Raw genomic sequence first — 72089 nt, forward strand, 5'->3', positions numbered from 1 at the left:
TATCCTATCTTGTAGCTGAGTGCAGCCCTGTGACTGAATTTAAACCAGTAGATGTGAACATAAACTATTGTGTGTGTTTATTGTGTGTAACTTCCAGGTCATCTCTAAAAAACCTTTCCCAGTTCTGCCTCTTTTTCCTTTCTTCAGAAAGCAAAGAAGACAGGAGACAATTTCAGCCATAGCCATGGAGCAGGCATAAAAAAATCAATGAAAAAATCCCAAGACCTTTAATGACTTCACAGAGCAGAACCTCCTGGCCAGGTGGACTGTATCAGGAGATACAAGAGAAGTAAATCCCTGTATTACTCATGCAATTATACGTTTGCATCTTATGTCTTCCTGTTAGAAAGGGTTTGTTTGCAGAATAATTATAAAGTACACAAGATTGATAAAATATAGTTCCTGATGTAAAAAGTTCTTTCTTTTAATGAATGAGCCAGAAAAATGGACAACTGTATATAATACAGAATGATCCTAATGATGGATGTCTTGTAGAAATGATGCAATCACCCAGAAAATTCTGCCATGAGGGATTAGAGAAAGCTTCAGATGGGTAGGAGTATTCAAGATTTATTTTGAAATAGTAGTTTAAGACTATCACATAAAAAAATGGGGGGAAATGGGTAGAGAGTACAGATCAAAGAAACATTATTTGCAAATATTTTAGGGAGACAGTTTAAAGTAAAAGAGGCATTTGGGAGGTAGCAAGTTACAGAAGAGTCAGAGAAAGGAATAAATGGCTGATAGAATCCTGAAAAGAAATACAGTAGATTTGTACTAGCCTGTGAAAGAGTTCTAATTTCATTTAAAAAGTTGACATATGTATAACTGATCCACTTTGCCATACACCTGAAACTAACACAACATTGTAGATTAACTATAATCCAAAAAACTTTTTAAAATAAGTTAGTATTTTACCACATAGAAAATAAATTTTCAACAAAGAAATTATGTGAACAAGCAATCTATGAAACTATCCAGAGTTGAAATGTCCTATGTGGTATCAATGATGGTCAAGGAGAATTCTTTTTGGCTTCTTATTATATGTGATTTTCTTGTGTAATGATAAATTTTCTCTTGTGTAAAAAGTTGCTCATTTATTCAAACTAAAATACAAGCAGCAACTCAGCCAAGAAGGCACAACAAAAGGAGATAAAATGCATTCTCCTTCCCTCATTGGTCTAATTAATCTATCATTTACTTTCCAAATAGTAGGAAATATGGATAATAACTGAAGAACTCTTGAGCTGATATTTCTTCTGCATTGGTCCACAGCAGTCAGTGCAGCTGAAATGCTGGAATAATCAAATATAGTATTGTCTTTTACAATTTTAGGGCTGGCCATCAGTAATTGATATTTTGAATTTTATTTGCATATGTTTTACTTCTTTGTATAAATAGCAGAAGAAAAAAGAGAGAAAAGAAAACTTACAGAAACGTTGGTAAAAAGTACTGATCACCACAGTTTCAGACACACAGGAAAAATTTCATGGCATGATGTCAAGAAAATGATAGCTATATCCTTTTTCCACTGAACTATGTAAATGCTCAAGAGGAATATTTCTATTAATCTCTCTTAGTTTTACATTTTCTACCTCATAATAACACATTCCCGTTTAATGTAAACCAAGATAATCCTGGGTCCTAGGTTTTATGGGTAAGTTAGCCTCCTCCAACTTGGAAAACTGAGTCTGCTGCCAGAGGGAATTCAATAATACATGGAATTAATGATTGCCAATCAGTGCGAAACAAATAAATCAGAGAATAAGCTCCGTGATATAAATTCATCAAATCAGTGAGTTCTCGCAGTTAGAAATTTAACTGATTATTAGGCCAACTTTTTTCAAAACTGTCACACTATAAAAGATAATATGAGGCACAGCAAAGCTGTACATGAAGGCCAGACTGCAATCTGAGACACAGAAATTGGCAAAGAGTGCAGATCTGCTGTCTATACATTCTTGATATATCTCTGCTTCTTTGTGGTGTAACTTTACAATTTCTCAAAGGTCTACCAGTTTTATAGGTCACAAAGTTTTTGAAGATGTGTCTCTATCTTCTCAGACAGTTTCTGAAAACATAGAGAGACATTTGGGAATGTATGGGAATATTTAGGTTAAGACTTGACATTCTAAAAGCACTCAGATATTTTGTTCTTGTTTAGAGACTGTTTAAATTTACAGATCAAGATTAATTTAAGAGAAAACACAAATGGTCAACATTTACTCCTCATTCCATAGAGGGCTACTTCCAGTGCATTATTTATAAGTAGATATATTATTCATAGCTGGGATAGAAGTTCAGCACACATGATTTTAAAAATACTTTTGGGTTAGTGGAATTAGTCTCATGTTACTGGAAATAATAGATATAATCACTTATTGAACAAGAATGAAGTCAATTGTCTGTCCTGAATGGGATCTGTATTGAGAATCATTTCCTTTCATCTCAAGGGGCTAGATCATCACTTCTGGCTCAATTCAGACAGTCTTAACTGTATGTTTATAACTTTCCGATTTTCCAATTTTAGAATAAAACAGACTGATTCAACATTTACAATAATAAAAACATGCATGCTATTTTTGTAAGGCAGAATATAGTATTTAATATAGTATTTTATATAGAATATACTATATGTAGAATATTGGAGAAGGCAATGGCACCCCATTCCAGTATTCTTGCCTGGAAAATCCCATGAATGGAGGAGCCTGGTAGGCTCCAGCCCATGGGGTCGCTAAGAGTCGGGCATGACTCAGCGACTTCACTTTCACTTTTCACTTCTGTGCATTGGAGAAGGAAATGGCAACCCACTCCAGTATTCTTGCCTGGAGAATCCCAGGGACAGAGGAGCCTAGTGGGCTGCCATCTATGGGGTCGCACAGAGTCGGACACGACTGAAGCGACTTAGTAGTAGCAGCATATGTAGAATATAGTATGGAATAATACTAAAAAAAAAAAATCTTGCCAAGGTTTCCAAATATACTTTTCACATGGAGTCAAGATACAAATTTGAATATATAGTCCTTCCTACATCAGGTAATCATCACATTCTCATTGCTTTTTGTACACTACACCAGAAACCCTTGAAACAGTTTAATGTGTACTTGAGAGAAAAATCATCTTCCACAAAGTCAACTGTTCGCATGGTAGGTTTCTGTGTAGAGATATAAGTGCGATTGGCCCATTTCTTTGCATGGATGTGGAAGGTCTCATGATAAACTGGTTTATCCATGGTTGTACAAGTCTAATTTGTCTGCTAAAGATACAGAAAAACAAGACTGTGTCCTTAATTACCCGAACAGAGATGGACAAAATCACTATTAAAATTTTTTTAAAAAATAATGCAATGAGATTAAAGATTTTAATGTGCATACTTCTTAGACCCTTAAATAAAACTAATTGGAAGGCTAAAAGAGACATATGGGAATTCTACAGGAATTCTCAAAAGGACCCCAAAGCAGGAATATAATGGAATATACAACTAATCATTATGAAAATTAGCAACAGCTATATCCAAAACTTGGAGAAGGCGATGGTACCCCACTCCAATACTTTTGCCTAGAAAATCCCATGGACGGAGGAGCCTGGTAGGCTGCAGTCCACGAGGTCGCTAAGAGTTGGACACGACTGAGCGACTTCACTTTCACTTTTCACTTTCATGCATTGGAGAAGGAAATGGCAACCCACTCCAGTGTTCTTGCCTGGAGAATCCCAGGGACGGGAAGCCTGGTGGGCTGCTGTCTATGGGATCGCATAGAGTCGGACAGGACTGAAGCGACTTAACAGCAGCAGCAGCAGCAGCAGCAGCAGCAGCAGCATATCCAAAACTGGATGCCAAATACCACTATATATGCCCTGCTGATGGTCTATGAATAATGACAATGATCTTTGCATTAGATTTCACTCTATACTAAGCACATTTTCCTCATCTATTCAGGTATCACAATAAACCTGTATGTACTATAATTCTCTCTGTTTTGTAAATGAGGAGACTGACTCTCAGCACTTTTAATTTAATTGAACAGAGTTCCCTGATGTATTTGTTTTCTGCTGATGTATAACAAACTACTATAAACTTAGTGGCTTAAAAAAAACTTCTTAAACTTCTGTAGGTCAGAAGCTAGCTTGCTATTGATTGATGTTTTCTTTCTCAAGCTATTGGCTGGTCTAAGAGCTTATCTGAAGTTTCTGGTGGAGAATCCACTTCCAAGCTCATTGACATTGTTGACAGAATTCAGTTCCTCATGGTTGTAGAACTAAGTTGTTTGTTTCCTTGCTAACCTGTGGGCTTGGGGCTACATTAGAATCCTAGCATTGCTACATTCATTGGCATGTCGCTTCCTCCATTTTCAAAGTCATCCCTTCGTTCTTCAAATCTCTTTGTTTCTTTTGCTACCAGTCAGAGAAAACACTGCTTTGAAAAGAGTAACTCAATGGGCTCAGGTTTACAATGATAATATTTTTATTTTAAGATCAAATGAATTGAGGTTTTAATTGCTTCTGCAAAGTCTCTTCAACATAGTACTTAGATTAGTGTTTATTTGAATAACCAGGCCATAGGAATCTAGCAGGTGCTGTCTTTAGAAATCTGCCTACCACACTTGGTTTGAGGGGATTTAGAAGTCAGATCTCGGAGAAGGCAATGGCAGCCCACTCCAGTACTGTTGCCTGGAAAATCCCATGGACGGAGGAGCCTGGTTGGCTTCAGTCCATGAGGTCGCTAAGAGTTGGACATGACTGAGCGACTTCACTTTCACTTTTCACTTTCATGCATTGGAGAAGGTAATGGCAACCCACTCTGGTATTCTTGCCTGGAGAATTCCAGGGATGGGGGAGCCTGATAGGCTGCCGTCTATGGGGTCACACAGAGTCAGACATGACTGAAGCGACTTAGCAGCAGCAGCAGCAGCAGAAGTCAGATCTATTGATTAAAAATCAAAGCCATTCTCACTGAAATTAACTTGCTAATTATACTAATTTACCTAATATGTAACTAATTATCAACTTTTATATATACATTACTCTCAGTCTAGTTGTAAATTATTGTGGCATTGAAGAATACCAAGTTTAAGTTTAGTTGTTTTGAGAGCAGAGATTACATACCAAAAAATCTGCAAGAATGCCTAGGATCTGCTTACTGTTAGCAGAAACAAAAAGTAAGACCTAGTAGACCTTTGCCTACTGTCCAACCATTTCGAATGAAAACTGATTTAAGGAGGAAAACTTTTACCCTTGTATCTTTTATCCTTGGCAAAGTTTCCAGCAGGTATTAAATGTTAGCAGAGAACTTCAATACAGTAGGTGCTTAGAAGTGCTGTTGAATTATTAATATATTGTTGATTGTAAATGAAAAACAGTATCATTACAAAATAAAAACCTAGAAAACAAATACTAAAATAAAGAAAAATCACAACCCTTACACAAAAATGGTGCTAACACTTGGTACTATCTAACACTTGGTAGCAATAAGTAGATCTAAATAAATATTTACTTCATATAACTAGATGGAAAGAAGTGTTTATTTCTCCTGTGGAGGTTTGCACTCAGTTGTCTTTAATCAAAGTACAGGAACTTGCATTTCTCCAATTTTGAGAAGTACTACCGGGCAATGGAATTTATCCCTGAACCTGTATGGATAAAGAAGGTTAGTTACCTCTCCAGTGTGATTTGGCTGTGGTTATGGTGGTTGTTATGGTTGCTAGCTTTGGTATCATCTTTGCACTTAAAGGTTTTTGGTCAATTTCTATTTGTATAACTTGACTAGTATTGAACACTTTTAATTGCTTCTGTTTTCCACCATAAAGTTGTCCAGTCTAACTAGGCTAATAATAAGAAAGGTACAGGAACATCATAAAAGGGCATTTTTATAACCATTTAATAGCAGATGACACCACCCTTATGGCAGAAAGTGAAGAGGAACTAAAAAGCCTCTTGATGAAAGTGAAAGTGGAGAGTGAAAAAGTTGGCTTAAAGCTCAGCATTCAGAAAACGAAGATCATGGCATATGGTCCCATCCCTTCATGGGAAATAGATGGGGAAACAGTGGAAACAGTGTCAGACTTTATTTTTCTGGGCTCCAAAATCACTGCAGATGGTGACTACAGCCATGAAATTAAAAGACGCTTACTCCTTGGAAGGAAAGTTATGACCAACCTAGACAGCATATTGAAAAGCAGATACATTACTTTGCCAACAAAGGTCTGTCTAGTCAAGGCTATGGTTTTTCCAGTGGTCATATATGGATGTGAGAGTTGGACTGTGAAGAAAGCTGAGCACTGAAGAATTGATGCTTTTGAAGTGTGATGTTGGAGAAGACTCTTGAGAGTCCCTTGGACTGCAAGGAGATCCAACCAGTCCATTCTGAAGGAGATCAGCCCTGGGATTTCTTTGGAAGGAATGATGCTAAAGCTGAAACTCCAGTACTTTGGCCACCTCATGCAAAGAGTTGACTCATTGGAAAAGACTTTGATGCTGGGAGGGATTGGGGGCAGGAGGAGAAGGGGACGACTGCTGGGAGCTGGTGTGAGGAGCTCTGCCAGTGGCAAAGGTCATGAGGAAGGAGGCTCAACATACGCAAAGGCAGGATTGAGCCTCAGGAGTCCCCTGGAAATTCTCGAGCATCCACCCCTAAAACCAGAGTCTGCCTACTTTACTGCTTTGTGCTCTCACCTACACCTCTGACTTTACGGGGGGCTGTCCCCCACCACCTCTTTCGGAGAAGGAGTTAACTTAGAGCTCCAGTTAATAATAATTCCTGGGCATGATAGGAGTGTTTCAACCTACAAACTCCTTTGAAAGTTCTCTAGCCTGCCTGACAGGCTTGTCCGGCCACATGTGATTGCTCACAGCCTCCCAACTGTGAGAGGCACGAGATGCTTTAAACCTTCTAAAAACAGGTTCTTTAGAGAAGTTAGAAAACTATTAGCATAGTATAGTAGGCTGATTAAAAATTGTATTGGCAAAGGGTTTTTCATTTGTTGAGCCAATGTTTACTGCTAAATCTCCACATCCCCTGACCTTATATACATTAATGAATATATAGAAGAAATAAGTATTAACCTTTGATATTAATCACGTTAGACCTTAGGCTAAGCAAATTCTTTCCTTAATTAAAACACACTACACCCTCACCCTATAGGAATGTAACTTTATCTGGTACCTTCGGAAGGTGGCATCTGTTTCAAAAATAATCACCCCTGGAGAAATAAGTGTTCTGGTTGACTGACCGCTGTCACAAGGAGAGGGTCATAAATTGTCAGCAGGCCCCCCTGGCCAGAAGATGATGTAATACCCCTAAGACCTCTGTGTACATTTGTATGAAGCACCTGACTTTAATAAAAGTCAGGACTGCTGACCCCGCGTGACTTTTGTATAACATCTCAGTGTATAAAAACAGACCCTGGAAAAATAAAAAATGGGATCAGTTCCTCGAAAGAATGGTTTCCCCATGTCGTTCTTTTTCTCACCTTCTGGCTGAATTATCTGGAACGTGGAGGCTCGTCAAGCCTACTAATTATGCCTGGGCTTCTAAGATCTGACCGGGGAGGCCTTAGTGTCTTCTCTCCTTTGGGAGAAGGGGAGGACGCCTGCGGCCTACGTAGGTGACGTAAATTCCTTGCCTTGGAATTTTACTAGCTTTCCACGTAAACCAAGTTATTCAGCCTCTTTTCTCCACTAAATTTTCCTACTGAGCTATCCTTATTCTATTACTCTTTATATCTCTAATTAATATTTAATTAAAGCTATCGTATCCTGATCACCAAAGCCGTCTCCCCTTTGAATTTCCCTGGATCCACCGGGGCTGGACCCCGGCAGATGACAGAGGATGAGATGACTGGATGGCATCACTGACTTGATGGACGTGAGTCTGAGTGAACTCCGGGAGTTGGTGATGGACAGCGAGGCCTGGCATGCTGCGATTCATGGGGTCACAAAGAGTCAGACATGACTGAGCAACTGAACTGAACTGAACTGAAGTTAACTGCCTTTGCCCTCAGTATTCCTCTTCTACTAGGTTAACTAGGGGCTAGATAACCAAAAGGGGTTTATAAAGTTTTTATGTTTTAGATTGCATATGACTTTATTCCTTCCAATAGAATCTTAGCATGTTTCAAAAGAATTCACTATTAATCCCATATAAAAAACAAATGTGTTAACCTTTAAAGTCATAAATTCTCTTTTTTTTCTAATTATCTTTGACCTAGGAACTGAAGCCAGGTTCCCCCTTTTTCTCAGTTAAGACATTATTCATATGCTCATTTACCTTTGTGAAAACTAGAGTTGAAATTATTAATGCCACTTTTATTGAATCTAATGATATTTACTTGGCCTATAAAGGACAAGGCTTTGTCCACTAACTGCTTAGATGACTAAGTCTTTTGGAGATAACATCCACTATGTTTAACCACATATCTCTTTGGATGGATTGCTTAGGGGGAACTTTTCTCATACAAACCTATCTTCATGCATATTACTATTGGAGTATTCTAGTTAATCATTGCAACCTGGCTATCTTTTCAAAGTTAAAATCACCTTAGCATCCAAGCAGGAACTAGTTCTTTTTCTTCTAGGCTCAATGCTGTGGAATTTTCCTCAGTACTCACAGGAAAAAAAAAACAACAACAAAAAATGGATTTAGATAAGTTGGTATGTATATACATGTAAATAATTTTTCTCCTCTTTTATAGCAGTGCATGCAGGTTGTATATTATAGAGCTGATAGCATTATTTTTTAATACTACAATTATTCACACTTTCCTTGAGGGAAAAAGGAAAACTACTTACCTAGTTAAAATTGTTACCCTTAGGATGGGTGGGAGGAAGGCTCAAGAGAGAGGAGGTATATGTATCAGTTCAGTTCAGTTCAGTCGCTCAGTCATGTCCGACTCTTTGTGACCCCATGAATCTGCAGTGATTTTGGAGCCCCCCAAAATAAAGTCTGACACTGTTTCCACTGTTTCCCCATCTATCTGCCATGAAGTGATGGGAACGGATGCCATGATCTTTGTTTTCTGAATGTTGAGGTTTAAGCCAACTTTTTCACTTTCCTCTTTACATATAGCTAATTCATATTGTTGTATGGAAGAAACCAATACAACATTGTAAAGCAATTATGCTTCAATTAAAAATTAATTTTAAAAAACTGTTCTCCTCTATTTACATGCCTAGCAGAGAACTTAAACACAGCAGCATCCCAAAAAGTCTGTGCTGAATCATATTGTTAAACTATACTTTTTATACTTAAAAATTTTTTTTCAATGGCCTGTTAATATTCTTACCATGAAACAAAGAATAAGGCCTATTTGCTTAAAATCTCTGTGGGTAACTATATGCCTGAGAAAATCACTTGGCAAGCTCCAAGTGGTCAAAAATACTAATTCTAATTTTCAACAAAAGCTCCTTAAAGTTATATATTCTAATATTTTATAATGTAAGCTGGTTAAACACTTGAGATCAAGGCAGCAAAAGAAACTCAGGGATCACTTTCCTTGAATTCAATTCCCATGATCTTGGTTCATATTGCACTAACAAGACTTGAGTCAAATCAAATTGAATTGCCATAGACGTGTGCCCCTAAATTCTGCCTCTGCCCGTCTTAGGTCAATACCTTTGTTGGCTCTGCCAGTAACTCAAAGCACTTAGGCAGAAACACAAATGAACTAAAGAATAGGAGTAGAGACAAGGTAGTATGGTCTTGTTATCGATGTGTTAAAATCTGTTTGATTCATTCCTTCTGTGAAAAATGATTAAACACAATATTTATTCCCACCAAGCATCAGGTATTGGTAAGTTACCTGAAGTTTTCCCTACACATTTTTCTGAACACACTTGGCTTGTAATGGACTTCTCAATTTATCATCCATCACTCTGAAACTAAGCTGCCTATCAAAGTCTGACATTTGGGGTTCCAAATTAGATGATTTTATATGTCCAAAGGGGGATAAAGTTGCAGCTGCCAAAATTGTACTCACTTGTGACCTAAATATCCATAAAAGAAAAAGCTAATGCCATTAAAAATTGTGTCATCTCCTCTTCATGATTCAGTAATGAAAGCTTGCTGGACAGTGGTATGTCAGCTGAATTCTGTTTAATCATTGGAAATCGTGTGCACTATATCTGTGAAGCCTAAATGGAAAAAGTTGCCACTGCAATTGCATCTTCTTCCTACCAATAAATCAATGTAGAGGAAGTAAAGAGAAAGAAGGCCACCTGACAGCTTTCCATCAAAACGCCAATCATAAATTAGCACTCACAGAGAACATATCACACAAGACTGTCTTTCAGGGACACTGAGTTAAGTAATGAAAGAGATGCTTTAGTTTTAAACGACTGCAGTTCCAGATCTTTCCAACCTGATTTTCACAAGGCAAAGGGAACCACCCAGTGAGAAAGTTCACCCTATCTCTACAGGTAAACCTGTCCACCTTTCCTTTTTTTGAGATGTTTAAGAGCCTGATAGGTTTTATAACTGTAATTAGACAAAGCAATCTCTTTACTGATCAGTATTTCTTCAGACTGTCCCCGTAATATAAGGCAAGATCATTGTTTTCTCACTTTTTGAAAGAAAGTGCCATTGCATAAAATATGATTTTCAACTTGATGGGAGCAAGCCCCAGTGATTTAGGTGATATTGAATTGTTTCGTAAGTTCACTACATAAACCCAGAAAAAAAAAATGCTGCTTTTGAGAACAAGAGAAAGCAAGTTTCCTTCCTAAATCAAGAGGTTAAAAATATACTTATTCAAAAGATACGCTGAACTCTGTGTTTCTTGGCTTTGGCATATAGAGTTTAAAATAATTAGGTACAAGGACAAATGAGTCCATATTTTAAAGACAAGGGAAAAGAAAAAAACTAAGTGCAATTAAAATTCAAATTTTAGAAAATCACTATTAACCTGAAAAATATTTAAAACCAATATATGAAATCAAGGACTTTATAATAGTATAACAAAAATATTAATTTTTTTCCTCTCCCTTTTCCTTCAATATACCTGAAAACTTCTATCTTCCACCTCTTGGTCTCTATACTCTTTTAATATAATGTAATATAGTCTACTAATTTTTTTAAGAATCACAATGATATGGAAAACTATGAGGTATTGTAATATATCTAATCATGCAACTGTGTAACCTGGGAATTGTATTTTTATGCTCAAAGGCTTAAATTACATCATATTATGATTAGAGTTATTGAGAGCACTCTCCCACATTTCAGTAGTCTGTTATAGAAGAATATGAAAATGGTCCCTTAAAAAAACAAAAACAAAAAAAACTCAGGGTAATAAGAGATCTGAGAACTCATGAAGCTCAACCTGTATCTAATATGGGAATATTCCTCAGACAGCACTGACAATGGTAATCGGGCCTCTGCTTGAAAATTTCCAATGAAAAGGTATGCATTACTTCAAAGGGGTGTCATTTTATCACTGGATAATTATAGTCATTAAAAATATTTTGCCTTTTATCAAAGGAAATATAAATTTAAAAAGTAAAATTTTGTCTTTGCTTTAGGCATGTCAGTCAGGGGCTCTGGGGTTCCTTCTTTCATCCACTGCATTACACAGCTTTTCTGTTGAAATCAACCTCTAGAACTAAATAGTTACGTCAAGTATAGATTGACCAATGCAGATAAACTGGGCTAACGATCTCATTTAATCTTAAAAGTAAAATTCTCTCAAATAATAACTTTTGGTTATTTTGTGTAACAAATAGTGTTCTGGAAAGAATTAGGTGTCGCACAGAGTCAGACATGACTGAAGCGACTTAGCAGCAGCACACGTGGATACCTGAAGAGTGTTTAAAAGGTACTGTTACAAAGGGTGGGTAGCATTATATAAAACCAATAAGAATTGGTGGAGCACTCCAGGATTTGCAACAGAGGAGAGTTCTTAACTCCTGGTGCTTGAAAGGGACATGAGGATAGAGTGGTTACTGCTACCCCATGAGCACCGTTTTAGTTGTAGGAGAGGGTTGCTTGAGACCAAAGTGACCCAGTTGGAGGGAGTTAGAAACTAAATGGGCTGTTCATCTATCTTCCTTCCTTCTGATTTCCTATTGATACCTCTTATTAGTAAAGACAGCCAGAAACCAGAAGCAGAAGGTTCACTGACACAATTCATAAAGATCAGCTACCATAGGCACAGAGCCAGGCAGAGAAATGTGAACAGTAGACAAGAAAGTGCAAAGAAATAATGGTAAATTATGTACCAGAAACTATGCTAGATTATTTTAATGGCTTCACACAGCACTTAATGAAATGAACTTTTAGTACATCAACAACATAACCCCAAAAGTCCCTATATTAATACTCATGAGGAAAAAATAATAATCTATGATATCACAGAAGCAGATATGACTACTGACACGGTGGACCTGATTCCATAGTCTCATGAATAAAACATTGTTTTCAACTTGTGGTTCACTTGAAATATCCAGTTAATTTTACATTGAATATTGCTAAGCTGATCTTTTCATTTATGATACTGATAAAATTTGTTTTTTCAGTTCAAAGGTTTACAATTTTTAAACCAAGTTGGTTTCAATTCACTGTTAAAACATTTTCTCAACTCTCCTGCTCCCACCCTCATTATTACACAGAAAATATGTAAGTAGTATAATTACTCTTTCTTATCAAAGAAAACCATTTCATTCCTACATGTCTTATATGACAACCTATTCTACTTTGTTTTAATCCCAGACAGTATCAACTTTTTTATAAACTCAAAGAAGTTTTCCTTCTTCATTTATCACATTTCTGTTTTTTCTCTGATCTTCTTACCTGACTTCACCAATGAATGAAATTCTAGCTTAAATTCCTAGTCCTCAATTGTTGAGTTTTTAATAATAACTGCCCTATAATTGTGGAGAAGGAAATGGCAACCCACAACCCACTCCAATGTTCTTGCCTGGAGAATCCCATGGATGGAGAAGCCTGGTAGGCTGCAGTCCATGGGGTTGCACAGAATCAGACACGACTGAAGCGACTTAGCAGCAGCAGCAGCAGCCCTATAATTGGGATCTCCAGTCTATAACTCAATTTTGCCAAATTGGATTATTTTATCTGCTCTGGGATTTTAGAAACAAGATTTGTATCATGTTCTCCATCTCTTACTCTGAAGCATGTTTCCTGAAGGGCAAGAGAATTCATACTTTTGAAAATCACAGTATACATGTGGCTTTTTACTCAATATTTTAGTACAGGTCCTGGTACATTTTCTGCCTGATAGTAAAAGTTTGGCATGTATCTTTTGAGAAAGACTGAAATTCTGCCAAACATTACAGTATTAACCCTGTGACTCCCTGCATTACCCTCAAACACTTACCTCAACAGTATTAATCATAGAGCCATTCTTATTTCATTCTGTATTGAAGATATTTGACTCAACCTGGACACTGTCCATCAACGTTTTTACCTCAGTGGGCTTTTTCAACACATGTTGAAATAGGTCACACGTTCTGATCTACATTTAGATGTGCTTTTCTATGAAGCCATCTTCAGAATAACAATGTCTAGCCTGAATACTTTTTCTTCAAGCCTCCAACTTCACCTAATTCTTCTTCTATTTTGCTGTTTTTTTGGCTTGGTCTTTCCCACCAGAAACTATTCTACTACTCAGCTGGTTATTTCAAATCCCATTGAAATGTGTTAATTGTTTTAATTAAATATTTTATAAGTAAAGATATTTAAATGTATTTCAAAGACATAACAAAGAATAATAAAATAAAACCACCAATTACTGTGGCATTGCCTCTGTGCCATTCTATGATTCCAAGGAAACACACCACCTAAGCTAAACCCTACCTTGAATTTTATGATAGCACTTTCATTTTCTTGCTTTCTTCAAACACACACAAGCACACATGCACACACACACACACACACACACACTGTATATTTTTAACTTTATAAATGGAATCATGCTGTGTAAAACCTTTTGCAATTTCCTCTTAATGATGAATATTATCTTTATTAGGTTTATCTGTGGAGATGCATATGGCTATAACTTCTTTATTCACATTATAATATATCAAAATGCATCCTAACATTGATTCTGCTTTTCACTGAATTAGCTTTGTGTCTGCTACTATTCTAGTTACCTCTATTCAAGACAAAACAATTGCCTAGGATAAGGTCAAATTCATGCCTTACACATCATTTAGTTTTCTGTGAGTAAGGAGAATAAAAATCCAATGAAGTTTAAAACAATCACTGGGTAAGCTGATCAGATGCAAGACCAAGTAGAAACAGTGACATCTAAAGTCACATTTTCCTATGCAAAAAAAAAAAAAAAAAGCGTGCCTGAGAGGGTTAGGAAAGCAAACTTCTGACTCAAGTTGCCTAGATTATACCTGTAATCTAGAGAAAGCTTTCATCTCTCTCTTTTTTTTTTTTCTTAGTTTCTCCTCTCATTTTAGAGACTAAACTTGTTCATACATCAAAATTTTATTTTATTATTCAATTGAATAACTTTTTTGAAATTGCACTGGAGAGTAAGATTATCATGAATATTATACACATCAAATACCTTAAAGAGGCCTTGGCAATGTGTTCTGATGGTTATGATTTTTGGAAAATTTGAAACAAACAACAGCAGAAAGGTTTATCTATGAATATCAATACATTTTCTCTTTTCTATGATAGCATTAGAGTTAGGACTATTGCTGGGAGATTCCACAACAAGTATATTGAATTGAGATTGAGATATGAATTGAGATCACACTATGTCTATGTTCCAGGGATATACTCTTTTGATTTGTAGTAGTTTTCTCTATAGTTAGATATTGTTAGTCACAGAAGTCACGGTAGATATGTTAATAATGAAAATGTTGAAATGATTTCAGGAAAACTATTGCTTCTGTTCACTCTAAAAATTAATCCAGCATTTTGACCCTAAAGAAGCAGGACCAGAGATGGAGTCTGAATATGGAAAATATTTTCTTTTTTTTAAATTTTATTTTTAAAATTTAAAATATTATATTAGTTTTGCCAAATATCGAAATGAATCCACCACAGGTATACATGTGTTCCCCATCTTGAAACCTCCACCCTCCTCCCTCCCCATACCATCCCTCTGGGTCGTCACAGTGCACCAGCCCCAAGCATTCAGTATTGTGCATCGAACCTGGACTGGCGACTCATTTCATACATGATATTATACATGTTTCAATGTCATTCTCCCAAATGATCCCACCCTCTCTCTCTCCCACAGAGTCCATAAGACTGTTCTATACATCAGGGTCTCTTTTGCTGTCTCGTACACACGGTTATTGTTACCATCTTTCTAAATTCCATATATATGCGTTAGTATACTGTATTGGTGTTTTTCTTTCTGGCTTACTTCACTCTGTATAATAGGCTCCAGTTTCATCCACCTCATTAGAACTGATTCAAATGTATTCTTTTTAATGGCTGAGTAATACTCCATTGTGTATATGTACCACTACTTTCTTATCCATTCATCTGCTGATGGACATCTAGGTTGCTTCCATGTCCTGGCTATTATAAACAGTGCTGCGATGAATATTGGGGTACACGTGTCTCTTTCCCTTCTGGTTTCCTCAGTGTGTATGCCCAGCAGTGGGATTGCTGGATCATAAGGCAGTTCTATTTCCAGTTTTTTAAGGAATCTCCACACTGTTCTCCATAGTGGCTGTACTAGTTTGCATTCCCACCAACAGTGTAAGAGGGTTCCCTTTTCTCCACACCCACTCCAGCATTTATTGCTTGTAGACTTTTGGATCGCAGCCATTCTGACTGGCGTGAAATGGTACCTCATAGTGGTTTTGATTTGCATTTCTCTGATAATGAGTGATGTTGAGCATCTTTTCATGTGTTTGTTAGCCATCTGTATGTCTTCTTTGGAGAAATGTCTATTTAGTTCTTTGGCCCATTTTTTGATTGGGTCATTTATTTTTCTGGAATTGAGCTGTAGGAGTTGCTTGTATATTTTTGAGATTAGTTGTTTGTCCATGGCTTCATTTGCTATTATTTTCTCCCATTCTGAAGGCTGCCTTTTCACCTTGCTCATAGTTTCCTTTGTTGTGCAGAAGCTTTTAAGTTTAATTAGGTCCCATTTGTTTATTTTTGCTTTTATTTCCAATATTCTGGGAGGTGGGTCATAGAGGATCCTGCTGTGATGTATGTCAGAGAGAGTGTTTTGCCTACGTTCTCCTCTAGGAGTTTTATAGTTTCTGGTCTTATGTTGAGATCTTTAATCCATTTTGAGTTTATTTTTGTGTATGGTGTTAGAAAGTGGTCTAGTTTCATTCTTTTACAAGTGGTTGACCAGATTTCCCAGCACCACTTGTTAAAGAGATTGTCTTTAATCCATTGTATATTCTTGCCTCCTTTGTCAAAGATAAGGCGTCCATATGTGCATGGATTTATCTCTGGGCTTTCTATTTTGTTCCATTGATCTATATTTCTGTCTTTGTGCCAGTACCATACTGTCTTGATAACTGTGGCTTTGTAGTACAGCCTGAAGTCAGGCAGGTTGATTCCTCCAGTTCCATTCTTCTTTCTCAAGATAGCTTTGGCTATTCGAGGTTTTTTGTATTTCCATACAAATTGTGAAGTTATTTGTTCTAGCTCTGTGAAGAATACCGTTGGTAGCTTGATAGGGATTGCATTGAATCTATAAATTGCTTTGGGTAGTATACTCATTTTCACTATATTGATTCTTCCAATCCATGAACATGGTATATTTCTCCATCTATTAGTGTCCTCTTTGATTTCTTTCACCAGTGTTTTATAGTTTTCTATATATAGGTCTTTAGTTTCTTTAGGTAGATATATTCCTAAGTATTTTATTCTTTCTGTTGCAATGGTGAATGGAATTGTTTCCTTAGTTTCTCTTTCTGTTTTCTCATTATTACTGTATAGGAATGCAAGGGATTTCTGTGTGTTGATTTTATATCCTGAAGCTTTACTATAGTCATTGATTAGTTCTAGTAATTTTCTGGTGGAGTCTTTAGGGTTTTCTAAATAGAGGATCATGTCATCTGCAAACAGTGAGAGTTTTACTTCTTCTTTTCCAATTTGGATTCCTTTTATTTCTTTTTCTGCTCTGATTGCTGTGGCCAAAACTTCCAAAACTATGTTGAATAGTAATGGTGAGAGTGGGCACCCTTGTCTTGTTCCTGACTTTAGAGGAAATGCTTTCAATTTTTCACCATTGAGGAAAATGTTTGCTGTGGGTTTGTCATATATAGCTTTTATTATGTTGAGGTATGTTCCTTCTATTCCTGCTTTCTCGAGGTTTTTTATCATAAATGGATGTTGAATTTTGTCAAAGGCTTTCTCTGCATCTATTGAGATAATCATATGGTTTTTATTTTTCAATTTGTTAATGTGGTGTATTACATTGATTGATTTGCGGATATTGAAGAATCCTTGCATCCCTGGGATAAAGCCCACTTGGTCATGGTGTATGATCTTTTTAATGTGTTGTTGGACTCTGATTGCTAGAATTTTGTTAAGAATTTTTGCATTTATGTTCATCAGTGATATTGGCCTGTAGTTTTTTTTTTTTTGGGATCTTTGTCAGGTTTTGGTATTAGGGTGATGGTGGCCTCATAGAATGAGTTTGGAAGTTTACCTTCCTCTGCAATTTTCTGGAAGAGTTTGAGCAGGATAGGTGAAGCCATCTGGACCTGGGCTTTTGTTTGCTGGAAGATTTCTGATTACAGTTTCAATTTCCGTGCTTGTGATCGGTCTGTTAAGATTTTCTATTTCTGCCTGGTCCAGTTTTGGAAAGTTGTACTCTTCTAAGAATTTGTCCATTTCTTCCACGTTGTCCATTTTATTGGCATATAATTGCTGGTAGTAGTCTCTTATGATCTTTTGTATTTCTGTGTTGTCTGTTGTGATCTCTCCATTTTCATTTCTAATTTTATTGATTTGATTTTTCTCCCTTTGTTTCTTGATGAGTCTCGCTAATGGTTTGTCAATTTTAATTATCCTTTCAAAGAACCAGCTTTTGGCTTTGTTGATTTTTGCTTTTGTCTCTTTTGTTTCTTTTGCATCTATTTCTGCCCTAATTTTTAAGATTTCTTTCCTTCTACTAACCCTGGGGTTCTTCATTTCTTCCTTTTCTAGTTTCTTTAGGTGTAGAGTTAGGTTATTTATTTGACTTGTTTCTTGTTTCTTGAGGTATGCCTGAATTGCTATGAACTTTCCCCTTAGGACTGCTTTTACAGTGTCCCACAGGTTTTGGGTTGTTGTGTTTTCATTTTCATTCGTTTCTATGCAAATTTTGATTTCTTTTTTGATTTCTTCTGTGATTTGTTGGTTATTCAGCAGCGTGTTGTTCAGCCTCCATATGTTGGAATTTTTAATAGTTTTTCTCCTGTAATTGAGATCTAATCTTACTGCATTGTGGTCAGAAAAGATGCTTGGAATGATTTCTATTTTTTTGAATTTACCAAGGCTAGATTTATGGCCCAGGATGTGATCTATCCTGGAGAAGGTTCCAAGTGCGCTTGAGAAAAAGGTGAAATTCACTGTTTTGGGATGGAATGTCCTATAGATATCAATTAGGTCTAACTGGTCTATTGTATCGTTTAAAGTTTGTGTTTCCTTGTTAATTTTCTGTTTAGTTGATCTATCAATAGGTGTGAGTGGGGTATTAAAGTCTCCCACTATTATTGTTAATTTCTCCTTTCATACTTGTTAGCATTTGTCTTACCTATTGTGGTGCTCCTGTGTTGGGTGCATATATATTTATAATTGTTATATCTTCTTCTTGGATTAATCCTTTGATCATTATGTAGTGACCATCTTTGTCTCTTTTCACAGCCTTTGTTTTAAAGTCTATTTTATCTGATATGAGTATTGCTACTCCTGCTTTCTTTTGGTCTCTATTTGCATGGAAAATCTTTTTCCAGCCCTTCACTTTCAGTCTGTATGTGTCCCCTGTTTTGAGGTGGGTCTCTTGTAGACAACATATGTAGGGGTCTTGTTTTTGTATCCATTCAGCCAGTTTTTGTATCCATTCTTTGTGTTTTGGTTGGGGCATTCAACCCATTTACATTTAAGGTAATTACTGATAAGTATGATCCCATTGCCATTTACTTTATTGTTTTGGGTTCGAATTTATACACCATTTTTGTGTTTCCTGTCTAGAGAATATCCTTTAGTATTTGTTGGAGAGCTGGTTTCGTGGTGCTGAATTCTCTCAGCTTTTGCTTGTCTGAGAAGCTTTTGATTTCTCCTTCATATTTGAATGAGATTCTTGCTGGGTACAATAATCTGGGCTGTAGGTTATTTTCTTTCATCATTTTAAGTATGTCTTGCCATTCCCTCCTGGATTGAAGAGTTTCTATTGAAAGATCAGCTGTTATCCTTATGGGAATTCCCTTGTGTGTTATTTGTTGTTTTTCCCTTGCTGCTTTTAGTATTTGTTCTTTGTGTTTGATCTTTGTTAATTTGATTAATATGTGTCTTGGGGTGTTTTGCCTTGGGTTTATCCTGTTTGGAACTCTCTGGGTTTCTTAGACTTGGGTGATTATTTCCTTCCCCATTTTAGGGAAGTTTTCAACTATTATCTCCTCAAGTATTTTCTCATGGTCTTTCTTTTTGTCTTCTTCTTCTGGGACCCCTATGATTCGAATGTTGTAGCGTTTAATATTGTCCTGGAGGTCTCTGAAATTGTCCTCATTTCTTTTAATTCATTTTTCTTTTATCCTCTCTGATTCACTTATTTCTACCATTCTATCTTCTAATTCACTAATCCTATCTTCTGCCTCTGTTATTCTACTATTTGTTGCCTCCAGAGTGTTTTTTAATTTCATTTATTGCATTATTCATTATATATTGACTCTTTTTTATTTCTTCTAGGTCCTTGTTAAACCTTTCTTGCATCTTATCAATCCTTGTCTCCAGACTATTTATCTGTGATTCCATTTTGATTTCAAGATTTTGGATCAATTTCACTATCATTATTCGGAATTCTTTATCAGGTAGATTCCCTATCTCTTCCTCTTTTGTTTGGTTTGGTGGGCATTTATCCTATTCCTTTATCTGCTGGGTATTCCTCTGTCTCTTCATCTTGTTTAAATTGCTGAGTTTGGGGTGTCCTCTCCGTATTCTGGCAGTTTGTGGAGTTCTCTTTATTGTGGCGTTTCCTTGCTGTTTGTGGGTTTGTACAGGTGGCTTGTCAAGGTTTCTTGGTTAGGGAAGCTTGTATCGATGTTCTGGTGGGTGGAGCTGTATTTCTTCTCTCTGGAGTGCAATGAAGTGTCCAGTAATGAGTTATGAGATGTCTACGGTTTTGGGGTGACTTTGGGTAGCCTGTATCTTGGAGCTCAGGGCTGTGTTCCTTTGTTGCTGGAGAATTTGCTTGGTATGTCTTGCCCTGGAACTTGTTGGCCCTTGTGTAGTGCTTGGTTTCAGTGTAGGTATGGAGGCGTTTGATGAGCTCCTGTCAATTAATGTTCCTTGGAGTCAGGAGTTCCCCGGAGTCAGGGTTTGGACTTAAGCCTCCTGCTTCCAGTTATCGGTCTTATTTTTACAGTAGTTTCAAAACTTCTTCTTCTATACAGCACCATTGATAAAACATCTACATTAAAGATGAAAAGTTTCTCTACAGTGAGGGTCACCCAGAGAGATTCACAGCGTTACATGGAGAAGAGAAGAGGGAGGAGGGAGTTAGAGGTGACCCGAATGAGATGAGGTGAATCAATAGAGGAGAGAGTGGGCTAGCCAGTAATCACTTCCTTATGTGCACTCCACAACTGGACCACTCAGAGATGTTCACGGAGTTATACAGAGAAGAGAAGAAGGAGGAAGGAGACAGAGGTGGCCAGGAGGATAAAAGTGGGGAATGAAAAGGAGGGAGACAGATCCAGCCAGTAATCAGTTACCTAAGAGTTCTCCACCATCTGGAACACACAGAAATTCACAGAGTTGGGTAGAGTAGAGAGGGGTTAGGGAGGAGACACAAGCAACCTGGTGGAGAAAAAGGAGAGTTCAAAGGGAGGGAAAGCAGTCAAGCCAGTAATCTCGCTCACTAGTGAAAAATGGGTACTGAAGATTGGGTTCTTAAAGGTACAAAATTGGTAAAAAATACATAAAAGCAAAAATTAAAAATCTAGAGTGGAGTTTGGAATTTCAAAAACATGATGTTAAAGAAAAGAAGAAAAAGAAAAAAAAAACTAACAAACAAAAACAAAAAAGGTCACAAAAGTTATAAAGAAAATATAGGTACAAAATTGATAACTAATACCAAAAAGCATAAATTAAAAATCTAGAGTAGAGTTTGGAATTTCAAAAATATAGTGTTAAAAAAAAGAAGAAAAAGAAAGAGAGAAAAAACAAACAAACAAACAAAAACAAACAAAGTCCCAAAAATTATAAAGAAAATACAGGTACAAAATTGATAACAAATACCAAAAAGCATAAATTAAAAATCTAGAGTAGAGTTTGGGATTTCAGATATACAATGTTACATAAAAGAAGAAGAGAAAGAAACAGAGAGGGGGAAAAAAAATCACAGAAATTATAAAAAAAAACTATAGGTACAAAATTGATAACAAATACCAAAAATACAATGCTAAAGAAAAGAAGAAAAAAAACAAGGTCAAAAAAAATTATAAAAAAGAGGGAAAGGGTGGGAAGATTTGGGAGAATGGCAATGAAACATGTAAAATATCATGTAGGAAACGAGTTGCCAGTCCAGGTTTGATGCACGATGCTGGATGCTTGGGGCTGGTGCACTGGGACGACCCAGAGGGATGGTATGGGGAGGGAGGAGGGAGGAGGGTTCGGGATGGGGAACACATGTATACCTGTGGCGGATTCATTTTGATATTTGGCAAAACTAATACAATTATGTAAAGTTTAAACATAAAATAAAATTAGAAAAAAGAGAAAAAAAAGAAAAAAAAATATGTATATATGGTTTGCTTTTTTAAAAAAAAGGGTCTTTTTTTTGCAAAGTAATAGGTTATAAAAGTGAAAATTAAAGGAATAATAGAGGACTTAAAATTTTTTTTAATAATTAAAAGAAAGAAAGAATGATCGTAAAAATAGTAAAAATATATCTAGGACTTTCTCTGGTTTTGTTGTGAGTATTGTGGGTTCAGTTCATTCTCAGCTAGTTCCTTGGTCTGACTTATATTTCTCAAGATCTATAGGCCCCTTCCTATGTAGTTGGTACTAACCACAGGGTTTTAATCTATTGCCTGTAGCTCCCAAGGCGGTTCCCTCTGTTAAAGCTTCTTCTGTTTGCTGGTCTCTTCAGTGTCTGGTTTCCGCCCTGACACAAAGGGGACGGTGGAGGACACTTTTTTTTTTTTTTTTTTAGGCTCACTTGTTCAGTCGTGCTGTGGGGAGGGAAGGAGGGATGCTGCAAACAAATAACACTGGCGTGTGCTCGCAGTGCCTCAGGCACAGTGGGTCTGCCCCCGCTCACAGTGTGTAGCCTCCCTGCTCACACTGCTCAGGTTCTAGGTTGCTCTGCCGGGAACCATCCGTGGCCGGCCCTGGGCTGCCTGCACTTCCCAGGTCCAAGCCGCTCAGGTTCAGGCGCTCGGGTAGTCCTCAGAGGCGCAGACTCAGTTGGGCCTGCGTTTTGTGCCCTTCCCAGGTCTGAGCAGCTCAGGTGATGAGGTGTTTGGCGAGCGTGATTGCTGCGACTTATCGCCTCCCTGCCACTCGGTTATCTAGGTGTACAACCAGCGCACCTTCTCAGGAAGATGTTGACCGTCCAGACCCCCAAGAAGTTTTAGTTAGCAAAGAAGCCTGCTTACAGTTTTATAGATAATGTCTCTCTGGGGCTGCGATGGCCCCCTTCTGGCTCTGGCTGCCTGTCACCGGAGGGGGATGGTCTGCAGCCGGCTATCTCTGTTCAGTCCTTTGTTCCGTGCGCGGGCCTGGCGGTGTCTTAGGTTAGGGGTGGCTTTTCTCGTGGTAGATATCCCACAGTCTGGTTTGCTAGCCCAAATTATTTCGCTCAGATAGCGCCCAGGGTATTCAGGCCAGATCTTTACTCTAAGCGATGCAGCCCGCGCCCCACCTCCCTGCCCAACCCCCGCTTGCTAGTGGCATGTGCAGGTGTCTGCACTGCTTCTCCACTGGGGGAGTTACCGTAGGGCTCGAAATCTGTGGGTTTTAATTGTTTATTTATTTTTCCTCCCTGTTATGTTGCCCTCTGTGCTTCCAAGGCTTGGCACAGATTCGGCAATGAGAAGGTTTCCTGGTGTTTGGAAACTTCTCTCTTTTTAAGACTCCCTTCCCAGGACGGAACTCCATCCCTCCCTCTTTTGTCTCTTTTTTTGTCGTTTATATTTTTTCCTACCTCCTTTCGAAGACTTGGGTTGCTTTTCTGGGTGCCTGATGTCCTCTGCCGGTATTCAGAAGTTGTTTTGTGGAATTTACTCGGTGTTTAAATGTTCTTTTGATGAATTTGTTGGGGAGAAAGTGTTCTCCCCGTCCTACTCCTCCACCATCTTAGCTCCTCCAGAAAATATTTTCTGAATGCAAAATAAGTATGTGGAGAGTGGAGGGAAATGGAGAATTGAAACACACAAAGCCAAAAGCAAATTACTGAGTAATTCTTTCAATTGCCAAACAATTAAGTAAAAAACTCAGATTTTCAGATTCCAAGTTAAATAAATTTTTTCCTCCTGTCAGAAATACATTGATACATGATAAAGAAGGATACAGTTTCAAATAAATTAGACAACAAAATAATTTCTGCATCTGTAATATACAAAATAAGTAGAACTTATTTTAGCAATGAGAAGTAAAGTGAAAGTTTTGGTTGTTGTTCTGTCACTAAGTCCTTTCTGACTCTTTGTGAACCCATGGACTGCACCATGAAAGGCTTCCATATCCTTCACTATCTCCCAGAGTTTGCTCAAACTCATGTCCATCGAGTCAGTGATGCAATCCAACCATCTCATTCTCTGTCTCCCACTTCTTCTCCTGCCCTTAATCTTTCCTAGTATCAGAGTCTTTTCCAATGAGTCTTTTTTTTTTTTTTTTTTAGATCATTCTAAAGTCAGCAATTCACTGAGTGGAATATACATTTTGAACAGAAATAAAGTAGTCTTGAATTATTTGCTAATCTAACTAACAAATATTCTTTTCACATTGGAAAATATTTATTTTTTTACTGATTTCACACAAAATACTGATATTGACAAAGATAACATATTCATAATAAGCCACTGCAATGAGTAGACATGAATGACAAATTGTCTAAAAAGTATTGTCAATTCAAAGTGTTGAACATGAGTCATTCCAAAAGAATACCTGAAATACTCAGAAATCTTACAATATATGAAAGAAACCTGGTAAATGTTTTCTTAACTTTGACAGCAATCCAAAATGTTGTATGGCTTTACCACAAATAGTGAGGCTAAGAGAATCTTTTCTGAAACTCTCAGACCAAAAAAAAAAAAAAAAAAAAACAACCTAATAGGAAGACTGAATTATCTTTCTATTCTATTTATACAATAAGTGACAAGACCATTGTCATAGAAAGATATGGTCAAATAAAAAGTAACCAGAACAAAATAGAATTTTAGAGATATTTTAATAAAATATTTTTCTGTATTTGGCATCTTTTATGTCTTTGCTTGATTTTTTCAAATATATAACTAGTAATTATTTCTTATTCTAATAAAATTCACTTTAATACTTTATTTTATACTTGTTATTTTGTGTTTTTGAAGGTTTCCCAAACTACATATTTATTACTTTGCTATTTTTTTTTTTTTTTTTTTTGGCTGAACCATATGGCACGTGGAATCTTACTTTCCTGACCAGGGTTTCAAGTCACACTCCTGCATTGGAAGTTGCCAAGTCTTAACCACTGGATCACCAGGAAAGTCCATCCAAGTTACATAAACTTCTATTCTACATAATCTCAATTTATACCCATCACATAGTAGTTACAAGATAAATATTAGCAAATATTAGCATTCATAGCTAATTTATACATGTGTATGTATGTATGTGGGATTCCCAGGTAGCACAGTGATAAAGAATCCACCTGCCAATGCAGGAGAGGCAAGATCCATGCGTTCAATCCTGGGTCAGGAAGATCCCCTGGAGTAGGAAATGGCAACTCAATCCAATATTCTTGCCTGGAAAATTCCATGCACAGAGGAGCCTGGTAGGCTATAGTCTATGGGGTCATAAAGAATTGAACCTGGCTTAATGACTGAGCACACACACACACTTATATCTACAAATATGGGTGATTGTGCATTTGTTTCATGTACATAGAGATGTTAGTGAAAAACTATTGTGTATTTTTATAAATATTCACTTTAAATTTCATGTATTCTCCATGTTTATATTTCAGATAATTTTTTAGTTTGCATTTGGATTAAGCTGAGTAACAAAATAAAGGCATAAATGATTTTTAATCCATACAGTCAGACTGAACAAGAATAGAAAGTTTATGTAAGACCAGTAGTCTCCATAAAATGAATCACAAATACTACTTTGCCCAGAGTAAAAGAATACAATGTAATTACCAATATGTGTGCATATATATATATATATATATATATATATATATATATATATATCGGTGAAGGCAATTGCACCCCACTCCAGTACTCTTGCCTGGAAAATCCCATGGATGGAGGAGCCTGGTAGGCTGCAGTCCATGGGGTCACAAAGAGTCAGACACGACTGGGCGACTTCACTTTCATTTTTCATTTTCATACATTGGAGAAGGAAATGGCAACCCACTCCAGTATTCTTGCCTGGAGAATCCCAGGGACGGGGGAGCCTGGTGGGCTGCCATCTATGGGGTCTCACAGAATTGGGCACAACTGAAGTGACTTAGCAGCATATATATATATGTGTATATATATATATATATATACACACACATGCATACTTAAAAATAAGAGAATTTTTAAAATAGACTTGAAGCAGGAACCACAGTATTTAAAATCCTGAATTGTAGAGAGGAAAATACAGTTTTCAAATATGAATGTATTCATGGATATATGCCATGACAATTTTTGACTCAAATCTAACATGTTTGCATAACTATCAAAGTATTCTATAAGCTTCTGAGTTATGAACAGAGACAGTTTATATCAGAACTATATCACCTGGAATTCTTCTACTCATGCTACAAGGTAAAAATAAAAGCAATGTTTGCTGCACTGTGTTGGACACATTGTCTTGAAAAGAATTGGTATCAATTTTTGAAGTTTCAAGAATGAAACTTAAAAATATAGCTTGTCAGAAAAACATACTGTAGATGTTTGTGATACTGCAGTAGAATAAGTGTTTCATGTTATTAGAACAGATGACAGTTCAATCTAGTGAAAACAATGCCATCTGAAATATATTAGATCTATGTATTATCTGTTTTACATAAAATAGATTTTACACGAATGTACACACAGCATGGGTATACATGTAATTTAACACTTCAAAAGTTAATGTCTTTGTCATTATTCACAATAGAAAGTACGAAAAGCAATTTTGTGGTGGCTTTAAAAATATTTTAAAATGACTATATGACAGTTATGTCATGTTGTTTTATATATCACAAAGATAGTCATTTGACACAGCATGAAACAAAGTGTTATTGCTGGGTCTACTATAATTCAGTATCATTTGTTCAAAGTCCTTCAAACAAGTAGTGATTTAGAGAAAAGTATTATAAACTCCAGAATCAAAAGGCCTAACTTTGAATCTTGATCCTGCCCTTTAAAGGTTGTGTGATCTTAAGCAAATTGACTGACTTCTCTGTACCACTTTTTTTTGCTATGAAACTGTCAATAATATTTGCCTTTTAAGTTTCATTGTCAGAACTAAATCAAATATGAAAAGGCACAGTATGCGCTATGTACTCTCATCTTTGTTGAAATTTCAGGCTCACTTCTCCTTTATTCCTTCCATACAACCTCATGGGAAAAAATTATTAGTAATGAAGGCAATAATAACAATATTAAAAGAGGCACAATCTATATACAACCTTATGCTATAGATTTTTTTTCATAGAAGGAACAAAAATGTCAAAATCTTTTTTCAATGCTCTTGAGTTTTCAGGGAACTTATGGAAAATTACCAAGGAGGCCATTTTGTCTATAATAATCTAACTTAAGACATTGACAAACAATTATAGATACATATGTTCAACTGGAAAAAGCTAGTATAGAGAATAGAAGCCAGCTATAATGTCTGTATCTTCCTGGAATGGGTTCATTATGTATACACTTCAAAGAAATTCAGCAATAGTAAATATTTTGCAGACAATTTGGTATCTAGTGTTTATCATATATCAGTGAAAGTGCTAATACTTTAAAGTTTCTCTCTATATCTACGTATGTGAATATGTTTATTCTAGCCCAAAATGAATTCAGGACAATTAAGAAAAACAAACCAAGCAAAAGCATATGGTGAGGAAGAGCTGCTCTTTCCATCCAGATGTGAAGGAAGAAAGATGAGTAAAGAAAATCATTGAACCACATATGTTTAATGCTCTGGTCTCTATTTTAATCATAACAGGAGAAAAGTCATGAATGAAAACCTGACTAGAAGTAAAATCAATAGGAGTCCTAAATTACCACAAGTCAAACATCTCAATGCCTTGAGAATGAATAAATATAGTCAAATATATGACTGAAAGAAGTAAGCAAAGACAGGTTTGAAAAATGCTTCTTTATTTTCATGGAAAATAAAATGAAGATATCAAACTTTTGGAAAAAGAAAAAAAAAACTTTATTAGTTTTTCCTAAAGAAGAGAAAGGAGTTATGTAAAGGAGTATATAACTATACTATACTACATAAGAAAACAATTTTAATCAATTGTCAATATGCCTACCAAAATGTTTAAATAAAAACTCAAACATAGGTACTGTTTACAGGTGTCTTATTCTTCCTATCTGAATAGACTTGCAGATAAAAATTCAAATTAAACAGCACCAAATGTGCTCCAGGCATATATAGCAATCATATTGGCATGCTATTTCTTTAGTCTTCTCAAGAATTCTGTGAGATATCAATTTTACATTTTTGGGGTGAGGAAAATGAGGTGTGAAAAAACAAGTAACTTGCATAAAGTTATCATACCCTTATGAAATGACAGTATTTGCTTCTTCATTTTGTGAAAGTCTGTATACAATTGGAAATCTCCAAAATATTTGGTATTCAGTTCAGTTCAGTCGCTCGGTCGTGCCCGACTCTTTGCAACCCCACGAACTGCAGCATGCCAGGCCTCCCTGTCCATCACCAAGTGCCAGAATCTACCCAAACCCATGTCCATTGAGTTGGTGATGCCATCCAACCATCTCATCCTCTATCGTCCCCTCTCCTCCTGCCCTCAATCTTTCCCAGTATCAGAGTCTTTTCAAATGAGTCAGCTCTTCACATCAGGTGGCCAAAGCATTGGAGTTTCAGCTTCAACATCAGTCCTTCCAATGAACACTCAGGACTGATGTCCTTTAGGATGGACTGGTTGGATCTCCTTGCAGTCCAAGGTACAAAGAGTCTTTTCCAACACCACAGTTAAAAAGCATCAATTATTCAGTGCTCAGCTTTCTTTATAATTCAACTCTCACATCCATACATGACTACTGGAAAAACCATAGCCTTGACTAGACGGACCTTTGTTGACAAAGTAATGTCTCTGCTTTTTAATATGCTGTCTAGGTTGGTCATAACTTTCCTTCCAAGGAGTAAGTAATTTCATGGCTGCAATCACCATCTGCAGTGATTTTGGAGCCTCCCCCCCAAAAAATAAAATCAGCAACTGTTTAATTCACCAGTAGTATTAGCAGGGTCTATCACTGACTCAATGGACGTGAGTCTGAGTGAACTCCGGGAGTTGGTGATGGACAGGGAGGCCTGGTGTGCTGCGATTCATGGGGTCGCAAAGAGTCGGACAGGACTGAGCAACTGAACTGAACTGAAATGAATAGGTTTCTTTGTGGATGTATTAGTAATTTTCGGTTCCTTTTAGCAGATTACATTTTTTGATCAGTTTAAGTAACTCTGTTTCCCAGGACCCTATTTAATAAAACTGTCAAGTCTATTGCTATCAAATTGTTTATAATGTTTCTCTATTGTTTTGAATGTCCATAGAATCATTGGTTATACATTCATTCCAGTTATTGGTAGCTTGTGCCTTCCCTCTTGTTTATTTCAATCTTGCTAATGATAAGATTTTTCAATAATATTAATCCTTTCACATAATGAAATTTTGAGTTTTCATTTTTCTTTATTTTTTCCTATTTCATTTATTTCTACTCTTACCATTACCATATATTTTCTTCTATTTAATTTGTATTTAATTTGGGAGTCTTTTCTCTTTTTTTTCCCTCTTCAAAGTGGAAATACAGATCACTGTCAATAATATACAGCTTCATCCTCACAAGTAGAGATAAAGTGGAGATCACCTTAGAGTGAAAGGGCCTTACAATTATTAAGAAGGTATAAATTTGATGGCATAGGACTGGGCTAAATTAGGAAATAATGATGTTAATGTAAATATATTATTCAGCTGCTAAAAGTTCCAATTACGTTCAGAGAGCAGAAAAATACTGTTTTTGTTAGAGGCAATTTTTGAAGCAGTTTGGTCCAAGAAGGCAAACTGTATTAATCACCAACCTCTGGCTTTTTTTGAAGACCTCTGATTTCAGAAACACCAGTATCTGTTGAATAATACGAGAGCACAGTTGCAAATTGAAGTTTGAAAATTTTTTATAAGAATTAGAAGCATATTTCTCACCAGTACTATTATAGTTGGTCTAGAAAATTGCTTAAGAACAATTCTAGAGAATAGATCAAAAACATTTTTGTAGTGGAAAATTGTAATACTAAGGGCTATTGTTATTTAGTCCCTAAATTTTGTCTTACTCTTTGTGACCCTATGTACTGCAGCATGCCAGGGTTCCCTGTCCTTCACTTTCTCCCAGAATTTACTCAAACTTATTTCCATTGAACCAGTGAGGCCATCCAGCCATCTCATTCTCTGTCACCCCCTTCTCCTCCTGCCCTTTGTCTTTCTCAGCTACAGGGTCTTTTCCAATGAGTTGGCTCATAACCCATATTTAACTGAGTACCTTTTATGTAACAGTGAAGGAATTCACATGAATTTATATATCTATATTCTCCACAATCTTATAAGGCAAATGACATACAAAAAAAGTGCACCCCTTGTCAAAGGTCATCAGCAAGTTAAGAGCATATCTGAGAATTACTATCAGACTTTCTGATTCAGGACTCATAAGTATTTCACCACTATCTGGGAGATCACATAGAATCCTGTTCTTTAGTTTCTATAGAGGTATATACATCAACTGGAGGGATTTGCCTAAAAATATGGTTATGTATTCATCTTTTCTGACCCTTCCTATACTTTTGAAAGCATAGATTTTACTGGTTTGGCACCAGGGGAAAAAAAAAAAGTTAGGGACTGAAGCATGTTATTTGTTAAACATACAGATCATACTGGAGTTTGGAAAAAACTCATAGATAGGATTCCTTTACAGGAATGCAGGTTCCAAGCTTTAAGTAACCCAATGTGGTGGTTCAGTCACTAAATCATGTCAACTCTTGTGACCCTGTGGACTATAGCCTGCCAGGCTCCTCCCTCCATGGGATTTTCCAGGCAAGAATACTGGAGTGGGTTGCCATTTCCTTCTCCAGAGTACCTTCCCAACCCAGGAATCGAAGCTGGGTATCCTTCATTGCAGGCGGATTCTTTACTGACTGAGCTATGAGGAAAGTAAGCCAATAGCATGGTTATATTTGATTGCTTGAATTCCCTTCCTGGCCTTGTAGTTTGAAAACAAACTTGAGAGATGAAGTTGTGACTCAGAGACAATCTATGAGTTGAGTTATGCATTTGCTGAAACTAAGAGAAGGAAGAAAAAAACACTAAAGAAAGCTAGAATAGAGGAAGAGTGGGAGGATCTGAAGTAAACACAGTAACTTGAATAAAAGATAGCAAATGCATCATCAGAAAAGGAGATAGGCTTGAGTAAAATATAGAATTAAGAGCCTAGAGTCAGGAGAAGAGAGGAAACTGTGGAAAAGAAAGCAGGACATATTAGGTCAAACATGAATGTGGATGAATATTCTTGAAGAATTAGAAAAAGAATTCTGATCTGGTGGCCTTGATTTTTATGTGTCATAATGCACAGTCTAATCAGACTTATCTAAAGAGACAAAAAAAGAATAGAATCTGTGGTTCCCTCTGAAAATGATAACTCTTTTAATATAATTGTCTCCGAACGAAAAATACAGCATTATGCCATTCTCTGTGGTCTTAATTTCTTAAATTTCTATCCATTAAGATTCCAGTTCCGCAGTCATGTTCTGTAATTTCTTATTTCTTCAATCAAAAGTTATTGAGTATTTAGACTATGCTAAGTTTTGTGCTGAAAGTCTGGTTCTGTAGTGATGACAAAAATACAATTTTTGCCCTCTTCAAGCTAAGAATAATTTGGAGACATACATGTAAATTATAAGACCACAATCCAACAAGTGCCACAAAAGCAATACAAAAACCAATTCCTAGTTTACTGGAGACTGGAAACATTCGATGAATAAATATTTAAAATTAAGATGAGATGAGACTAAAAAGAGCATCTGCTCAGAAATCAGGTACCCAAGAAAAGATTGGCAAGAAAGGAACCCAGCAAAGGAGGGGAGCAGTGCTAGGAACTGGCTAAAGATATAAACAACCAAAGGCCCTGAACTAGTTTTGTTTATCTTTTCCACAAAAAGAAAACAATAACAATAAAAACAAATGGCAGGGTTGCCAACTCAGATATGAAAATTGCCAATAAAAAGTGATACATCAGATATATTAGGAAAGAAACTTTGCTTTGAAAATGAATCGTGGACCCCTGTTATCACTGAAGCTTGTAATATAGCTCTAGAATATTTCAGCTACTTACTATTCCATCCTATCAGATTTAGAAAAATGACAGGCTGAGTGCTTAGCCTAAGCTGTTTCAGAAATTAATTCCAAATATTAAACCAAAAACTGCTACAACATATAAGGCATCATATAAGCTTGCTAAGCCAGAATGGTGACAGTAAAACTTGCAATGGTGCCACAGTGTTATAATCAATGTCTAATTGACTTATGAATAAAACAAAAATATTCCATCATATATTTTTCTATAGATCAAGAGCCTACTAAAACGTGTCAATTTATTTTTGGACTAGGGTGTATAGACAGATTAAGCATTTGCTATAGGTTAAAAAGTTCAATAGCTACTTTAAAAATATATTTATATTTGAGATACAGATTCTCATGGCACCCAACTACCAAATTTCTAGATTTCTAATTTCTAAATGAAGTCTGTATTTATATTTGACCAACATTGCACAACTACTTGTCCAGTATGGTAGGCAGTAAAATAACAAATGATATGGATATATTACCAACTAAATCAATGAAAAATACAAAGCTTTACTGTATAAGGTAAGTCACTTCAGTCTTGTCCAACTCTGTGCGACCCCGTAGACGGCAGCCCAGCAGGCTCCCCTGTCCCTGGGATTCTCCAGGCAAGAACACTGGAGTGGGTTGCCATTTCCTTCTCCAATGCATGAAAGTGAAAAGTGAAAGTGAAGTCGCTCAGTCGTGTCCGACTCTTCGTGACCCCATGGACTGCAGCCCACTAGGCTCCTCTGCCCATGGGATTTTCCAGGCAAGAGTACTGGAGTGGGGTGCCATTGCCTTCTCCGGTTACTGTATAGTAAGAAGTAAAACTTGAATAGGTGAAAATGATGCTATTCTGTAACTTAAAAATATATACTGGAATATATGCACACATAAACACACTCCCACATATATGGATAAATATATACTCACATTTTATTATTTTATTTGGGAAACAGGCTTTCTTTCATTTCAGGCACAGTATATTGGGGGAAGTTACTTTGTAATCTTATACATCATATTGTTTTCTTTATTTCACAAAGAAGCATGATTTAAATTATGCCAAACAGATGAGAATCGTATTGTAATATACATTCTAAACTTTTCTCTCTCAGTTACTCACTTCCATATTGCAACACATACTCACACCTTAGATCTTTGCCTACATATAGAATAGGCAGGATACAATTTCAGTTTGGCCATCAGTAGTTAATGCAACAAAATAAACAATTACTGAGACAGCTTCCCCACCACTGGGAACCCCATCACTCTTACGCATCATTTACCACAAGAGAGCTTCCACAAGAAGGTGACACGATCCCACCCATTGTCTATAGTTATTTGATCTAGGAATATAGAGACCTTACTGAATCTGAGATAGTCACAATCATCTCTGATAAATTAAAATTTAAAAGAAATATTATAATAGGATTTATGATAGCTAAATCACATTAATTGCTTTCGTCTCAACAGAAAAATCTGAAACTCCTTATACAGAGTCCATGAAGGAGGCCCTGTGGCTTGATTTTCCAACTTCTCCGTGGAAAATAGGGAGATTTTTAAACATGTATCCTGCTAACAATTTCCTTTTCTCTTAATGTTGCTAAACACCATTGGTTTGTCCCATTATCTTCCCCTGTGCACACACAACTGACCTTCTTGTTATCAAATTTCCACTTCAGTTCAGTCACTCAGTATGTCCGACTCTTTGCAACACCATGGACTGCAGCACGACAGGCTTCCCTGTCCATCACCAACTCCCAGAGCTTACTCAAACTCATGATCATTGAATTGATGATGCCTTATGGGGAAAAAAAAAAAAACAGTTTTTTCTTTTCTGTGGCCAATGATGATGAACAATCTTTGCTCTCAAAGCCCAAGCAAAGTTTCCTTTCTAGATCAGATAATATCAGTTTCTCCTTAATTACTTCACTTACTTGCAAGTTTCCTTTCATTTACAATATCCATTTTAGTTGAGTGTTGCTTATCTGTCAACACTGACTAGCGTATGGCTGTCCAAAATGTTCCAAAAAACATTTGTAAACCCATATCCATGCCCAACATATACAAGAAACATAACAAATTTACCTTTCTTCATTGATTCTGAAAGAGGTACAGCCATGGACAGTCCTAAAAAAATGAAATTAAAAAACAAAAAACTCACAAAAACAGAAGAAACACATTTAGTTTCTGAACAAGTAGCAGAAAAACAGCCCATGAGGAATTGCACCTTTGTAATGGGTGCTGTGGTTTCCTGCTTGGATGGCCCTTAAGAAGGACTCATTCCACCTGTTGGGAATGCCCACACCAAAGATAATACTCAGCTGTAAGTCATTTCGGGGAACTGTTCTTCATTGAAGAGAGGTACAATGCTCAAGGTCATAGATATGTCCTTCTTGGAGAAGCCTATATCCAACTGACTGGTATAAATACAGTACAGTTGGGGAAGGAAATGGCAACCCACTCCGGTATTCTTGCCTGGAAAATTTCATGGATGGAGGAGCCTGGTAGGCTACAGTCTATGGGGTCGCAAACAGTCAGACACAACTTAGCGACTTCACTTTCTTTCTATAGTTTCTTTTGGAGAAGGAAATGGCAACCCACTCCAGTGTTCTTGACTGGAGAATCCCATGGACAGGGGCCTGGTGGGCTGTGGTCTATGGGGTAGCAAAGAGTTGGACATGACTAAGCAACTAACGGAGAAGGCAATGGCACCCCACTCCAGTACTCTTGCCTGGAAAATCCTATGGACAGAGGAGCCTGGTAGGCTGCAGTCCATGGGGTCACTAAGAGTAGGACACGACTGAGCGAATTCACTTTCACTTTCACTTTTCACTTTCATGCATTGGAGAAGGAAATGGCAACCCACTCCAGTGTTCTTGCCTGGAGAATGCCAGGGACGAGGGAGCCTGCTGGGCTGCCGTCTATGGGGTCGTCGCACAGAGTTGGACACGACTGAAGCGACTTAGCAGCAGTAGCAGCAGCAGCAAGCAACTAACACATACACACACACACACACACGCACACAATACAGTACAGAAATCCAGTCCCCTCCCTACCATAAGAGGAAACTCTGAAGGGCCATCCCAGTTGCAGTGCTGCCCATGGACTTGACTGAAACTTTGCTGTGACTATACTGCCACAGAGCTTCTCCCACTGCCTGCTTGCATGTCCATCCCTTTCCTTATAGGTGCTGATTCTGACTCTGCTCCCTAATACATTTCCTGAACTCTGATCTCTTTCTCAGATTCTGCTTCTAGGGAACCTATCCTGCAACAAATACCTAGAAGAAAGAAATATATAGACATTTAATATGTACACAATATTGCATATTAATAAATACTAGCTACTTATTTTTAGCTCTTATATGTACAATGTCCATCATACTAAATATTTTAATTGCTAATACTGAATGCTTTAAATACTAATCCTAAATACTTTATTTGCAGTACTTTTGAGCTTTGGCATGTGCATTAAACTACAGATAAGTAAACTTTAGGCAATTTATTCTATATTGCTTAAGTGACAGAACTAAGAATCAAAACCAAATGAGTCTAACTAAAAGCCTACTTCCTTCATCACTTTGATATATACTATCTCAAATATCAAATCAGAAGCTAAAATCTGCTTTTCAGCAATGAAAGTATAGCATTTGAATTTCCTGTGCCAAAAATTTCCTTTCCTAAATTGTTATCTGTTGTCCAGGGTTGACTCAAGTAATACTCTACTCACCATGGAGCCAGCGCCAAGAAACACTTGATACATTTTTATACGCTATTTAGTTCATTATTGGGGCTCTTCAGTACTTTACTTGTTTTGCAGCACACGATCCAATGTGTTGAAATATCACGAGTGGCAACTCTTCATAGAGTTAAAGTCTTTGGAGAAAGCGAATATCATTTACAAAGGGCAGATAAGTAATTGACTAATGGTGGGAGAACAGATTAATCAAGTCAGTCTTTACATGGACAATTTGTTGTTCACATGCAACTGAAAACACAAAATTTTCTTCTTTGCTGTTTTTAGTCACTATTTGAATTAATTTTAAAACATTTATAAGACAAAATATATAAGATTTACAAGGCTGAGTTATTTAGCCAATATTTAATCACTAAAAATAATCTTGAACTCAGATGTTTTTTTCATGTTTATTTGGTATACAATTTTAAATTAAAGTATAATTAACTTATATATCAGTAATACAGAAAGCCAAAATGAACAAAATTTCCTCTTATTGCTCTTAGTGCTTTTGGTTTTTTTGAAACAAATGTGTCCACATATTATAGGTTTCCATTTAATATGTGAAAGCATAATACTACCTAGAACAATTGCTTGAAAGATAGCAAAGTTGTTTTTACTCTTTAAAGATATATTTAAGCAAAATCTCTTAACTAGCATTAGAATTAATTTCCTTTTTTGAGTACATTTTATTTAAACAAAGTCACTCCATATTGCAATAAATAGAAAAAAAATCAGGATGTTAAGTTATATAGTTTTTAGAACTACAATCAGATAATGTGTGTTTTTTTTTTTTTTAATAGTCAAATATTGGGCTTTAGCGAATCTCTACCTTGCTGATGCTGCTGCTAAGTCGCTTCAGTCGTGTCCGACTCTGTGACCCCATAGACGACGGCAGCCCACCAGGCTTCTCTGTCCGTGGGATTCTCCAGACAAGAATACTGGAGTGGGTTGCCATTTCGAGTCTCATTCTTAGAGTACCTGCATAATAGATTCCATGCTTTATTAAAGTACTTAAGCAATCAGAATGGAAGATATATTCAGTTCTTTTCATTTAGAAGGAAATAATATTTCATTATGGGTTATCAGTGTAGAGAAACTGTATTTGCAATATGATCAAATATATCATCTATCAGGCAGAGTCATCAAGCTATACAAGCCATGAAATTGGAGTAAATCTGTTTTGTGAAATAGAAAAAGGAAATATAGAACTCTTATATATTACCTATTCATACTGGCACATGAGCAATGTAAAGAAGTTATTGTTAATTGTGGGAGTTTCTCCATATTTCAGTGTACTTAATCTTTGTTCATCTTATCAAAGGATGTGAAGCTATAGTCCCTGAGTCTACAAAAATTTACTGAATTAACCATTTGGTTTGATTGATAGAAATGCTTAGAAATTGAGTTGTCTTCAATGCACAATCTGAGTTAGCACATTGGAGTACATAGTATCATGAAGTTTGCTGCTGCTGCTGCTGAGTTGCTTCAGTCATGTCCCACCCTGTACAACCCCATAGACAGCAGCCCACCAGGCTCCTCCGTCCCTGGGATTCTCCAGGCAAGAACACTGGAGTGGGTTGCCATTTCCTTCTCCAATGCATGAGAGTGAAAAGTGAAAGTAAAGTCATTCAGTCGTGTCTGACTCTTTGCAACCCCATGGACTGTAGCCTACCAGGCTCCTCCTTCCATGGGATTTTCCAGGCAAGAGTACTGGAGTGGGTTGCCATTTCCTTCTCCCATGAAGCTTGCTAGCACTCTGCAAGTGGGAGCATTTCTCCATGGATCCAACTTAGATATACATAGGACTTGGGGACAATCCAATATAGAAAATTATGATTTAATCCAATACAGAAAATTGTGATTAAATGATGCCTGAGAATATCAAGGCTAATGAATATCAAAGCTCATGTATCTCCCAAAAAGGAGGCATTTGTATTTGAGATATTTAATTCATGCTAAAACAATTGTTTTTAATTATAAGAAAATCCAAATTATAGAGGGAAGCACAAATGAACAGAATTCGTATGAGAATTTGATGATTTCATTGGGAAATCATAGTCATCTACTTGGCTTAGATAATCATTTTAATTTAAATTTCGAGGTGTCCAAGAACTTAGAAACATGGAAGAAAGCTTTAAACAAAGAATGAAAATGACTTCCACAAAGTTACTAGAATTTTTCAGTGGGGTAATCTTAGTAGGCCAAGTAAAGAAATGATTTAATGACCAGACGTATTCACTGACCAAGATATCACAAAACTAATATTTATTAATCCCTTTTTATGTGACAATAATAAAATATAAAATATTTATATGAATTATCACATTTAAAATCCTAATAACATTCTGAAAAGTTGTATACTATTCTATTATTATCATTATAGATGAGGTAACTAAAATTAGAAGAGATGAAATGTAATAGGATACAGAAATGTGTAAGCACTCACATTGCCCCATTTGGCTTCCTAAAGAGAATCACTTTGTTTCCTCAAGATACCTCACAGGATGCTTAATTCAGCTTTGCTCTGATGAGTTGAGTGCTGAGCTGACGGATGAATAGGAGATTTAGAGAAGTCAAGAGATGGGAAATCTGCTTTCCTTGAGATTGGAGAGACACAGACCAGACAAGTGGACAAATCAGGAAATTAGAGAGGTCCAGAGAAGAAAGCTGCAGCCGTTTGAAAAGGAACTGCATTGAGGAAAACCAAAAGCAGTGTGAGAGCAGCTATGAAGGGTGGAAATTTCATCAAAAAGACAGTCACATTCTAACAGGATTTTCAGGATGCTTTGTAGCTGATGTCTCCCTGATATTTTAAGAAAGGCTTATGCTTTTCTTCAACAGTTTGAAGTAAGACAGAATCTTTGTTTTCCTATTAATTAACTTGAATGACATTTGGTTTAAAGAGGATGCATTTAGACTCAAAAAGCCTGTTTATTTCCAATTTCATGACGAATTACCCAATTTATACAACTAGCAATTAGTAGAACTGAAATTCCATTCCATATCTAACTTGTAGTCTTTGCTCCCAGTATCAGTGTTTTCTCCCAAGCTTATCTTTTTCCTCTTGAGAATAATATTCACTTAAAAAAAAATTTTTTTTTTAACTCCATAAGTTTTTCTTTAAAGAAAAACTAAACAGCCACACAAACAGCTGAACCCACGCTACTTTCTGTAGCATTGCAACATCCAGCCAATTATTTAAAATTACAGATTTTAAATTGCAGTTTCACTATCTAGGTTGTGGCTTTTGCTATAGAAAATAGGGATCCTTCTCTTTTCCCAAATAAAAGAAATTTCAATCCGAGTAGACAAAAAAAATACAATAGATAGCTAATAAATTTCAAAGTGAAAACAGAAAGATGTCAAGTGAATGAATGTGGGAAAAAGCTATACCAGGAGAGGCAAGAGGACTTTAGAAAACCTTTAAGCAGTCAAAACACAGAAACAGAGTCTTCAGAATAACTCAAATTTTGCAATAGAAAAGATATCTGTAAGGTGTTAGAGGCACAGAGACGAATATGTACCAAAAAGACACTTATAAAAGTTGTAACATTTTTGAAGGCTGATGAAAAACTCAATTTTTCTTTCTCTGTTGGTAAACTTATTTGAGTTCAAACACAAGATTCTGGATAAGGTTATTTTATTTAGCCATCTTGCTTCCTTATAAATGTTTGGAGCATTTAGAATAATTGTGACTGTTTATCCAAATAATTTTTAACAACATGTATGGAGTGTCAGAGAAATCCCAAACACTTACAAATCATGTTTGTTTTTAATCAAACAAAACACTTTAGGAATAAATAATCCTAAATAAGGGTCGTGTTGTTGTTGTATTAGTCTCTCAGTCTTGTCCAACTGTTTGTGACCAAATGGACTGCAGCCCACAATGCTCCTTTGTCCATGGGATTCTCTAGGCACAGATACTGGAGTGGGTAGCCATTCCCTTCTCCAGGGGATCCTCCTGACCCAGGGATCGACCTGGGTCTCATGCTTTGCAGGCAGATTCTTTACCATTTGAGCCACTAGAGAAACCCAAATAAGGATTACTAGTAATTTAATAATTCTATGAAGTGTTTTGTGAATTTTTATTTTTTCAACATTTTCCTTTCAAGCTTATATTTTTTTTATTTTATTTTATTTAACTTTACAATATTGTATTGGTTTTGCCATATATCAAAATGAATCTGTCAAAGGTATACATGTGTTCCCCATCCTGAACCCTCCTCCCTCCTCCCACCCCAATTTAAACAGAGATTTGCTTCATGAGAGATTTGTTTTATCCTCTGTATGTGAAATATTTTTCACCAATCACAGTCTATAATATTGAGTTATTTTGAAGTTTTATCAGAATGCTCAGGCTGCATTTTGTCTTCATTGCTGTGATTATACTTGCTACAGTATTAAACTCCTCAAATTAAGAGAACTTGAGATGTTACCTCTAAAATCAAACATGTTATCATTTTTTCTTCCACATATCCCAATATCTACTGGTATCTAGTAAATTGGCTTAAAAAGGCAGGTATTCAATAAATTCATGTTGATTTATTGTTCTTTCAGTTGCACAGTATTTGTGATAAGCATTCCCCATAGTTCCTTGAGAGTAAACTGGAAATTGTGCCCCATAGGTTCCCTAGGAATAATGACTCTCCAGTCAGATCATGATTTGCATTGATCCAGCCAGAGAATAGCACAAGGAAGTTTTCTCATTTCTATGTCCAGAAAGATTCATTCCTTTTATCATCCTGAAGTCAGGGGGTGAAATCATAGTTAATATATCTTAGCACATGAACTATTAAGTGCATTTTTCTTTGTCTGTAGAAACCAATGGAACACACAGAACTACTGTTTGTTCTCCCCTCTTTAGAAAAAATGTAGAGTATAGGCTTTTTTATAAAACAAACCTCATTTGGATCAATTTGTTTCTTGCTACCACCATTATAATAAGTACTATTTGTATGAGCCAACATTATATGAGGCCTTGGGCTGGGGGAGGATGTGGGTAACAGAGTTAGCATGAATAACATGTTTTCAGTCTTTAGAAAATCCATCATGTTCTTCTCAGTGAAGAATCAAACTCTATAGCTAAAGAACTTAGAAAAACTGAAGTCTAGCCCATATGCAAGGGAAGGGAGGGGAACTAAGGTATGCTTCTTGAAAGGGGAACACCAGCCATAAAATTAAAAGGTGCTTGCTACTTGGAAGAAAAGTTATGATCAACCTAGACAGCATATTAAAAAGCAGAGACATTTCTTTTCCAACAAAGGTCTATCTAGTCAAAGCTATGGCTTTTCTAGTAGACATGTATGGATGTGAGAGTTGGACTATAAAGAGGGCTGAGTGCCAAAGAATTGATGCTTTTGAACTGAGGTATTGGAGAAGACTCTTGAGAGTCCCTTGGACAGCAAGGAGATCCAACCAGTCCATCTTAAAGGAAATCAGTCCTGAATATTCATTGATAGGACTAATGCTGAAGCTGAAACTCCAACACTTTGTCCATGTAATGCGAAGAATTGACTCATTTGATAGACCCTGATGCTAGGAGAGATTAAGGGTGGGAGAAGGAGGGGACAACAGAGGATGAGATGGTTAGATGGCATCTCTGACTCAATGGACATGAGTTTGAGTAGGCTCATGGAGCTGGTGATGGACAGGGAAGTCTGGCATGCTGTAGGCCATGGGGTTGCAAAGAGTTGGACATGACTGAGCCACTGAACTGAACTGAACTGAACTGATTATGTGGGGTTATTCTATAAGAAAGATTATTCTGTTCTCCTTCATTTATATATTTTTATTTTTTGTCTGTTTGTACGTCTAGCAGACCTCAATTACAATTTCGTACTATGCCACTTTATCACACATTTTTGGTTTCTGATGCTTTAGACCTCTAGTATCTTACATATAAATATTTTAGTTGGGCCTATAATAACTTTATTTGCAATTGTGCCTACAATTCAATTCACAAAATTATTTTATGTAACTCCAGCTTCACTAATAGTTGAATATGATGGATAATTTTTATTGTTCTTTTGTTCCATTGTATTCTGGGAAAATCCTATGTTGCTGAGAAAAATAGAGATTTTATGAAACACATATCATATTGGGCAGGATGAGGGAGAAGGGGGAAAGTTCCATTCCATTCTTTTTCATTCTTTATTGAGTATTTCAAACTTCAGAAAAAGTGAAAATTTGAAACCTTGTTTGAGATAGCATCACTACTAGCCTTCCTACTATATCTCCCTAAAACCTTTACCTTGCCATTCTGTATTCTATCTTATCTTTCTCAAAATATCCCAAATCACACCCAACCTTTATTCTCTGCTGATGGCCTAGCCTCATGCTTCGTTCAAAAACCAATAGCCATTTTATTGGTTTCTCAAGAAAGAAAGAAAGTAAAAGCAATCATAGGCCATCACCATAGGCCATCTGATGGCCTGTATGCTAGCACAGTCAATGGTTACATAATTATTACTATCTTACTCAACTTCAAACAGTTTTTTTTTTTAATAGGCTACTCCCAACTTCTTTATACTTCTTCATTTGTGTTTGTTTCATGCCTTTCCTTATACCATAGTCTCCTATTCATCCCTCAATATCCAGGGTGACTCATCTCAGTTGGGCTGCTGACTGTGCAAATGTTCCAAATCTTTGGTCTGTTTATTCTTCTCTAGATACATTCTCTACCTAGATTTTATCTGATCCCATGATTAAGATTCAGTTCCATGATTTTAGTTACTGTCTATATATAAATGATTCCAAAACATATTTCCAATTTCTGATTTCTCCTGAAATTTCTGTAGGAAGAGACATTAGAACGGGAGAGAGAAAAAAAGAGAAAAAGGGTGGAAGAGAGATTCATTATCCCTGCTCAATCTAACACAGATATGACTGCATTTTTTTCTCTCAGATAATTTTGCTTCTTTCATAGCATTTATCAATTTTGCTTTAATAGTTATTATTTGTGTCCTCAACTAAACTTTAGCAACAGGGTCCAATCATAGTGTTTACAACTATAGTCAAGTATCCAGGACTTACCTGGTGGCTCAGATGGTAAAGCATCTGCCTACAATGTGGGAGACCAGGGTTCAATCCCTGGGTTGGGAAGATCTCCTAGAGAAGGAAATGGCAACCCACTCCAGTATTCTTTCCTGGAAAATCCCATGGATGGAGGAGCCTGGTAGGTTACAGTCCATGGCGTCGCAAAGAGTCGGCCACGACTGAGCAACTTATGACTATGATCCCGTACAATGCCTGGCAAGAGTAATTTGCTCAAACAATATTTCTAAAGTAAATTAATGAATATAACTTGGTTGGTATATGGTAGGAGAATAGGTAAGATGAAATGGAGGCCTAGAAGAGAAGCATCCATCCCTGAATAGACCTTATTATTTTTAGGTTGCTTCTTTTCCCTGTGAATGCTTACCATGTTCTCCTCTGTCATAAGTCATTCCCTGAAGGCCTAAAATTGTTACCACACATGATCCCTTTTACTTAGCTTATATAACCTTGGGGAAGGCTAGAAGGCTTGACCAGATGAAAATTAATAGCTGCCTTTGTTAGATAATACTGATTCTGCTTCCTTTTCTTTTTAAAATAATTTTGTTCTTTTCCACTTTTGAGTCTAGTCCTGTACTTAGTTACCTAATTTTTCAATTTCACAGGAGCTTTGTCTTTCTGCATCTTCTTTCTGATCTGTCTTATACATTGAACCCTAAAATATATTCCTAAATAGAAATTTGTCACTTATATTTTTATTGAAACATTCAGTAGTTCACCAACATGCACACAAAAATATTAACATTTGAAAACCTTCATTGTGTGGCTTTGGCTGAGTTTAACTTCAGCTGTCCTCCCACAAATATTGGATATGTTACACCTGATGAACCCTTACTATTTTTCTGGTAACACCCTGAAATCCCCAGAATACATATCAATGTTTATTTATTTTTTTTAATTTTATCTTATTTTTAAACTTTACAATATTGTACTAGTTTTGCCAAACACCAAAATGAATCCGCCACAGGCACACCCGCGCTCCCAATCCTGAACCCTCCTCCCTCCCCCACTTCTCCCCTCCCTCTGGGTCGTCCCAGCGCACCAGCCCCAAGCATCCAGTACCATGCATCGAACCTGGACTGGCGATTTGTTTCATACATGATACTATACATGTTTCAATGCTATTCTCCCAAATCTCCCCACCCTCTCCCTCTCCCACAGAGTCCATAAGACTGATCTATACATCGGTGTCTCTTTTGCTGTCTCGTACACAGGGTTATTGTTACCATCTTTCTAAATTCCATATATATGTGTTAGTATACTGTATCGGTGTTTTTCTTTCTGGCTTACTTCACTCTGTATAATAGGTTCCAGTTTCATCCATCTCATTAGAACTGATTCAAATGTATTCTTTTTAATGGCTGAGTAATACTCCATTGTGTATATGTACCACTGCTTTCTTATCCATTCATCTGCTGATGGACATCTAGGTTGCTTCCATGTCCTGGCTATTATAAACAGTGCTGTGATGGACATTGGGGTACACGTGTCTCTTTCCCTTCTGGTTTCCTTAGTGTGTATGCCCAGCAGTGGGATTGCTGGATCATAAGGCAGTTCTATTTCCAGTTTTTTAAGGAATCTCCACACTGTTCTCCATAGTGGCTGTACTAGTTTGCATTCCCAACAGTGTAAGAGGGTTCCATTTTCTCCACACCCTCTCCAGCATTTATTATTTGTAGACTTTTGGATTGCAGCCATTCTGACTGGTGTGAAATGGTACCTCATAGTGGTTTTGATTTGCATTTCCCTGATAATGAGTGATGTTGAGCATCTTTTCATGTGTTTGTTAGCCATCTGTATGTCTTCTTTGGAGAAATGTCTATTTAATTCTTTGGCCCATTTTTTGATTGGGTCATTTATTTTTCTGGAGTTGAGCTGTAGGAGTTGCTTGTATATTTTTGAGATTAGTTGTTTGTCCATGGCTTCATTTGCTATTATTTTCTCCCATTCTGAAGGCTGTCTTTTCACCTTGCTAATAGTTTCCTTTGTTGTGCAGAAGCTTTTAAGTTTAATTAGGTCCCACTTGTTTATTTTTGCTCTCAAAGTGGATTAAAGATCTAAACATAAGACCAGAAACTTAAAACTCCTAGAGGAGAACATAGGCAAAACACTCTCCAACATACATCACAGCAGGATCCTCTACGACCCACCTCCCAGAATATTGGAAATAAAAGCAATGTTTAAATTTTGTTTCTGGATGGAATCCATTTCGATTTAAATCAATGTTGTCCCACATTGTCAATTCTAGTTATATTCCAAAGTCACAGCCTCTCCAGTGGAGTCCAGCTCCTTTAAACCTTAAGGCCTGCCCCTCATTCACACAGCCATCACTTTCTTTTTATATTAATAAACCTCATATTCTGTTTTAACCAGTTCCTGATCTGCATGACTTCTGACTTGGATTTTCCCTTTGTTCTTTGGACCTGGTCCTTGGACTGCTTCTCTGGACTTGACCTTTTCCTGAATTATGCCACTGTGTTTCAGAATCTTTTTACAAATATACTACTTACTTATAACTCTCCTAAGTAAATATTCCAAGCAACCAACCCAACCATGTGACTTTATATCTCAGGGTAAGCCCTCACAGGTAGAATCTTTGCCTGAGAATCTTTTCTAAACTCTGCAATCTTAGTCAACTTTGAACAGTTAATACATTTCACAGTCTCTGACAATAGTCATTTAATGAATAGGTACCTGAATAAATAGGTTTCTATGTTTAGTTCAATCCTCTCCTTGTTTATTTCCTCATTTTACTTTGATTTGCTTTTTCTGATAGTGCATCCCATCGTCTGACTTTTTCTATATAGATCCGTGCTGCTGTCGTCCATATTGGACCATGAGCCCCTGGACAGACAGTAAGAAAAGAAACAAGAACCAGCAGATCACTGGATTGTTTTCTTCATATCCTGACAGTGCACTACATGTCAAAGACATACAAGAGCAATTTGTATTGAAATCAACATTGAAATTTTCACATATTGCTACGTAGTTAAATTTTCAGGGTATGAATATGCCTACTCCACTGATAGAACAGTTTTCCAATAATGATTTTAAGGGGAAGTAAAACAAAGGCATTGGCTTTATGTATTTAGTAGCTGATTTTGATTTTCATTATGAGCCAAAACAGCATAGTCTATTATCTGGGCTCTCACTGCTTCTACTCTTCCTCTAGTACTATCATTTCTCAATAAAAGTACTGTAACAGATTTTGGACTTTCAAAACCTATATGACATCATATTGTTTCCTTGCTCATATTCCTCCACTGACCCTCCAACTCCCTCAGAAAACCAAAATTCATCTCTGACATCATCCAGCAAGTTCTACCACACTAACAGCTCTCTAAGTATACTGGCTCCTTTATTGTCCCTCAGATCTACCAATCTGCTGATCTTGAATTTTCTCTGACACTTTCTGTGCTTGGCTTTCTCTCTTTCCAGAATTCTCTTTCCCCTGAATCGTCTTTTTTTATATCCTCCCTTGATACAGGTTTCTGATCACGTTTTACATCAGAAGGTACTTCACTGAACACTCTCTTTAAAGCATCATTCAAGAATTCCACTACACTATTATTCTACTTTATTTTTTCTCTATAGCAATTATTATCACCTGGAAAATACATTATTTGCTTACTTTTTTAATATCTGCCTTCCCTTACTTGTATTTAAGCTTCAGAAGCATGGATTTCACTTTGCTTGCTACTGTTTTCTCAGTGATTAAACTATTTCCTGCACTGTTTTAAGGCTAATGGTATGCCTAATTAATAATCTTCCTACTATGGAAAGGTTAAGGATTTCCCCTGAATATTTAGAAACACAAGTGTGTTATGTGCTCAGTCATGTCTGATATTTTGCTTTCCCATGGACTGTAGCCTACCAGGCTCCTAAGTCAAGAATACTGACCTGGGTTGCCATTTCCTTTTCCATGGGATCTTCCTGACCCAGGGATTGAACTTGAGTCTCCTTCCTTGCAAGCAGATTCTTTACTGTTTGAGCCAACAGGGAAGCATGGGAATATAATAGGTACTCAAATATTTGTTAAATATAAGAATAAATTGAAATTAATGCATTTGAATAGAGCAATGAATGATCATATTATTATAAAAATGTGTATATATATGAACTTATGTAACATCGTTATTCCTGATCATTCTTTTTTGTTTGCTTTTCTAAATCATTGAAGTTTATGTATGTCCATATAAAGTCAATTTTTAACTATGTTACCCAACATATAAGCACTAGTATTCTAGAACCATGCTATCTGAACACAATTAAGTACTTAAAATGTGGCTAGTACAAATGAAGAGGTACTGTATGTACAAACCCTCTTACACTGTTGGTGGGAATGCAAACTAGTACAGCCACTATGGAGAACAGTGTGGAGATTCCTTAAAAAACTGGAAATAGAACAGCCTTATGATCCAGCAATCCCAATGCTGGGCATACACACTGAGGAAACCAGAACTGAAAGAGAAACATGTACCCTAATGTTCATCGCAGCACTGTTTATAATAGCCAGGACATGGAAGCAACCTAGATGCCCATCAGCAGATGAATGGATAAGAAAGCTGTGGTACATATACACAATGGAGTATTACTCAGCCATTAAAAAGAATACATTTGAATCAGTTCTAATGAGGTGGATGAAACTGGAGTCTATTATACAGAGTGAAGTAAGCCAGAAAGAAAAACACCAATACAGTATACTAATGCATATATATGGAATTTAGAAAGATGGTAACAATAACGCTGTATATGAGACAGCAAAAGAGACACTGATGTATAGAACAGTCTTTTGGACTCTGTGGGAGAGGGAGAGGGTGGGATGATTTGGGAGAATGGCATTGAAACATGTATAATATCATATATGAAACGAGTCGCCAGTCCAGGTTCGATGCACAGTACTGGATGCTTGGGGCTGGTAAACTGGGAGGACCCAGAGGGATGGTACGAGGAGGGAGGAGGGTTCAGGATGAGGAACACATGTATACCTGTGGCGGATTCATTTTGATATATGGCAAAACCAATGCAATATTGTAAAATTAAAAAATAAAATAAAATTTTTAAAAAAAGAAAGAAAAAAAAGGAAAAAAAAACAAAACAAAAAAACCGCACAACAGATGTTAAAGACTTCAGTTCAGTTCAGCCACTCAGTCATGTCTGACTCTTTGCGACCCCATGAATCGCAGCACGCTAGGCCTCCCTGTCCATCACAACTCCCGGAGTTCACTCAGACTCATGTTCATCGACTCAGTGATGCCATCCAGCCATCTCATCCTCTGTCGTCCACTTCTCCTCCTGCCCCCAATCCCTCCCATCATCAGAGTCTTTTCCAAGGAGTCAACTCTTTGCATGAGGTGGCCAAAGTACTGGAGTTTCAGCTTTAGCATCATTCCTTCCAAAGAAATTCCAAGGCTGATCTCCTTCAGAATGGACTGGTTGGATCTCCATGCAGTCCGAAGGACTCTCAAGAGTCTTCTCCAACACCATACTTCAAAAGCATCAGTTCTTCGGTGCTCAGCCTTCTTCACAGTCCAAATCTCACATCCATACATGACCACAGGAAAAACCATAGCCTTGACTAGATGGACCTTGTTGGCAAAGTAATGTCTCTGCTTTTGAATATGCTGTCTAGGTTGGACATAACTTTCCTTCCAAGGAGTAAGCATCTTTTAATTTCATGGCTGCAGTCACCATCTGCAGTGATTTTGGAGCCCAGAAAAATAAAGTCTGACACTGTTTCCACGGTTTCCCCATCTATTTCCCATGAAGTGATGGGGCCAGATGCCATGATCTTAGATTTCTGAATGCTCAGCTTTAAGCCAACGTTTTCACTCTCCACTTTCACTGTCATCAAGAGGCTTTTTAGTTCCTCTTCACTTTCTGCCATAAGGGTGGTGTCATCTGCATATCTGAGGTTATCAATATTTCTCCCGGCAATCTTGATCCAGCTTGTGCTTCCTCCAGCCCAGCGTTTCTCATGATGTACTCTGCATATAAATTAAATAAGGTGACAATATACAGTCTTGATGTACTCCTTTTCCTATTTGGAACCAGTCTGTTGTTCCATCTCCAGTTCTAACCGTTGCTTCCTGACCTGCATACAGGTTTCTCAAGAGGCAGGTCAGGTGGTCTGGTATTCCCATTTCTTGAAGAATTTTCCACAGTTTATTGTGATCCACACTGTCAAAGGCTTTGGCATAGTCAATAAAGCAGAAATAGATGATTTTCTGGAACTCTCTTGCTTTTTCCATGATCCAACATCCAACGGATGTTGGCAATTTGATCTCTGGTTCCTCTGCCTTTTCTAAAACCAGCTTGAACATCAGGAAGTTCACGGTTCACATATTGCTGAAGCCTGGCTTGGAGAATTTTGAGCATTACTTTACTAGCAGGTGAGATGAGTGCAATTGTGCAGTTGTTTGAGCATTCTTTGGCATTGCCTTTCTTTGGGATTGGAATGAAAACTGACCTTTTCCAGTCCTGTGGCCACTGCTGAGTTTTCCACATTTGCTGGCATATTGAGTGCAGCACTTTCACAGCACCATCTTTCAGGATTTGGAATAGCTCAACTGGAATTGTATCACCTCCACTAGCTTTGTTCGTAGTGGTGCTTTCTAAGGCCCACTTGACTTCACATTCCAGGATGTCTGGCTCTAAGTCAGTGATCACACCATTGTGATTATCTGGGACGTGAAGATCTTTTTTGTACAGTTCTTCTGTGTATTCTTGCCACCTCTTCTTGATATATCTGCTTCTGTTAGGTCCATACAATTTCTGACCTTTATTGATCCATATTCCATACTAAGGACTTAGTATGGAATAATAATACAAAATATCTCATTAATAAATTTTTATATTGAATAGACATGGATATATTAGTGTTTTGAATATAATGACCCAGATAAATATATTATGAAATTAACTTTATTTATTTTTACCTTTCTTAATGTATGATTAGAAAATTTTAAATGATGAATGTGTCTCTATTGATTTAACTCCATTGGACAACACTGATACAAAACCTTTGGACAGAATCAATTTCCTAGATTAATCTATTGTTAGGTATCAGAGCTTAGTTACACTGAAAATGCTAAATTAAAAAAAAATTTAAATCACTAATTTAAAAGCAATTACCACTTAATATCACAGAATATTATCTCTACCAATGATCTAGCATTTTTATCTTATCAAACAAAACTATGTAAACATTTTATGCTTTCATAATTTTTTCATTTTTCCATATTTCTCAGGTTTTACTGCTAAAACACTCAAAATCAAATTTACCTCTCAGTCTTATGTTTCTGATATCATCATATCTGTCTATTTGTGATATTTATAACAATCTTTTCATATTTTTAAATATCTTATGTATATAACGAAGCTATCTTTGCATCTAATTCTTTCAGGAAACAAATAGAAACCAATTTATTGTTAATTAATTTCAATTATAATTATTACCACTATATATATATCACACATTGATAATTTATTATACTATATACATTTAATAAATGTATCTCATTTACTTGCTACAATGAACCCTCTGAAATTCACATGGGAAAAGAAACTGAGGCCTTGAGAAGTTAAATATAACTCAGTACACTTGTGGTAAGATACAAATTGCCTAGTTGAAAAACCACTATCCCTAACAGAGATAGCCATGTAGTTACCATGTTAACCTTAGATTACATTATTATGATAGAATTCAACTGGATCCAAAATTTCAAAACCAGCATAAAAATCTAGGTGTTATACTTTGAATATTTATTACTAATGCTTAATTTGGTAATAACTATTAGAGGGATTTTCATGTGTTTACTGTGAGGAGACTCTCAGCACCTGAGATTTTTAATTTGTCAGAAACAGTTTAAAATAGTTCCCTATTCACTGTTGGCATCACCTCAATCATCTCCTACACCCAAAAGCTGCAGAGGAAAACACAAAGTTCCTGTGACATCTTGACATCCTCAGGCTAAGGCACATTAAAATTCCAGGTATTGATATCAAATGGCATTTATACAATCAGAGATATACTTTAAAAGTGGAACCAAGTCCTGATAATAGAGTGGGTTTACCAGACTGCCTTACCAATAAGTGCTGGCATGTAATATTAAGTGAGCCTCCCAAGGGAGATGAACAATACTGTATATATATGTTACACCTTTCATACAGCAGGATCTCCAGATGCCTTACTAGTTTTATCTACAGGGATCAATCACTCATAACTAAAGGTTGTCACCTCTGGGATCCAATATGACAGCCATTCTACAGCATAGCAGCATTTAGGAAGGGAAATGGACAAATAACCTCTCAAGAGAAAAAGGTAGAAAAAAATTTATGTAACCAGAAGGTAATTACACCACTGGAATTTATTGGAGATGCATGCATTCATACCCCTCTTTTTACTGATCCTGTGTCTGGCTAGATAGATCAAAAAACTCTCATGCAAGGGTGGCAATTTTGTTGGGGCTCCATGTGTGGCCTGTATTTGCTTAGCCAATGTCTATGTTAATAAGATGATATGCAAATAAAATGCATCCTGCGATCTGGCTCTTATTATGCTGATGGAGGTCTGAACATTGTATTACAAGTAAGTGCTGTTCCTGTCCTTTGTTCCAGAATTGACCACTTGTTTGTAATGATTACTTTGGTGTTAATAAAAGGTCTGTTGTAGCAACTCTGGGTTTCCTTACTGAACGTCCACAGAGGTCCATGTCAGGGGTAAACCTGCTTTGTAAATAATCAGCACTCAGTCCAAGGGGCACAGATGCAAGTCAGTTCTGAGTCATTTTAAATAACCTGTTTGCACAGTTAACTTCCCTCCTGCTGTGGAAAGGTTATACATTTTCCACTGTAATTTTAGATTTCTTTTTATTCTCTCACTTTCTCATGGAAAAAAAAGAAAAAAACAAAGCAAAACAAAACAGTTTTGATGAAGCCTGAAAGAAAAGAGACAGCTCAATCATTGATCAGCATTGTTGATTGCAGAATAGAGAAGTGTATTTCATAGATTGTATTTGAGGTGTTTTTAATTGACTGATACATTATTTTCTCAAGCACAAAGGAGAACTCTGGAGAAGTTTAGCCATGTCTTTCAGAAGCTGGGGAATGCCATGAGAAGCTGTGTTGAACTGTTCTTAGACTAGTTGAAAAGCACAGTGGAAGTGTTTTCCTTCAAAATACTTGTGTTTACGCTTTTCTAAAAATGTTTTTAAACACATGCCAAAGTCCCCTTCAATGAATGAGTTTATTACAAAAAGCAATGTCTAATTCCAAAGCAGAGGACTGAATGCTGAACCATAATATTTATAGAAGGCCAAATGACACATACACATATATACTGTTTACTGTTATACACACACAGAGAGAGAATATCAGCCTCAAGACACATACTATCTGAATATTCCGGAGAAGGTTAGCTCTCAAATTTCCAAATGTACTCAGTTGTCATAATTTAGTCCTTTTCACTGAATACCAACAGAGGCAAAGGAAAGCTTGAAACCTTTGGTTTTACATATAAGTCTGCATTATGCCTGATCATAAATAATGCATATGTGCACAAGTATGTGTGTTTATGTGTGGCTGTATGTGATATTAAAGTATTCATTTACAATTATGTTTATGATTTTGTTTTTGTTCATATGTCCTAAACTGTCTTTTCCATTTATGCTTTCTTTTTAAATCTCATTGGGAACATCCAGATCGTTACACACACATACATACACCATCATCATCATCATCATCATCATCATTTTATTTGAGACTTTCTGTGGTTTCTGTACCTGGATATCTATTTTCTTCTTCAGTTTTGAGAAGTTTTCAGACATTTGACTAAATACATTTTCAATCGCCTTTTCTCTCTCCTTGCCCGGGACACCTATACTGTCAATGTTGTCATACTTGATGTTATTCCGCAGATCCCTTAAACTGTTACCATATTTTATATTTGTTTTTCTTTTGCTGATCTCATTTGGAAGGTTTCCATTATTCAATCTTTCAGATCATTTATGCATTATTATGTGTCACCTAGTCTGGTGTTTATTCCTTCCAGTGTGTTTTTCATTTTAGTTATTGCATTCTTCAATTCTGACTGGTCTGGTTCTTTCACATATTTTCTAGTTCTTTATTAAAATTCTCACTGTGTTCATGTATCATTTCCCTTAATTCAGTTAGCATTTTTACTACTAATGCTTTGAATTATTTATCTGGTAAATAGCTTATTTCTGTTTTGTTAGTTGTTTTTTTAAGCTTACCCTTGCTCTTTCAATTGACAAAGTCATGTCTTCTCATTTTGCCTAATGTTCTCTGTCTCTATGAAATAAGGTGGAACACTTACTTATTGCAGTCTAGAAGGATTATCTTTATGTAGGATGTCACTATACAGTCTGTCATGTCCAGTGGTTTTGGAGAGAGAACAGGACTTGAGGTGAATATAAATCAGGTCTTTCCTTGGGTGTTCCAGTAGCTATCACCTTGTAGGTGATGGAGATGAAGATGGAGGGCTAGTCCAAAGCCAGCTTTGAGTCAGAGCTTGTCCTATGCTCAGTGGCTATCATAACCCTATTTAGGGTAGGGTCAGGTTCCAAGTTGCTAGTGTGAAAGCCCTGAAGGTTGAGTCTGAGTCATCTTAAATCCCTTCAAATGTGAGCTGTACCTCTTTCCCAGCACAGGCACCCTTGCTCCAGAGGAGAGCAGTACTGGAGCAAGAGGGGCCAGTGTGGGCATTCAGCTAACTCTGGAGCATGAGCTGTGGTAGTCTGGCCACAATGAGATTTAGACTGCCTCTGATGAACCATCTATGTCAGCACCAGCAGTGGCTTTGCCCTCTCTGCTCAGACACTGCTTCAGGTTTGAGGCCCCTCAGTGTCTCATTGCTGAAGTCTGTCCTCTATCATGGAAACTCTGGTTCCAGCTTGAAACTGCAGCATGAGGCAAGCAGGGCTGGAGTGGAGTGTTCACTCAGCTCAGGTAGGGGTGCACCCTGGGGTAGTTGTGGGAAACCAGTCAGCAAACTGTACATTCTCAATCCACATTCTCTGTCCTGTGTACTTTTCATGGGAGGGTCCAGGCTTCCCACAACCGTTAGGTTAGTCCTACCTCCTCTACAATCAGCCAAAGGGGCTTGTCTTCCCTTTGTTGAACCCAGGATTGGGGTACCTAATATGTGGACCCAGCCACTCACTCTCCAGGGAGGATCTCTCTCATGTAATCTCCCTTTTCTTCTGAATTTCCACCCAAGAGCAAAGGTCAACCTGATGGCTTTTCTTCCCTTTTCACTAGATTCCATGTGGATCTTTCTTACAGCTTTGGTCATACAGGAGTGTTTCTGCCAGACTCCATTTAGTTTTTAGTGAGAAGTATTCTATATAGATACATTTTTGATATTCTTAAGTTAATTTTATTTGTTCACACTGACCTAGAGCAGAGAAATTCTCTCTAACATGAGTGTTTATCAGGTTTGTGTTTCCATTAGGTTAACTGAGTATGATCTTTTGCCATACATACAATAATTTTGCAAATTTAGTTAACTTCCCTTTATCTATGTCAGGATAAGAAATAGTTAATGCCCCAAAGAAGGAAGATATAGAAACCAAGACTACTCAGCCATTAAAAAGAATACATTTGAATCAGTTCTAATGAGGTGGATGAAACTGGAGCCTATTATACAGAGTGAAGTAAGCCAGAAAGAAAAACACCAATACAGTATACTAACGCATATATATGGAATTTAGAAAGATGGTAACAATAACGCTGTATACGAGACAGCAAAAGAGACACTGATGTATAGAACAGTCTTTTGGACTCTGTGGGAGAGGGAGAGGGTGGGATGATTTGGGAGAATGGCATTGAAACATGTATAATATCATATATGAAACGAGTCGCCAGTCCAGGTTCGATGCATGATACTGGATGCTTGGGGCTGGTGCACTGTGACGACCCAGAGGGATGGTATGGGGAGGGAGGAGGGAGGAGGGTTCAGGATGGGGAACACATGTATATCTGTGGCGGATTCATTTTAATATATGGCAAAACCAATACAATATTGTAAAGTTAAAAAATAAAATTAAATTAAAAAAAAAAATAGTTAATACCCCAAAGAAGGAAGATATGGAAACCAAGACTGAGTTAGAGAAGAATGAAATAGAGGATTTTTATAAAATACTATTTACTTGATAATTTCCTGCTATTCCTCAATGACTAATACAACAGCTCATATTTTCTAAATGGTTGCTATGAGAAAAACATCATAAAAAGTGACACATATATATATATAAACATGAGAGATATTATCTCTCTAATAATTAATATTAATAGTCCCATTTTTACAGATGAGAATACTGAGTTCTAGAAGGCTATATAGTTAATAGATAGCAGAGCTAAGATTGAAACCTGGCCAAAGTCAGGATCACTCATGTAGTGAGACTCATTCAAAAAAGTACCATAAGTAATTAGTTTTTATTTTATTTTTTTTTCAGATTATATGCCATTTTTTCAAAAAAAAATTTAATTGGAGGCTAATTACTTTACAATATTGTGGTGGTTTCTGCCATACATTCACATGAATCAGCCATAGGTGTACATGTGTTCCCTATCCTGACCCTTCCCATCCCATCCCTAATGGTCATCCCAGTGCACCAGCCCTGAGCAGCCTGTCTCATGCATCAAACCTGGACTGGAGATCTACTTCATGTATGATAATATACATGTTTCAATGCTATTCTCTCAAATCATCCCACCTTTGCCTTCTCCCACAGAGTCCAACAGTCTTTTCTTTACATCTGTGAGTTCACTGAGACTCATGTCCATCGAGTCAGTGATGCCATCCAGCCATCTCATCCTCTGTCGTCCCCTTCTCCTCTTGCCCCCAATCCCTCCCAGCATCAGTCTTTTCCAATGAGTCAACTCATCTCATGAGATGGCCAAAGTACTGGAGTTTCAGCTTTAGCATCATTCCTTCCAAAGAAATCCCAGGGCTGATCTCCTTCAGAATGGACTGGTTGGATCTCCTTGCAGTCCAAGGGACTCTCAAGAGTCTTCTCCAACACCACAGTTCAAAAGCATCAATTCTTCGGTGCTCAGCCTTCTTCACAGTCCAACTCTCACATCCATACATGACCACTGGAAAAACCATAGTCTTGACTAGACGAACTTTTGTTGGCAAAGTAATGTCTCTGCTTTTGAATATGCTATCTAGGTTGGTCATAACTTTCCTTCCAAAGAGTAAGCGACTTTTAACTTCATGGCTGCAGTCATCATCTGCAATAATTTTGGAGCCCAGAAAAATAAAGTCTGACGTGATGGACATGGAGGCCTGGCATGCTGCGATTCATGGGGTCACAAAGAGTCGGACACGACTGAGTGATGATCTGATCTGATCTGATCTGTGTCTCTTTTGCTGTCTTACATATAGGATCATCATTACTTTCTTTCTAAATTCCATATATATGCATTAATATACTGTATTGGTATTTTTCTTACTGACTTACTTCGTTCTGTATAATAGGCTCCAGTTTCATCCACCTCGTTAGAACTGAAGCAAATGCTTTCTTTTTAATAGCTGAGTAATATTCCATTGTGTATATGTACCACATATACACAATGGAATATTGTGTATTAATAAGTGTATTAATATTGTGTATTAATTAATAATGTTGTGTAATTAATATTGTGTGTTATAAGATAATATTTCTTATCCATTCATCTGCCAGTGGACATCTAGGTTGCTTCCATGTTCTGGCTATTGTAAACAGTGCTGCGATAAACACTGGGGTACACGTGTCTCTTTCAATTCTGGTTTCCTCAGTGTGTGTGCCCAGCAGTGGGATTGCTGGATCATATGGCAGTTCTATTTCCAGTTTTTTACGGAATCTCCACACTGTTTTCCATAGGGACTGTATTAGTTTGCATTCCCACCAACAGTGTAAGAGGGTTCCTTTTTCTCCTTACCCTCTCCAGTATTTATTGTTTGTAGACTTTTATAGGAGCCATTCTGACCGGTGTGAGATGGTACCTCATTGTGGTTTTGATTTGCATTCTCTGATAATGAGTGATGTTGGGCATCTTTTCATGTGTTTGTTAGCCATTTGTATGTCTTCTTTGGAGAAGTATCTGCTTAGTTCTTAGGCTCATTTTTTTTTTTTTTTTTTAATTGGATCGTTTATTTTTCTGGAGTTGAGCTGCATGAGTTGCTTTTATATTTTTGAGATTAATTTTTTGTCAGTTGCTTCATTTGTTATTATTTTCTCCCATTCTGAAGGCTGTCTTTTCACATTGCTTATAGTTTCCTTCATTGTGCAAAAGCTTTTAAGTTTAATTAGGTCCCATTTGTTTATTTTGCCTTTATTTCCATTACTCTGGGAGGTTGATCATAGGGGATCCTGCTGTGATTTATGTTAGAGAGTATTTTGCCTATGTTTTCCTCTAGGAGTTTTATAGTTTCTGGTCTTACATTTAGATCTTTAATCCATGTTGAGTTTATTTTTGTGTATGGTGTTAGAAAGTGTTCTAGTTTCATTCTTTTACATGTGGTTGACCAGTTTTCCCAGCACCACTTGTTAAAGTGATTGTCTTTTTTCCATTGTATAGTCTTGCCTCCTTTGTCAAAGGTGTTCATAGGTGCTTGGTGTCTCTAGGATTTCTATGTTATTTGATCTATTTTATTGAAATTTCTATTTCCATTGATCTAAGTTTCTTTCTTTGTGCCAGTACCATACTGTCTTGATGACTGCTGCTTTGTAGTATAGCTTGAAGTCAGGCAGGGTGATTCCTCCAGTTTCCATCCTTCTTTCTCAAGATTGCTTTGGCTATTCAAGGTTTTTTGTAATTCCATACAAATTGTGAAATCATTTGTTCTAATTCTCTGAAAAATAACGTTGGTAGCTTGATAGGGATTGCATTGAATCTATAGATTGCTTTAGGTAGTATACTCATTTTCACTATATTGATTCTTCCAATCAATGAACATGGTATATTTCTCCATCTATTTGTGTCCTCTTTGATTTCTTTCACAGTGTCTCATAGTTTTCTATATATAGGTCTTTTGTTTTTTAGGTACATTTATTCCTAAGTATTTTATTCTTTTTGATGCAATGGTGAATGGAATTGTTTCCTTACTTTCTCTTTCTGCTTTCTCATTGTTGGTGTATAGGAATTCAATGGATTTCTCTGTGTTAATTTTATGTCCTGCAACTTTACTGCATTCACTGATTAGCTCTAGTAATTTTCTTGTGGAGTCTTTAGAGTTCTCTATGTAGAGGATCATGTCATCAGCAAACAGTGAGAGTTTTACTTCTTCTTTTCCAATCTGGATTCCTTTTATTTATTTTTTTTTTTCTGCTCTGGTTGCTATGGCCAAAACTTCCAAAACTATGCTGAATACTAGTGGTGAGAGTGGGCATCCTTGTCTTGTTCCTCACTTTAGGGGAAATGCTTTCAATTTTTCACTATTGGGATAATGTTTGCTGCAGGTTTATCATATATGGCTTTTATTATGTTCAGGTATGTTCCTTCTATGCCTGCTTTCTGGAGGGTTTATATCATAAATGGATGTTGGATTTTATCAAAGGCTTTCTCTGCATCTACTCAGATAATCATATGGTTTTTATCTTTTAATTTGTTAATGTGATGTATCACATTGATTGATTTGTGAATATTGAAGAATCCTTGCATCCCTGGGATAAAGCCCACTTGGTCATGATGTATGATGTTTTGAATATATTGTTGAATTCTGTTTGCTAGAATTTTGTTAAGAATTTTTGCATCTGTGTTCATCAGTGATATTGGCCTGTAGTTTTCTTTTTTTGTGGCATCTTTGTCTGGTTTTGGTCTTAGGGTGATGGTGGCCTCATGGAATGAGTTTGGAAGTTTAACTTCCTGTGAAATTTTCTGGAAGAGTTTGAGTAGGATAGGTGTTAGCTCTTCTCTAAATTTTGGTAGTCTCTTATGATCCTTTGTATTTCTGTGTTGTATGTTGTGATTTCTCTCTTTTCATTTCTAATTTTGTTGATTTGATTCATCTCTCTTTATTTCTTGATGAGCCTGGCTAATGGTTTGTCTCTTTTATTTAACTTCTCAAAGAACCAGCTTTTTAATTTTGTTGATTTTTACTATGGTCTCTTGTTTCTTTTGCATTTATTTTTGCCCTAATTTTTATGATTTCTTTCCTTCTACTAACCCTGGGGTTCTTCATTCTTCCTTTTCTAGTTGCTTTAGGTGTAAAGTTAGGTTATTTATTTGATTTATCTCCTGTTTTGCAAGGTAGGATTCTATTGCTATGAATCTTCCACTTAGCACTACTTTTACTGAATCCCATAGGTTTTGGGTTGTTGTTTTTACTTTTTCATTTGTTTCTATGCATATTTTGATTTCCTTTTTTTTTGTTTCTTCTGTGATTTGTTGGTTATTCAAAAGTGTGTTGTTTAGCCTCCTTGTGTTTGTATTTTTAATAGTTTTTTTTTCTGTGTAGTTGATATCTAATTTTACCAGATTGTGATCAGAAAAGATGCTTGAAACTATTTCAATTGTTTTGAATTTACCAAGGCTAGGTTTATGGCCCAGGATGTGTTGTATCCTGGAGAAGGTTCCATGTGCACTTGCGAAAAAGGTGAGATTCATTATTTTAGGGTGAAATGTCCTATAGATAATATTAGGCCTAACTGATCCATTGTATCATTTAAAGTTTGTGTTTCCTTGCTAATTTCATTTCAGTTGATCTATCTATAGATGTGAGTGGAGTATTAAAGTCTCCCACTATTACTGTGTTACTGTTAATTTCCCCCTTCATATTTGTTAGCATTTGCCTTACATATTGCAGTGCTCCTATGTTGGGTGCATATATATTTATAATTGTTATATCTTCTTCTTGGATTGATCTTTTGATCATTATGCAGTGTCCTTCCTTGTCTCTCTTCCTGGCCTTTATTTCAAAGTTTATTTTATCTGCTAGGAGTATTGCTACCCTTGCTTTCTTTTGGACTCCATTTTGTGAAATATCTTTTCCCAGCCCTTCACTTTCAGTCTGTATGTGTCCCTTGTTTTGAGGTGAGTCTCTTGTAGACAGCATATATAGGGGTTTTGTTTTTGTATCCATTCAGCCAGTCTTTGTCTTTTGGTTGGGGCATTCAATCCATTTACATTTAAGGTAATTAAGGATAAGTATGATCCCATTGCCATTTACTTTGTTGTTTTGGGTTTGAGTTTATAAACCTTTTCTGTGTTTCCTGTCTAGAGAAGATCCTTTAGTATGTGTTGAAGAGCTGGTTTTTTGGTGCTGAATTCTCTCAACTTTTGCTTGTCTGTAAAGCTTTTGATCTCCTTCATATTTGAATGAGATCCTTGCTGAGTATAGTAATCTGGGTTAGAGGTTTTCTCTTTCATCATTTTAAGTATGTCCTGCCATTCCCTTCTGGCTTGAAGAGTTTCTATTGAAAAATCAGCTGTTATCCTTATGGGGATCCCCTTGTGGGTTATTTGTTGTTGTTGTTGTTGTTTTTCCCTTGTTGCTCTTAATATTTGTTCTGTTTGATCTTCATTTATTTGATTAATATGTGTCTTGGGGTATTTTGCCTTGGGTTTATCCTGTTTGGGACTCTCTGGGTTTTTTGGACTTGGGTGGCTATTCTCCTTCCCCATTTTAGGGAAGTTTTCAACTATTATCTCCTCAAGTATTTTCTCATGCCCTTTCTTTTTGTCTTCTTCTTCTGGGACTCCTATGATTTGAATGTTGGGGCATTTAACTTTGTCCCAGAGGTCTCTGAGGTTGTCCTCATTTCTTTTAATTCTTTTTTCCTCTCTGCTTCATTTATTTCCAACATTCTATCTTCCACTTCACTTATCCTATCTTCTTCCTTTGTTATTCTACTGTTGGTTCCCTCCAGAGTGCTTTTGATCTCAGTTATTGCATTATTCGGACTCTTTTGTCGACCATGATGGCTACTCCATTTCTTCTGAGAGATTCTGCCCACAGCAGTAGATATAATGGTCATCTGAGTTAAATTCACCCATTCCAGTCCATTTGAGTTCGCTGATTCCTAGAATGTCGACATTCACTCTTGCCATCTCTTGTTTGACCACTTCCAATTTGCCTTGATTCATAGACCTGACATTTCAGGTTCCTATGCAATATTGCTCTTTACAGCATCGGACCTTGCTTCTATCACCAGTCACATCCACAGCTGGGTATTGTTTTTGCTTTGGCTCCATCCCTTCATTCTTTCTGGAATTATTTCTGCACTGATCTCCAGTAGCATACTGGGCACCTACTGACCTGGGGAGTTTCTCTTTCAGTATCCTATCATTTTGCCCTTTCATACTGTTCATGGGGTTCTCAAGGCAAGAATACTGAAGTGGTTTGCCATTCCCTTCTCCAGTGGACCACATTCTGTCAGATCTCTCCACCATGACCCGCCCATCTTGGGTTGCCCCATGGGCATGGCTTAGTTTCATTGAGTTAGACAAGGCTGTGGTCCTAGTGTGATTAGATTGACTAGTTTTCTGTGAGTATGGTTTCAGTGTGTTTGCCCTCTGATGCCCTCTTGCAACACCTACAGTCTTACTTGGGTTTCTCTTACCTTGGGCGTGGGGTATCTCTTCATGGCTGCTCCAGCAAAGCGTAGCCGCTGCTCTTTACCTTAGATGAGGGGTATCTCCTCACCGCCACCCTTCCTGACCTTCAACATGGGATACATCCTCTAGGCCCTCCTGCACCCACGCAGCCATGGTTCCCTGGACATGGGGTTGGTCCTCCCGGCCACCACCCCTGACCTCGGGCTTAGTGGTGTGGCATATGATCTCTGTTTGTTTCCAAGGCAAACCATTCAATATCAGAGTAATCCAAGTCTATGCCCCAACCAGTAATGCTGAAGAAGCTCAAGTTGAACGTTCTATGAAGACCTATAAGACCTTTTAGAACTAACACCCAAAAAGGATGTCCTTTTCATTATAGGGGACTGGAATGCAAAAGTAGGAAGTCAAGAAACACCTAGAGTAACAGGCAAATTTGGCCTTGGAATACGGAATGAAGTAGGGCAAAGACTAATAGAGTTTTGCCAAGAAAATGCGCTGCTCATAATAAACACCCTCTTCCAACAACACAAGAGAAGACTCTATACATGGACATCACCAGATGGTCAACACCAAAATCAGATTGATTATGTTCTTTGCAGCCAAAGATGGAGAAGCTCTATACAGTCAGCAAAAAACAAGACCAGGAGCTGACTGTGGCTCAGACCATGAACTCCTTATTGCCAATTTCAGACTTAAATTGAAGAAAGTAGGGAAAACCACTAGACCATTCAGGTATGACCTAAATAAAATCCCTTATGATTATACAGTGGTAGTGAGAAATAGATTTAAGGGACTAGATCTGATAGAGTGCCTGATAAACTATGCACTGAGGTTCGTGACATTGTACAGGAGACAAAGATCAAGAACATTCCCATGAAAAAGAAATGCAAAAAAAGCAAAATGACTATCTGGGGAGGCCTTACAAATAGCTGTGAAAAGAAGAGAAGTGAAAAGCAAAGGAGAAAAGGAAAGATATAAACATCTGAATGCACAGTTCCAAAGATTAGCAAGAAGAGATAAGAAAGCCTTCTTCAGCGATCAATAGAAAGAAATAGAGGAAAACAACAGAATGGGAAAGACTAGAGATCTCTTAAAGAAAATCAGAGATACCAAAGGAACATTTCATGCAAAGATGGGCTCGATAAAGGACAGAAATTGTATGGACCTAACAGAAGCAGAAGATATTAAGAGGTGGCAAGAATACACAGAAGAACAGTACAAAAAAGATCTTCATGACCCAGATAATCACGGTGGTGTGATCACTGACCTAGAGCCAGACATCCTGGAATGTGAAGTCAAGTGGGCCTTAGAAAGCATCACTACGAACAAAGCTAGTGGAGGTGATACAATTCCAGTTGAGCTATTCCAAATCCTGAAAGATGGTGCTGTGAAAGTGCTGCACTCAATAGGCCAGCAAATGTGGAAAACTCAGCAGTGGCCACAGGACTGGAAAAGGTCAGTTTTCATTCCAGTCCCAAAGAAAGGCAATGCCAAAGAATGCTCAAGATCAGATCAGATCAGATTAGTCGCTCAGTCGTGTCTGACTCTGCGACCCCATGAATCCCAACACGCCAGGCCTCCCTGTCCATCACCAACTCCGGGAGTTCACTGAGACTCACGTCCATCGAGTCAGTGATGCAATCCAGCCATCTCATTCTCTGTCATCCCCTTCTCCTCTTGCCCCCAATCCCCCATCAGAGTCTTTTCCAATGAGTCAACTCTTCCTATGAGGTGGCCAAAGTACTGGAGTCTCAGCTATAGCATCATTCCTTCCAAAGAAATCCCAGGGCTGATCTCCATCAGAATAGACTGGTTGGATCTCCTTGCAGTCCAAGGGACTCTCAAGAGTCTTCTCCAACACCACAGTTCAAAAGCATCAATTCTTCGGTGCTCAGCCTTCTTCACAGTCCAATTCTCACATACATACGTGACCACAGGAAAAACCATAGCCTTGACTAGATGAACCTTTGTTGGCAATGTAATGTCTCTGCTTTTGAATATGCTATCTAGGTTGGTCAAAACTTTCCTCCCAAGGAGTAAGCATCTTTTAATTTCATGGCTGCAATCACCATCTGCGGTGATTTTGGAGCCCAGAAAAATAAAGTCTGACACTGTTTCCACTGTTTCCCCATCTATTTCCCATGAAGTGGTGGGACCACATGCCATAATCTTCGTTTGCTGAATGTTGAGCTTTAAGCCAACTTTTTCTCTCCACTTTCACTTTCATTAAGAGGCTTTTTAGTTCCTCTTCACTTTCTGCCATAAGGGTGGTGTCATCTGCATATCTGAGGTTATTGATATTTCTCCCAGCAATCTTGATTCCAGCTCATGTTTCTTCCAGTCCAGCGTTTCTCATGATGTACTCTGCATATAAGTTAAATAAATAGGGGTGACAATATATAGCCTTGATGAACTCCTTTTCCTATATGGAACCAGTCTGTTGTTCCATGTCCAGTTCTAACTGTTGCTTCCTGACCTGCATACAAATTTCTCAAGAGGCAGATCATGTGGTCTGGTATTCCCATCTCTTTCAGAATTTTCCACAGTTTATTGTGATCCACACAGTCAAAGGCTTTGGCATAATCAATAAAGCAGAAATAGATGTTTTTCTGGAACTCTCTTGCTTTTTCTATGATCCAGTGGATGTTGGCAATTTGATCTCTGGTTCCTCGCCTTTTCTAAAACCATCTTAAACATTAGGAAGTTCACGGTTCACATATTGCTGAAGCCTGGCTTAGAGAATTTTGAGCATTACTTTACTAGCATGTGAGATGAGTGCAATTGTGCGGTAGTTTGAGCATTCTTTGGCATTGCCTTTCTTTGGAATTGGAATGAAAACTGACCTTTTCCAGTCATGTGGCCACTGCTGAGTTTTCCAAATTTGCTGGCATATTGAATGCAGCACTTTCACAGCATCATTTTTCAGGATTTGGAATAGCTCAACTGGAAATCCATCACCTCCACTAGCTTTGTTCATAGTGATGCTTTCTAAGGCCCATTTGGCTTCACATTCCAGGATGTCTGGCTCTAGGTCAGTGATCACACCATCGTGATTATCTGGGTCGTGAAGATTTTTTTGTACTGTTCTTCTGTGTATTCTTGCCACCTCTTCTTAATATCTTCTGCTTCTGTTATGTCCATAGCTACCGCACAATTGCACTCATCTCACACGCTAGTAAATTAATGCTCAAAATTCTCCAAGCCAGGCTTCAGCAATATGTGAACTGTGAACTTCCTTATATTCAAGCTGGTTTTAGAAAAAACAGAGGAACCAGAGATCAAATTGCCAACATGTAATCATGGATTGCTGGATCATGGAAAAAGCAAGGCAGTTCCAGAAAAACATCTATTCCTGCTTTATTGAGTATGCCAAAGCCTTTGACTGTGTGGATCACAATAAACTGTGGAAAATTCTGAAAGAGATGGGAATACCAGACCACATGATCTGCCTCTTGAGAAATTTGTATGCAGGTCAGGAAGCAACAGTTAGAACTGGACATGGAACAACAGACTGGTTCCATATAGGAAAAGGAGTTCGTCAAGGCTATATATTGTCACCCCTGTTAATTTAACTTATATGCAGAGTACATCATGAGAAACGCTGGACTGGAAGAAACATGAGCTGGAATCAAGATTGCTGGGAGAAATATCAATAATCTCAGATATGCAGATGACCCCACCATTATGGCAGAAAGTGAAGAGGAATTAAAAGCCTCTTGATGAAAGTGAAAGAGTGAAAAAGTTGGCTTAAAGCTCAACATTCAGAAAACGAACTTCATGGCATGCGGTCCCATCACTTCATGGGAAATAGATGGGGAACTTTATTTTTCTGGGCTCCAAAATCACTGCAGATGGTGAATACAGCCATGAAATTAAAAGACGCTTACTCCTTACAAGGAAAGTTATGACCAACCTTGATAGCCTAATCAAAAACAGAGACATTACTTTGCCAACAGTGGTACGTCTAGTCAAGGCTATGGTTTTTCCTGTGGTCATGTATGGATGTGAAAGTTGGACTGTGAAGAAAGCTGAGCATCGAAGAATTGATGCTTTTGAACTGTGGTGTTGGAGAAGACTCTTGAGAGTCCCTTAGACTGCAAGGAGATCCAACCAGTCCATTCTGAAGGAGATCAGCCCTGGGATTTCTTTGGAAGGAATGATGCTAAAGCTGAAACTCCAGTACTTTGGCCACCTCATGAGATGAGTTGACTCACTGGAAAAGACTCATGCTGGGAGGGACTGGGGGCAGGAGGAGAAGTGGACGACAGAGGATGAGATGGCTGGATGGCATCACTGACTTGATGGACATGAGTCTGAGTGAACTCCCGGAGTTGGTGATGGACAGGGACGCCTGGCGTGCTGCCATTCATGGGGTTGCACCAAGTCAGACACGACTGAGAGACTGATCTGATATGATCTTATCTGATTTCATTATTCATTATTGATTGACTCTTTTTTATTTCTTCTAGGTCCTTGTTAAACTTTTCTTGCATCTTCTCAATCCTTGTCTTCAGATTATTTATCTGTAACTTTATTTTGTTTTCAAAAGTTGGGATTATTTTGACTATCATTATACTGAGTTATTTTTCAGTTAGACTCACTGTCGCCTCATCTTTTGTTTGGTTTGGTGGGCTTTTGTCATATTCAGTTCCCTGGTGAATATTTATCTGCCTTTTCATCTTGTTTAGGTTGCTGTGTTTGGGTTGACCTTTCTGTATGCTGGAAGTTTGTGGTTCCTCTTTATTGTGTAGGTTCCTCCCTGTGGGTGGGTTGGATTAGTGGCTTGTCAAGGCTTCCTGGTTAGGTAAATTTGCAATGGTGTTCTGGTCAGTGGAGGTGGATCTCTGTTCTCTGGAGTGCAATGAAGTTTCCTGTAGTGACTTTGAGGTGTCTATGGGTTTGGTGTGACTTTTGGGCGCCTGTTTTTCTGCTCAGGGTTATGTTCCTGCTTTGTTAGAGAATTAGCTTGGTATGTCGTGCTCTGAAACTTGTTGGCTCTTGGGTGGAGCTTGGTTTATGTGTAGGTATGGAGGCTTTTGGATGAGCTTTTGTCGATAAATGGCCCCTGGAGTCAAGAATTTTCTATTGTTCTAAAGTTTTGGATTTACGCCTCCTGTCTCTGGCTTTCAGTCTTATTCTTAGAGCAGCCTCAAGACTTCTCCATCCATACAGCACTGATGATAAAACATCTAGGTTAATGGTGAAATGATTCTCCACAGTGAGGGACACCCAAAGAGGTTCACAGAGTTACACGAAGAAGAGAAGAGGGAAGAGGGAGTTAGAGGTAACCAGGAGGAGAAGAGGGGGAATCAAAAGGGGCGGGAGTATCTAGCCAGTAATCAGTTCCTTATTTGCTCTCCACAGTCTGGCACACTCAGAGAGGTTCACGGAGTTCCACAGAGAAGAGAAGAGGGAGGAAGGAGATAGAGGTGACAGGAGGAGAGGCGGAGAAGGCAATGGCACCCCCACTCCAGTATTCTTGCCTGGAAAATCCAATGGATGGAGGAGTCTGGTAGGCTGCAGTCCTTGGTGTAGCAAAGAGTCGGACACGACTGTGCAATTACACTTTCACTTTTCACTTTCATGCATTGGAGAAGGAAATGGCAACCCACTCCAGTGTTCTTGCCTGGAGAATCCCAGGCACAGGGCACCCTGGTGGGCTGCTATCTATGAGGTCGCACAGAGTCAGACATGACTGAAGCTACTTAGCAGCAGCAGCAGCAGGAAAGGAGGGGGAGTCAACAGAAGAGAGACCAATCTAGCCTGTGATCAGTTCCCTAAGTTTTCTCAGCCCAAAACACCCAAAAAGAAGGGGGAGGGAGGAGATAGAGGTGACCTGTGGGAGAAAAAGGAGAGTCAAAAGGGGAGAGAGCCATCAAGCCAGTAATCACACTCCTAAGTTAAAATGGGTACTGAATATTAGATTTTTAAAGGTATAGAATTGATAACAAATACCAAAAAACAAAGATTAAACATCTAGAGTAATGGTTAGCCTCTCAAAAATAGAATATTAAAAAAAAATTGCAAAAGTTATATTAAAAAATATGAAATTTGATTTAAAAATAGGGTCTTTTTTTTTTCAAGGTAATAGTAGGTTTTAAAAATGAAAAATTAAAGTAATAATAAAGAACTGAAAAAAATTTTAAATTTAAAAATGATAATAGTAAAATATATCTAGGAATGTCTCTGGAGCTGTTGAGGGCAGTGTGTGGTCAGTTCAGTTTCAGATAGTTCCTTGTTCCACCTTATACTTCTTCTCAAGGTCTACACATCCCTTCCAATGTAGCCAGTGCTAACTACAGGGTTTTAGTCTGTTGCACCTGTCACTTCCAAAGCTGTACCCTCTTTGTTTATTTTGGCTTCCTCTGTTTGCAAGTCTCTTCAGTATCTAACTTCCACCCTGACACAAGGGGGGTGAAGGTGGTCATTTATTTAGGCTCACTTGTTCAGTTGTGCTGAGGGTAGGGGGGAACACTGCAAACAAATATCACTGGTGTGTGTAGGGAGTGCTCGCAGTGTCTGGGCCACACTGGGTTTGCTCCTGCTCACAGTGTGTGTGCTTTCCCGGACTACACTGCTCGGGCTCCAGGTTGCTCTGCAGGGGAACTGTCTAAGGCGGGCCCTGGGTTGCATGCCCTTCCCAGATCTATGCCGCTCAGGTTCAGGTTCTTGGATACTCCACAAAGGCACAGACTCAGTTGGGCCTGCGTTCTGTGCCCTTCCCAGGTCTGAGCACCTCAGGGTACCAGGTGCTCGGCAAACTAACTCTCCCCAGGTGCAGTATGTCTTATCACCTCCCTGGTCCCAGCCACTTGGTTTCCTGGGTGCTCAGCCAGAGTGCCGTCTCAGGTGTGCCGTGTGTCTCTTCTGGGGAGCTGATCACTCCTTTGTTCTGTGAGTGGGCCAGCAGTGCTTTAGGTGAGAGCTTTTCACAGGAAAGTCCTCTCTCTCTTTCCTTTTTTCTTTTTTAACCTCTCTGGCTATCCCACAGTTTGGGTTTCTATCTCACATTAGCACCTTAGATTGCCCTGAGGGCATTCCGGCTGGTCCTTATCCTAAACAATGCAGCCCGCACCTCCCTGTTCAGCCCCCGCTTGCTGGCAGATGTGAGCTTCTGGGCTACTTCTCCGCTGGGAGTTGCAGTTAGGCCTGTAATCTGTAGGTTTATTTATTTATTTTTTCCTCCCAGTTATGTTGCCCTCTGAGATTCCAAAACTCCCCACAGACCCACTGGTGAGAGGGTTTCCTGGTGTTTGGAAACGTCTCCTCTTTTAAGACTCCATCCCCATATGGGTCTCTGTCCCTAACTTTTTTGTCTTTCTTTTTATCTTTTATATTTTGTCCTACCTCATTTTTAAGACAATGGGTTGCTTTTCTGGGTGCCTAGTGTTCTCCACCAGCATTCAGAAGTTGTTTTGTGATATTTGGTCAGCGTTCAAATGATCTTTCAATGAATTTGTGGGGGAGAAAGTGGTCTCCCCTTTCTATTCGTCCACCATCTTAGGATCGCCCCCCTCCCGCCCATAATTAGTTTTTAATTAATTGTTTTTAAGATAACTAATTTTTGAGGGATTTATTTAAAAAGCTGAAAGTAAGTGATTTACTTGATTAGAACATTTCAGAGGCCATTGCTTTAATGTCAGGCTGATTCATATGCTTTCTTGAGAGGAAGGGAAATTAATGAAATTAAAGTTATTGAAATGTGCATAACCAGCAGTCTTTCTTAGTTATGCCATAACCATTGGGAATATAAGATTTATGTGAATTTTATCAGCTATGTATATCCCAGTGGAAAAGGGTGAGCATTGCTATTCTATACAAATGCTTCAAATTGGCTCAAGCAAAATTGATGTGTCTTCAACCCATTTTATAATTAATTATATGGTGAAGATAGAATCAGTTGTGTGCAAGTCTCTGTGCATGCGTGTATATGTATATGTATCTATTCAGTTCAGTTCAGTCACTCAGTCGTGTCTGACTCTTTGCGACCCCATGAATCACATCATGCCAGGCCTCCCTGTCCATCACCAGCTCCTGGAGTTCACTCAGACTCACGTCCACAGAGTCAGTGATGCCATCTAGCCATCTCATCCTCTGTCGTTCCCTTCCCCTCCTGCCCCCAATCCCTCTCAGCATCAGGGTCTTTTCCAATGAGTCAACTCTTCACATGAGGTGGCCAAAGTATTGGAGTTTCAGCTTCGGCATCAGTCCTTCCAATGAACACCCAGGACAGATCTCGTATCTATTGAATGCAGATAAACATATACTCATTTCCTGGAAGTACAGAGTTAACAATTTGTAACTGAAAAAATGAATGTAATTTAGATTACACATATTTAGATATTTGTACTTTCCAGAGAAGATGTAGCAGTGGAAACCTAATGAAATTTAATGCCACAAAGCCCACAAGACACATTGTTAAAAGAATGTACAGGTTTTTAAAACTGTAAGGTTTAATACTTAGAAGATACAATTTACTAAGTGATTGCCTAAAATAAGTAAATCAATTCAATTAAGGGTTTAGATAATACCAACTGATGAGGCAAATAAACTTTAAAACTCAATGATTTGGTCCTGAAAAGTTTATTTCTCCTCCATGGTCCAGAGGAATGTAGGTCCTCTTGGTGAAAATCTCCCCAAACTCATTATTCAGGTTTGCAGACTTTTTTCACTTAATAGGACTCTCATATTTAATATAACTTTAATGCTTTATTTATCCAAATTAGACTGAGGGGGATAGAATCCTGAATGTGTTTTCTTTTTTTTTTTTCTGAATGTGTTTTCTGTTTTTTGGTTGTTTATTTGTTTGTTTACTTTTGATCCAGACGTGAAGGTGGTGTACATCACTTTTCCCTGCATTGAAGATAATTCATAAATAACCACAAAAGAGGCTGAGGTATGTAATGTAATTTTGAACTTAGAAGCAAGCCAAATTTTCTGGCACACAATCCAGATTATATAGAAAATGACTCAATACCACTCCTTAGAATCATACTAAAAGAGTTAACACAGTAAAACAATTTGTTTTGTTCTTGACTCTCGAAATAGAGAAAGTAAAATCATAATTAACCTGAGGCATCAAAATACCAAATTGTAGCCATTCACATAAATAAATCATTCACAAGATTTTCTGATTTTCCATGTTCCAAAAGTTTGGTAAGAATGTCAAAGCAATTCCTAAACTGTTAAAATTGTTTAATTCTTCAAAACTTAGAGGGTTTACCAATTATTCTCAGACATGGGAGTTCAAACAATAATTAAAATAACTTTAAAAAATAATTACTCCCCAAAACTGTGCACCAAACACATTACTTTCCAAAGGTGAAGTACTAGCATATATACCTAGAAAATCACCTCAAGGAATTCTGATGTGCACATCTTACATACATCTTAACAACTCCTTCCTCCCCCTCAAAGAAACCACAGTTTTAATAACATCAACCAATAAAAAATTTCTAATATCTCCACTTAATTCTTACATGAAAAATATACAAGTGGATACTTACAATGATCAGTACAGTTTTGGAAAAAAAAAAAAAAAAAAACTTTCAAAAAAATAAGTTCCAAAATGCAAGCCATGTTAGATACTTACCACATCTATTATTCTGTTATTCCAGGAAATATACAAAAACAAAATTATGTACTTTTATCCTTGATGCTTGCAATCTCTTTGAGAGGACACTTCTGAAGCCAATAAAAAAAAAAAAAAAATTGTGCCAGAGACAGTGTGTAATAACTAAATATCAATCCAGTGTTTTAGCATGATCAGTCTCCCTTACAGTGAGGCAGGAATTCTATGACTGATATGTCTCAAATAAACGGGACTAGAAGTAATCAAAACCTGTTAGGAATCATTGTGGCTTATCTATCTCCTTGTTTTCTCACCACAGCAGACTTTGAGCCAAATGTGTTATATGGCACTCTCGTAAGTAACATAGTGAAAGGTTGTTGTTGAATAACGCGAATACACCGGGATTCTTGGCCCCAGGAGGAGAAGAATTCAATCCTGGGCCAGAGACGAGGCTTGATTGCTCAGAGCTTTTGTGTAATAAAGTTTTATTAAAGTATAAAGGAGATAGAGAAAGCTTCTGACATAGGCATCAGAAGGGGGCAGAAAGAGTACCCCCCTGCTAGTCTTCAGCTGGATGTTGTATGGTCACTAGCAGTCTGTTAATGAAAGAAAGGAATGTCTTAAAATTCAGAATGGCACCAGGCCCCTCACCCATAAGATGCATTTTGGGATAATCTTGGCACCAAATGGTTTATCCTGGGCCATAAAATGATTAACTTGAATCTTGAAGAAGGGCAGACCACCATACAAATAGTTTCATTTACATAGATTAGGGGAACAATATCTGAGTATAACATACTGTTTTGTCAAGTAGGTTCTGGGCCAAGAGGCAGAACCGACTTGGAGACAGAGTTTGGGGTAAAGGCATAATACATTAGCATAGCTTAAGACAAACATTTCCATAAGAAAAAGGCATTGGCTATCTCTAGGCTCAAGAATAGCTAACTTCAGGCGAAACCAGGTGTCATTATGGCAACACAGTATTTTAAGAGAAACCTCCCTTTAAATTTGTATAGAGAAGGAAAAAATATTGCTAGTTTGTTTCCTCCTGACACTTAAGAGAGATAAAAATGTCTGACACTTGCAGGCTATTTCCTCCATTTGGAGACCCCTAGATTTCCTATCAACCTGCCTAGGAAATGACTCTCTCAGTAGCCATGGCATTCAACCCCATGAGAGTGAGTGAGCATGTAAAGTATGTGTGTGTGTGTGTATGTGTGTGTGCATGCGTGTATATGTGCCTATCTGTTTATTATACCACTAAGCTTTTGGAGTTGGTCTTTTTG

This window comes from Bos indicus x Bos taurus, chromosome 3, assembly GCF_003369695.1.
Source record: "Bos indicus x Bos taurus breed Angus x Brahman F1 hybrid chromosome 3, Bos_hybrid_MaternalHap_v2.0, whole genome shotgun sequence".
In the NCBI taxonomy this organism is placed as follows: domain Eukaryota; kingdom Metazoa; phylum Chordata; class Mammalia; order Artiodactyla; family Bovidae; genus Bos; species Bos indicus x Bos taurus.